The sequence below is a fragment of the Rhopalosiphum padi genome, chromosome 3, assembly GCF_020882245.1.
Source record: "Rhopalosiphum padi isolate XX-2018 chromosome 3, ASM2088224v1, whole genome shotgun sequence".
In the NCBI taxonomy this organism is placed as follows: domain Eukaryota; kingdom Metazoa; phylum Arthropoda; class Insecta; order Hemiptera; family Aphididae; genus Rhopalosiphum; species Rhopalosiphum padi.
The window spans coordinates 40,848,767-40,906,801 of record NC_083599.1 but is presented as its reverse complement, the minus strand read 5'-3'; the positions used below and the strand labels follow the sequence as shown (position 1 = coordinate 40,906,801).

Here is a 58,035-nt window from a genome sequence, read left to right as displayed (position 1 = left end):
AGAATTAATGGTTGAAAAACGAGAAACTTACTCATATTACCTACTGGCTACTGATGTACCCAATGGCGTCAAACTTGGACTTTTTTTGTGAAACGAAATCTAAAATTTTTATGTGACATGAGTTCAGCGCCACTGGTTGTACCTATAATAGGTTTCGAATTTCGAGTGTACCTCGTCAATCGTCATTGTGTAATAATTGAGTAGCTCGCCTATTAATTGTAATGTATGTATTAAATTTGAATTGAATTATAAATAATTTTATTCAAAAAACTATTCTGAACGGAGACTGTATCAGACTCTATTTTTTAGAATATTTTACACTATTGTACTAACTGTACGTCATTTATTTTTCTGTTATTGTATTCAACTAATTTTATTCAAAATCACCGCATATTTTATAGGTATTGTCGTATTGTTATTTGTTAATTATCTATAAATGAATAATTAATATGCAAAAAGAGAAAACTTTGTACCCATTTTTTAGAATATTGTGAGATTTGATATAATCACAATATAGGTATAATATAGTAAAGGATTAAGGAGTGTATAGAAATATTAATTTTAAACGCCATGTAATAATGTTTAGGGCTAAGGCAGGTAAAAGTAAAATTCGAAAATAAGAACTTAGAACATACTAATTACCATTTGACCTATAAAATAAAATTTAAACAAATGTTTACTGCACGAGCGAAGACGAGTAATACGAAATATAAAGACAGTACCTTAACGCCTAAATACTGCACTAATTATTAGCCAATATAAAAAATAAGACATGTATTGACTAGTGATTAATCATTACCTTTATTTATACTTAAAACTTGTAAGAAACAAAATTAATATTAAACTTATGTCAATTCGTATAATTATTTAAATAAAAATAATAAAAATGTTTTATTATATCAAAAGTATCTTAGAAATCGAGCTCTTCTAAAACTTGTTTTTCTATTATCACCAGTATAAAAGCTTCCTTTATCTAATTGGTTAAATGCGGAACATCAGTTTTTTTTATAATTTTAAGGATACTAAAAACTTGTTCGCACTCACAATTTTCCAGCTAATGGCCTAATGCTAACTAGTACTTAACTAATAATACATTAACATTATACTCATTTTAGTATTATATTAGCCATTAATATAATTAAATTATTATACTATATTGCTTATATTGTTTATTTTTCTATATTTATACTGATTTTGAATGGCGAAGATAGATCAGTATTGACTGCAGCTTGGGGTTTGGGCATAGACCTATAAACTATAATAACTTAGTGTATAGGTCTATGGGCTTGGCCGCTTGGGCCACCCGCTTGGTTTCCTCTTTCCTGCCACGCGCTCATTAATCATTACTCATTAGTCATTATCTACCATAGAATGTCGATACTCGATGCAATAGCCGACTGCTACAAATCGTATTATAATTTATAATAAATATATATATGATATATAACTATATTTATACGTATAATACGAGATATTTCAGACATTTATTATTAATAAGATCCAAACAAAGAAAGCGGTCTACTATTTTCTGCGATAGTCCAGCCCTGAATTTATTAATGATCAATTGACAATACCTATGTTTATAATATATTATTGTTATTAACTTATTAGATATAATTATATTAATATCAACGTACTGTGGAGAAAGGTATGAGTTATCAGTATAAATAATAAATTAATATTGAAACATTTCACTATTTGTGGAGCCCCCAATGACGGATACTTGATATTTAAAAAAGGTCGCAAACCACGAACCGAGGCCCTATTGAGCCGGAGTATCGTGGATTTATAATGTAAAGATGAAAAAATAGGAATAAATAGTTAAAATAATTTTGTGGAGATGTATATAAGTTTAATTTTGTGCCGAGAAAGCCGAACGGCATAAAACTCAGACTAAAAGAAATAGTTAGGATAATATTATAGCGACATATACTATTAATAATAATAATAATAATTTTATAATTTCTAAGAAACCTCGCGAGGGGGCCCCGACGCTCGTAGACGTCGAAGGTACACATTACAACCATAATTCATTATGTATAATTTTTATGATAACATAAAAAAGTGTAGTACTCACATACCGGCCGGATATAAAAATACATATATTTACAAATAAAAAACACGAACACCACGTCAGTCATCGTCTCTACCCATTCGCGGCATATCCGCCGGAGGAACGATCATGGGCGCTCTACTCCATTACGATGGTGTAGAACCCTAGATTAGAATTTGAGGATAGGCGTACTTGATGACCATCTAGTCAGAGCAAAGGAACAGGAACGGTTTTTTTCTTATGCTAGCAGCGGTTATCGTCACGCGTAGGGCTTCGCGCATGATAACGGCGTCAACGAGTAAGCGTAGGCGCGCGGCGCGATACGCTAGGAGTAGAGTTTAACTTTTATTTATTATAATTATTTAATATGCATCTTGCGTTACAATATCATATAAAATTATTCTGAACTCTAAATATATTGAAAACTTACCTAATAGAAATAATAAGTAATAAAAAAATAATAATAATATTATATTTGTTGATAAAAAGTCTCAACGTCTTACGATTGATATTGTTTGAACTGCAACGAAACAAAACTAGAATATTTATATTGTCGAAAACTAATATTTTTATACATAAATATTCCCATTTTCTGTTGCTATTTGTTAGTATTACTCGAGTCACCACTAAAAAAACTAAAAAATAGTAGGATTTTTGAATTTTAATATTTTTGATTTTCTCGAAATACCTACATTACTACACTAGATCAAATTTACCACACAAAACCATCCCTAATGTAAATGATTTAATTATGTTCTAAAAAAATTCGTCAGATAAAAAAAATAATCAGACGACACACATAGGTGATAGGTGCACACACGATACACTACCCACACATGACACATCATTATAATTTGTAAAATTAATACCTAATTATAACACGATACACACAAGTCAGCATCATAAGTAAGTAAGTACACACTAACACACTCTATTGATCTACTGGGTCCAAAACTGAAAACTCAACCCGATTTAAAAATCTCTAGGCACTTTCCAGTTACATAATATAGATAATAATATATATTATAAGCCAACTGGACGGTTCTCAATGCTCTTTATTAAAATATAATATATATATATATATATATAATAGTATTATGTTATTTTTCTGACATCCTATACACGGTAGTAAACATCATAAGTTGTAATAATAAACAATAATATAACATTATTGAGACGCTTTGTTGTCCAACTGGCAACTATTGAACTACCTTGGCTACCTAGCTATAAACAAATATGCACCTATATAGTTCACTATTGTGATTTTTAGCATTTACGCGTAGGTAACTATATTATAATAACTATTAATATCTATTATTTTTTACTTTATTAATTACACGTTTAGGTCCGCGTACATTTCATTTCAGAAGTCGGGCGCTACCAGCCGCGTAAATATTGATAATATTACACTCTTGAAGACCAGGCAAATTATAAACATAAAAATGCCGCGAAATCGAAACCAGCTGTTTGTTGTTGTTCTAAATGTTCTAATAGTTATACTGAAATGGCTTAAAAAAGTAAAATAATCGATCACAACCAGCCAAATATTTCAAATAACGAATAAAAGTAATTGTCTAATATATAGTATAATATATGATAGATTACGGGTCGTCATCGGCTTGTAGCGCTTGACATCGAATGACGACTACGCGTCGTCATCGGAGCTGAACGTGTTAATACACAATATGTACCTGCAAGCACAACAAGAGTATGAGCTATAAACTAAAACTACAAAATAATAACAACTTGATTGAGCTAAGTTTTTAATAAGTTTATTTGGGTGAACACCATTGTATTTGTATATAATACAGAGATAAAAAAACAGAATGTAATTACTCTGATGCACATGCACTATTATGCAGTACCTATATAGGAGTTGAACTATCGAGTTTAAGTACCTCATCATTATTGAATATAACTTATAAGATAGTATAATGTAGATATGTATTAAATTTTAATTCAATGAAAAATGATTCTGAGTAAAGACAGTCTGTATGCCTATAAATTACTAAATATTATATATTTTTATTTGCTAATTGCTATTAAAATAATTTATTTTACTATTAATAATGGGGTAGCGAGTAGCCAGTAGGTTGAATTAACTTTTGTTGAAAACATTTCATTTGAAAATGTCATTATAATATTTTATATATATAATATAATTTAATAGTATATAGGTAGATTAAAAATTTCAAGTACCTGCACAAGAATAATATTTTTATTATAACTAAATTAAAAATAATATTATATTGGTTATTAGGTACCTCAAATGTATATAGAATAAAAATGTGTCTATATATCTTTAATTTTTAAACGGTTATAAAATCTATAAGCAACTTTTGAGGGACTTTTTAATAATTTATGGAAAAAAAACTAAAAATAAATGTCAAATATCTATAAATAACTCAGAGTCAATATATTTTGAAAATTATACCATGTATGTAAAATATTAATACACACATTGGATATAAATGTCAAGAATCTATGGTTATTAGTTTTTGAGTTTCAAAAAAAAACAAATTTGATTTTATCAGTTTTGCATAAAAATTCCCGATTTAAAACAATTTTTTCCGGCTATTTTGAAGCCCTCCCCTCAAAGTACCAAACCGTTCAAACCAAATCCAATTTTATAACAAAAATTATACTCTAAGTTAAGAAGTTCACAGAATTCTTACAGCCTTAAAAGGTGATGAGCATGGCTCGGGACTTAATCTTTAAAATAAGCACTTAAAAACATCATTATAAGCACTCAAATAAGCATTTAAAAAACTTAAATTTGAGCAAAAATATTTAATCGAAAAAAAAAACTTTCTTTTTACATTATAAAGTATGTACCTACTAGACATAATTTGTAACTGTGCTAAAAATAATATTTTTAAAGACTACAAAAAGTATTGAAACAAAATGATTAGGTAAAGTTTATAACTGAAAATCAAAAAAAAAATAAAACAAATCATTATAAAAAAAATCAAACTTCACTTTCGAGACATTTTGCTTTATTGTTTATAGATAAAAAGTAGAAAAATTGGTCAAAAAAGCAACAAAAAAAAGCATAATTTCATAATTGAATGTGTTTTAACATGACATACACTTCCATAGCACTCTGCTACATTTTAAGAAAATCCATAAAAATAAGCAAATGCTTTAAGTCCCGACTTCCCGAGCCCCGGTGATGAGAAACAGAAAAAACACATGTAATTATAAAATAAAACAATCGTCATCTTGCTAAAAACCTAAAATAATTATATGTTGTCTAAATAGTTTTGACTACGATAACCGATATATAGATATGTATATAGTTATATACATGATTTTAGCAATTAAATTATAAACCACGATGGAAAATAAAAAAAAGAAACTAAGGAAATTTTTTTTCTATTGTGAATAGGATATAAATATAACTATACTCGTATAAGCGATAACAGGTAGGTAACAAGTGTATCAAGTGTTATTGAGTAAATCACTGTAATAGATGTATTAATTTGAATTAAATAATAAATTATTCCATTTGAAAAACGATTCTGAGTAGAAACGGTGTATCAGCCTAATAACCTGATTATCTAACTACCTATATTGGTATAATGGTATTTCAAAAGATGTTTTATATCGTTTATTTAAATTACTATAATATTATGTAAAAAACTATATGTAATTTGTTTTTGTGTACCTACTAATAAAACGGTATGTTGAACTAATTTTTGCTAAAAACAAAGCATATAACTATTACAATATTATAAGCTTATAGCTAGTAGCTACTACCAAAAACATTTCGTTGCGTATATTTCTAAATATGATGAGAAACCGTTGCAAAAGATAAATACCTATAATATTACATTAAAATCGAACTATTTTTAAGGAATTGTGAATAGGCAACAGTATTACAACAGTATGGTTATTAGTACCTATATAATTATGTAGTATGTACCTATTATTGATTATTCATTTTTATGTTTATATTTTACTATGGTGCAAGTATATATTATAAATGGTGTCTGTTGACCAAAGTGACATTCACTGTGACTCCAACGCGCAAAACTATAAAACAACAAAACGTGTTTGTGGTTTCCATGTCCCAACAAATTAGGTACACACCCAATAATTATTCACGCCTTGTAAAAGTCTAAAACTTGTTTTATTTTAGATTTAATCGAAATAGAAAATAGATCCTATGACTTTTAAGTATTCTTCAATCTTACCGACTTAATGCAGTGACATTTTTTCAAGGAATCGAATCATAAATATTTAATTTACAGACCCGTGCGGGACACATTACAATTTTTGACATTTTATTCGGGCTTTTACTTAAAACATGTTATAGGTACTGCCTAAGTCTTAAGCCCTAATATGTAAAAACCATGATTGTCAAAGGTATAATATATAATTTAATTAAATTATACATTTGTTTAAACATTAAAATTAAAAATTATACTTTATTAAAACAAATTACTAATACCTATTTATTTAAATTATTTAAGAATTTAAGAAATATTATGATTATTTATTAATACAAGGAGTACCTACCAATTATGCTATAATTTTGATGTAGGTAATTCACCAGATATCAATTGTGGCACCTACGATTACAACAGTAACCGGATAAAAAAAGCTACAGGAATACGGGATAAAAAATCCATAGGATAAAAATGCCACCGATAAAAAAGTCAAGAATGAGTCAGAATAACCATGGCCCATGGGTCACTAGTTACCAAAGATTTCTATATATAAGAGTCTATATATACTATACGGTGTAGTATATACTATAAAAGTCTGTAGTACACGGCAGGGGTGGTTATAAACTCTGCCAGTTTTTTTCTTACCTGAAATATATGTAAACTCCGCCGAATCAAAAAAATTCAAAATAAAAAAAAATGACAGTATTACAGAATACTATAAATAAGCACATTAATGGAGTAATACAAGACTTAGAATATTTACAAATTGTATCACATAATTTTAGTTTACATACATGACAGTGACATATTCATTATAATTTTTTTACTACGATTTAAATATTTAATGTCAACAATATGATATTATATTAAATTATAATTATTTTTTAATAATATATCATATTAATTTTATATTTTTATATTACTACTTGATTTTCTTCACTGGCGGAGTTTACATGAATTCAATTTTACCTGATTTTTTCAGTGGCGGAGTTTACAGTAAAAAAAGATACTTGTGGCGAAGTTTGCATGCGCCTCACGGCAGATATGATAATATTAAGAAGGATCTATAAATAGATATGTACTATACAAAATAAAAGTAAACACAGAAAATAGTAACTGTAGTTTATTAGTCTATAGTCTATGCTAGTTACTACTACAGTAATATATAATATTATAGCATATTGCATATATACTATAATTGGAGGAATAAATTAATTTTATGTAAGAAAATTGTATTTCCATACATTGAGTGAATTCAGTAAACTAAATTAAAATACAAAACCAAGCATATGTTAAAATGTTGCTTAAATTTCATTGATGGCCAGGATAGCAGGATTTCTAAAATGCTATCACTAAAAAAAAAGTGCAACCAACAAATTCAAGTCAGAAGAAAATTATGCTTTGTACCTTTTATTGAGTTCAAATACTTCGATTATTAAATCATAGCATTAAAATGATTAAAGTACCTATACTAAGTAAGACAATAAGATATTAGTATATAAGTTTACTTATAAATATATTTAGCCTTGAATTTCACCCAGTGTTTGAGCTTTATTGGTAATACAGTAGGGTCTCGATAATCCGAACGGCTTCGAGTGTAGCTGTACATCGCCACCGTTCCATTATTGTACTTATGTAGACCAACAAAATAATAATCACAACGATTACTATGATTGCATCGTCGTCATCGGATTCCATACGTTGAGTGCGTGTCATATTTTATAGTAATTTCATTTTTGTCGAAAAAAGTACATGAAAATGGCCCTATTTAAGCAGTCATAGGTAATCCGAACAAATCTGTACCTAATCCGGACGACCCCTTTCCTAATTTCGTTAGGATTATCCTATGGCCTATTGTATATTCCATATACATATTTAATTTATAATAAACCTATTTTCGAATTCAAGAATTTTGAATAGTCACAATATATTGTGCTGTTAGTTTTGATATTAGAGTGAACTGACCTATTATACAATTTAAAGGTAAGATTATTATCCAGGGCACCACGTTACTTTTTATTTATATTGTTATTTTTAAGTAAGTTATGATCATTTTAAAATGTACAGTTTCAAAGAGGCCACAATTTACTTAAAAATAATAATATCAATAAAAGGCTACACATTATTCGTATATTCAATTAATACAAATGATACCAAGAATTTAAATATGTATTCTGAATATATATAAGTATTTTTAACAAAATAAGTATTGATAAAGCATTACACAAGTTTATCTAATCTGGTTTATTTATTTAAAATCAGAACTTACATTTTTTAATCAATAATGTAAAGTAGGATTTTTCTGAATGTTTATTTTCTTAATTTGTTACTACCTTCCTTTTGAGTCGACAAATGAAACATTCAAGTTAATTTCTTCCTAACATAACTACTAGTTTTAATTTTAAATACCAGTTTATTGTTCACACTGTAACATAGTTAAAATAAAAACTTAAAAAGTATCTTTGCAATGCTTAAATATATTGTATTACATTATGATTTATCAAAATAGTTCTAATCTATAAATCTATTATGGTGTTAACATTTTCATTATAAATTAATATCAATAAAGAAAATAAGTCACAATATTTAATGGAAAAAAAAAACTTTAGTTAGTTTCTACAAAATAATATATTATACATATATATATATACATGAATGAATAAGCATATTAGAATAGCAACCTATTATACTATTTATATAACTATCATTTTAGAGACTAGATAACATTTTTATATCACAATATAATAAATACATTTTTAAGTCTCTGTTAGTATTTAGTTGCTAATTAAAAATAAGCTATTTCTATACTTTTCGCGAACAGAAATATATATATATTTTTTTTTGTAATAACTATTCATTGTCATAAGTATATATATATAAATATAATTAAATAACAAATTAACTGTTTTTTAAATAAATACATGTATAATTAATGAGTATTAGAAGATTTTTCTGTAAATGATGTTGCTGAAGTTATTATTAAGCCAGCTGTTTGGGGTTGATTTTGTTGTTGTGAAGATGATTGTTCAGACCAATTTGTATTAATCTCACGTTCTAATCGTTTATATTCCTTAAAAAAAAAAAATCATTAATTTACATTTTACATAGGAATAGTGCTCCACTATTAACTTTTTATTAGATTAGTATTTTTAAAATTGTATCTAAATAACTATGATTGTATCATAATAGATAGTATTTGTAAGCTTTTAAATTTAGAGAAATATTATGGTACTTGGTGGTCGCTGAGGTAGTGGGTATTTTCAAAGAAAAACATGGTTAAAATTAATATAAGTGAAGAATTAAAATATTTTGAACAAAAAAGTAAATAAATAAAAAAAAATCATAGGTATAAAAGAAAAGTAATAATATACTTATGATTTGCATAACTTTAATAGCCATCTTAAGATAGAATTTCTTTAAATAAAAAATAGTAATTTTATCACATTTACCAGAAAAAAAACAACATATTTTAGTCAAATTATAGCAAAAATAAAATATTAGTTAAAAACTTAAATAAAATATTATAAATTAAGTAGTATTTAGATTTAAATTATTTAAGGTTTTTAATTTTTAATTAGGCATATTATTGAAAGTTTGGAACGTTTTTAATTTTTAATTTAAAAAAAAAAATTATAAGCTTATGATCTTAATAAAAAAATTTAGATGAAAATGTATACAATTATTAGAAAATTGAATTAACTCCATTACTCTGTTAACATTCTAACAATGCCCTTAAGGGTTTTAATACTTGCCAAAAAATAAATATATATTTTATTTTAATTATTCATACAACAGAAAAATTATGTAACTAGAATTAGAATAAATAATTAAGATTTGTATAATTAAATCAAAAATACATGTTATATTATTACTATGTATTATTATTTATACCTAATATTATACTTCAATACTTTAATATATATATATGCTGAACATTTAAAAAAAAGTTAAGTAACTTTTGAAGACAGATTTATCAAAAAAATTTAATGTTGTACATATAATATCAAATTTCTGTTCAGTACAATATTCTTATTAACATTCTATTATTTTTATGTTTGTCAATACAAAAAAAAACCAAGGTAACTTATAGACATTTTACTATTAGGCCTAGAGCAACTTAGCTCCGCCATAATACTAAGGTTGGTATCGAATTAACAAACTACTAATAAAATTTCAGTAGTCCATTCAAATTCAAAATAATTTGAAATAAATTATAAGTAGGTGTACCTATAACAAGATGTATATCATTATATACATTGTTGAACCAAGTAATAAGTATATATCATGATGATGCCTTATGGAATAACTAAGTATTACAATAATTAAGTAATAGGACAATGATTCAATAATATTAAGAAACTACCTATTACTATTTATTAATTAAGCTTTGTTACTCATCATTATTTCATCTAAAATTAATTCAGTAATAAAATTATTTATTTAATATATACTGACTATTATGGACAATTTAATGCACACCATTTCATATTATAGGTAATATTTATAAATTATTCTTGAAAGTACTTTGAAAATATAACTTTCTGGAATTGTTCCAAATGATCACACACAGACTCCAGACTCTTTTAAATAACAGAGTAAGTATATTTTTAAATAAAATACATGCCAACCATATGTGCACTTCTTTGAGACATCAAAAGGAGTTATATAAATACACCTCAATCTAGCACTGCTTACCTTAAGAGTTTCTTTATCACGAGATGCTGCTATTGCTTTATTCAAGGTACTGTTGCGTTGTAAGTTATACCAGCCAATGTGCATTACTCCAAATCCCACTATAAACATGAGAACTTCCTTGTTGCGGAAAACAAACTGTTTTAAATTTTCTACAGCCATAATGATAGACGATAGTATTAACTATTAAGTATATTATGTGCGGTATTCAAAATATAATGTACTGATTAATATTAATTGCAAAGGTGCATGCAAACACATTCAATATAAATCATAAATTTCGATTTCTTTCTTTCTTAGTAGTACAACACACGTCCGACTTAATAAGAAATAACTAATGAAGTAATGAACCGCGTAATAAATGCAGCAATCACGCAGATAGTTTCAGACTACTGAATTCTGAACTACGATACAAATAATCGACAATCAGTAAAAAAATTGTTGAAATAAAAAATAAAAATCACTATCACAGATTTCGAGTACGATTGCAAGATATCAGTGATAACTTTTTTCTATCGAACCTATGGAAACATAATGGGCGTACATTTATTTTAATAAGAATATTATTTTATTGTTATCACAAAGAACTTGAAAATGTTGCCACATTATTGTCAATTTGTCATTTATTTATTACGCTTTCAAAATTTGATCATAATATACTAATATATCTTTAATCATGACAAATTTTGATAACATGAACTTAACTTAACAATTTAAATAAACCATTAGGCATTTACTATTTGACATTTGTTTCTACTAGAGACGTTATTTATGCATCATTTTGTGTGGAATGTTGTCATTTGTCTTATAAAGCGTCAATAAATTTTAATGACAAATATAAAATATAAAAGAGCATTTATATTTTATAGCCTATGGGACCTCCTATGCATACACCTTGTAGAATTTGTAACTAGTTACCTCTTTTATTTGAATATCTTAATTTTTATAATAATTATTTAAATATAATAATTTAAATGAAAGTAAAAAGTACAAAAATAAAAACAATAGCTTCAGATATCAAATAATTGCTTTAATAATTGTTCACTAGAAACTAGAGTACATTTCAAAACCCAACATGTAGATCATACTATTGGATATAATACCATATATAACTGCCAAAATACCTGTTATAGTGAATATACCTACTATTCAATGAAATGCATTTTAATTTTTGTATCCAATTATTGTTGACACATTATATGGTTTGAACAAAGTACAGTAAATTTAATTTATATAATATATTGATAGTACTTACATAGCTATACAATATACATTCATATAGAAATTCCTTGTTGTAAAGATTTAAAAAAATAAATAAGTTACATTAAAATCTAGATTTAATAAATTGTAAGTCAAAATTAAACATTAAAACAACTGATTTTTTTTGTGGTTTTATATTTTGTGATTTTTTTTCCTTATGGGTTTACCTCTGTGTGTTTTTTCCTACAGTTCATTATAATTTAAAATGTTATATTTGTTTATTATATGGGTCTATAAAAGTTAATTTTCAATTACCTAAGTACATCAATACATCATTATTATTCAGTTCAATACCAAAAATATCAACAATGTACCTACCAATTATTATGCAATGTGAAGTATAATGAAAAGCAAACTGTATTACTGTAGGTAAACAATAACATGTTAATAAAAATAAAATGATTTTTATACTAAAAAGTCCTAGATAACTTACTTAAATATTATAATCATAAAATTATTTTTTGAATATTTATATAGGTGTAATATACTTAAAACCTACTAATGATTAGTTTGTAAGTAGGTATACATATAAGTTATAAATTATTATAATCTAAATCTGATTAATAGTATATTTTTTTAAATATTTCTATAACATTACTATAATAGTAACTTAAATAAATAGTATTTTAATTTATTTAATTATTTATACTTATTTTAATAGGTAGTGTATTAATGTTGCCTTGCAACAGATACTTATAAAAAACCAATCAGTGGCAGGTTTCAATATATTTTCTCTAAGGGAAAAATGAGAAACATAAAAAAATCTTTTAAAGATGAGAAGTTGATAAATATTTAAGTCATGTATTTATTTTTAAATTAATAATATATATTACTATTAAAATTAACATAAGCATTATAAACTAGATAATTTTTTATCTCTTTTTTATCTTAATTAGTCAAGTGGGAACTGAATATAATGGATTTATAATTATTGAAATGAGTGGCTGTAGATTAGTTTGAACTTTGATATATTGACCAAATACATATGAAGTATGAAGTATTGATAATTAATGTTATTTATAGCCAAATACAGTACCTAACATAAAGCTTCTTCACAATTTGAACATTATTTTATTTAATGGAGGTAAATGTTAGTCAGTCAGAAACAATTAAGACAATATTGTTTTTATTTTATTTAACTACTGATCATATACTTACTACAAATTAAAAGGTATCAGCTGACAGTTATAGGTACTAACAGTTTTAAATAAGGTAGCATCACCTGTATTAGCTACCTACCCATTTTATATTTATTTCTGTAGTACAGTTTATTACTCAATTCAAAGCATTCTTACAGTCTTAATAGAAATTATCTTTTGTAAGTAAGGCATTTGTTATATTCTGTGGTGAAACTGTAATGTTGTTTCTACTTCCTTTTGACAGAGAAATACTATAAATATTAATTAATAGATATTGATTAATATTTAATTCCATCAGGATACTAAAATTTATTTAGTAATAATTATGCGTTGGTACTTAAAAAGACTAACAAACTATGTATTATATAAACACTTAATAATGTGTTAGAGATCTTAAACAATTATAGATTAAGTAAACTAATTACAGATGTTTTTTTATTAATTTTTATAAAAGATATTATTAATTTATAAGTAATAACATATATAATACAACTCAATCAGTTTTATATACGTCCTTTAATTCTATTAAACTCAATGCCAAAGTGGTCAGTAATTTTGCATTCAAGGATAAATGTATGTAATTCATAGTTATTAATATTTTTGGTAAATATGAGATCTACGCAAGTTTTGGATTCATTTGAGACATTACTACAATACTATATTAGTGTGTTTGTTAATACAAGTAACGGCTTGTTGTTATATTAAAATAATCATTCGATAAGAGGACGCTACACCCACATGTGTTTTCTATTCTTAGTCTTATTAGAATTTATTATGAATTTTGAAAATAGTGTTTGTCAATGTTTACGTGCAAAAACTTGAAAAGTAAGTATGTTAGGTAAGTTTTGATTTCATCAATCTATTAAGCGTTAAAAACCACACATTTTGAAAAAATAAAAATTTAAAAATATTCAATTTTAAGTATTTTTTTTTTTTTTTAAATGCGTGCAACGAAAAAATGAAGTTTTTCATCAATAACTTCAAAACGAGTTTGAGAGGACCTTTTTTACATTCTTATAAAGCACCCTAAAACACACTTTTTGGAAAAAAAAAATTTAAAAAAATCGATATGTTGCTAAACTAGAATTATTCCCTCATTTTTATGTGGTAAATATTTCTTAGTTATGATTCTAGCCTTCTCAGTACTTTCCCGTGCAAAACAGTTTTTGCATTTGTAAGACGGAGACTGCGGGTATAGCGTTCTCTTAAGTCAAATTTAGTAATACATAATAATAATATGGTATAACATATAACATACAAAATTATTATTTAGTTATTTAAGATCAACTAGCCAAAAAGTTATCTAAATAACTGTTTAATATTACTTGTAGATTTACTGTTAAAATAAACAAAAACATTAAAAAGTTCACGTTTGTAATTTTGCAAAAAAAAAGAACAATCCACTAAGGCACTAAATTTATTAATTGATGAAAAATACTTTTGCTAAAAATAAAATGAATCCATATTATAATATTGGACCATCAGTACTAACTTATGCATTTTAAAAAAATATGGTCCTTATCTATTTTATTATTCATCTAAAATATTTAAAGGCTTTGTAATGTTTTGGAATGATGAACATATAAGCCTTGTAATGTAATACAATGATAAACTAATATAATCCAGTAGTAACTTCTTTTTCCACAAATCGTTTTATTCACTTCACATTTCACACAGGTAGACAATATTACAAATGTATACAATTATAAAATGGTAATTTTTTTAATCAATATTATTTATAATTATTTTAAATTTCGGAAAAAAAAGATAGCTTAGTTATTAAATAATAATTATTGCTTATGTAATAATGATTTATGTCATTGAACTATATAATAATAAAATAGAATTAATATACTTAAAATTAAAAATTATAATTATACTTAAAATTTTAAAACTAATATATTAGTGTAATATAGTTCAAATATAATGTTTTGATTTGAATGGTTTATATTTCAATTTTCAACACGACCGTCATAAACTGTGATAAGTCAAGATTTTATTATCTATGGAGGTATAATACTGTAATAATTTTTATCTCTCATAGGCTACCGCTAACCACCAACTACGGTCATAACATTTTCGAGTTTCAAGCGTTTCGACTATACCTTCATTATTGGTCATTATGTATAATCTTTTATCTATGCATCATGCAACTCACGTGTATTTCGTTTTTTTCTCGCAACACATTTCGGTCGATGCGGTGCTTGTGTTAATTCAAAAATGAATGCATTATAATTTATGTACCTGAAGTAAATGAATATTCGGCATTATTCACTTTGCATGGTTTCGATTATTTTAAGTTAAAAGAACTATTTGTGATGGACCAAGAAAAACCTGACGTTTTATCCGTGGACGAGCTGAGGTGAAGAATTATTATTTTACCTATTATTTTTAGTTTTTTAAAGTATAACCAATATTTTCCATTTTTATCCATTTTATTGTTCTACCTAATACATTTTTTCAAATTGTTGATTTATTTAACTACTGAACAAGAAAAATAATAAAAGGGGAAGTGATTGATATTTAAATATTTATTTCATACCCTTTGTGTTGAAAAATAAATCAATTTGTTTTTGCAATCGGTAGTAATATATTAATATGTTACGAATTTTTCATTAATTTGGTAAGGTTGTAACAATCTTATAAATTACATTTGAAATAGTAGAAAATAGATTTTTCATAAAATCGACAAACGGTTTTTTTAATCAGTTGTCAGTGTAAACTATATTATGTACTTTTGACATAGCTACCACGAAGCCACTGGTGACGCAAAATTATAAGAATTTTTCAATGTATCTGAAGTCACTAATTGTTTGCCACAGTTTTTTTTGTTTATTATTTATTAATGCCTAGGTAGGCAATTTTAATAATATACACTTAAATTCTAAGTCTTAATTTATCTTAATAAAATAACTTGATGTATAATATTTGTATTAGCTCTTGACAATTGTAATTAATCTAAAACATGTATTTATGTTTAGGTAGGTATGTGATGTATGATATTATTATATATTATTTAGGTACCATTATGTTACTAGTTGTTTTACTTACTTATTTTAGATTTTTAAGTTAAATTAAATTAAATAGGTACACTATTTTTTTAAACATTAAGTCTTACTTATTATTTTCTCGAGAATTTTAATTATTAGTATAGGTATTCTAAGTTGAGTTATTTCAAATTCAGTAGCATATTAGTAATATTACTATTTACTGTTTTTGTTGTTGCATGACACATTCAAAATGTTAAACAAAAAAAAAATTATTTAAATTAATTAAAAAAATCAAGTTTTTTTTTACTATATTATTTTAAACCTATATATATATAATTTAAATTCTGATGAATTAAAAAAAGTATTAAATAATCGATTTCAAAAAATGTACCTATACATAAATATTTATTGCAAATTAAATCTTATTATGTTTTTCAGATTTATAATCTGATAATGTAAATAATCACCCATGTTATAGATAAATTAATTATTTTATTAATGTATATTTAGAATAATACTAGATTATTACTCTCAACATCCACCACCTTGGATTAACAATTCACCATCGCTAGCTAAAAAAAAGAAAATGGCCGACACAGATTTAAAAATTGTTGAAGATGTTTTACGTTCATTAACTTTGGCAGCTGAACATTTTCGAAATCTTTGGGATTGGTCAGAATTTTCTAACTGCTATTTAAATCACAATGACAAATATGTTGTTTGGTAAAATTAAAAAAATATTTATTATTTATACAATCAAAAGAAAAAGGTGTTATTTTATTTTATTATTTTTTAAGGTTGGCTTGTCAATGTATGGCAATAATTTTGCAATTGACTGAATTAGAAAAAAATAATCTTATCATGCTTCATATGGATGAAAAAACCAATGAAGAAAATATGCTAAAATACAACTTAAAGTCAAATTCAAATTATAAAGACTATTTAAAATTATATATACCAGACCCAGACCAATACACAACTGTTGAAGGAGTGTCTTTGTCTATAGTTGGGCCTCCGAAACCGGTAAAATATCATAATTATAAATTAATTGTAGTACCATTAATTATAAATACTACTATTTATAATCAATGGTAGTATTTATATTATAGAAATTAACAAAATTAAATATTTACTAATATATTAAAATATTTATTGTATAGCTTGGTGATCTTATACTTGTTAGTTCTACAAAACAAAATTTAAGAAACCTATCATTAGCTGTATCAGCAGGAAAAGCAGCTTGTTTAGTTGGACCTGTCGGGAGTGGCAAAACTGCTTTAGTACATTATTTAGCAAATATTACTGGTTTGTATAATTCCATTAATTCATTTTTTAATTTTTTATATACATATGATTTTGTATTTTATTTTAAACAATATTTATTTCTTACCATAAACTTTAAAAAAATTGTAAAGTAATATTTATATTATATTTTATGATTAAACAACAGGATTTTCCAAAATAACACAAAATATTTTATTACAGTAGAACCCCTCTTGTCCGCCACCCCGGTTGCTAGTATTATCGATATGAATACTTTAAAAATACATATTATGTGCATTTAGATTTTCCAATTTATAGTATGTATATATGTAATACTTTCATTCAAATTTTTTGTGTTGCACATATTATGTAGTAAATAATTTAATAGTTAAATAAATTTGATAACAATTTTTCTTCAAATGTTTCTGTATATTCTGATAATTCGACCTTTTTCATGTTCCGACCACACCCCCAGTCTCGAAGGTGAAGGATTAGAGAGGTTTTAGTGGTTCTACTGTACTAGATTGTCATACTTAGTATTTTACTAGGAATCTAAATCTATTAAAAATTTCAATCATTCTGTTTGGTAATCACAAAACAATTAATTAATACTTATTACTTCATTGGAAAAAGATTAAATGTATAAAATTACAATAATACTATGAATATAACACAGTTAAACAATATATGCTGCATCATTGATAATTAAGTTATAAATTCAATTCTACCCTCAAGAATACTTTATGGCTGTGTGTTTGTTAGTTTTTACGATGGTTTTGGGTATTTTAGGCTGATCGTATAAATCATACAAATTAAATAAAACTATTATTGTTTAAATAGTAAGGCTTATGTTTAATATGCATATAGGACATACTGATGAAAAATTACTTACTGTTCAATTGGGCGACGAAACTGATTCTAAGATGATGTTAGGTTCATATCATTGCACAGATATTCCTGGAGAATTTGTTTGGCAACCAGGGGCTCTAACAAAGGTTTGTTGCTAAGAATTTGTTACTTATTTTATTATTATTATTATTAGCTTGAAATAACAAACATATTTATCTGTAAACTAACACTATTTTTGTGTAAGGATTATTCATTAGTTTGACATTAATAGATGTTAGTTAAATAAAAATGTTATGTAAAACATTGAAAACAAAGTTTATCTTTTTTTAATATTTAGGCTGTAACTGAAGGAAAATGGCTATTGCTTGAAGATATCGATTCAGCTTCTAGTGATTTAGCAGCTGTTCTTGTCTCTCTTGTTGAAAGTAGATCGCTAACTGTTCCTGGATTTAGAGATCGACTCATTCCTGCTACGGGATTTCAACTATTTTTCACTCAAAGAGTTATAACTACTACCAGTGGTTATTATCATAAACAAAACATTGCAACAGATTTATTAGGAAAACATTATATCCAAATAAATGTTGAACCACTTAGCAAAAATGAACTGATTGAAGTTATTGAAATTAAGGTAAATTTCAATTTTCCTCATATTTGTTTATAAATTATGTATTAATATTATATTTTGTTAAAAATTTTTTTTTAGTTTCCCATATTAAAGACAATTGCTCCAAAAATTATTGACGTTTTCTTATTATTTTCTGCTGGATTTCATAATAGTGATGCTATATTGAGTTTAAAAAGAAATGGAAGATTAACTTCCACTAGAGATTTGATGAAATGGTGTGCAAGGATTGTTAAAGAATATGATGTGACATCAAGTGAATCAGCTTTGAAAGTAATCCAAGACGCAATCGACATATTTTGCTGTAGTGCAGCAAATCCAAGTATGTATAAACTTAGTAAAAGTATCATAATTACTAATTAGTATCATTGAGAGGAAATCATACTCACATATGTTGTTTCCATCTTACTAACACATACCATACCAAAATATCCGCTCATCAATCCCAAATTTTTGTGTTTAGCTTAAATATTAAAATTAAATGACCTATTGTCAAACTTAAAAGCAAGAACATTATCTCTCTTCCATATAAAAAATAAAATATTGTAATAAACCAACTAGAAAACTCTGATAATGCTCTTACTTTTAAGTTTGATAATAGTCAATATGTTATTTCACTCTAATATTAAAGTTAAACATACAAAATTTGAACTGCTAACATATATTTTGATATGGTATGCATTAGCAAGACAGATACAATGTATGCTAGTATTGTATACTCTTACGTGTTAAGAAGATTCTATAACATCTGAAATTTATTCATAAAAATTGAAAATGGTATTATGTGAAATGTGGAACATACTTGTATTAATAGTGTTCATGATTTAACTTAAAAACAATTAAAGATGTTAATTTTCATAAAGATTCATTTTTTAATTTCAAATTAGGGAGTATTGATATGAAACAGATTAAGTTCTCTTCTATTAAGTGTGAAAATTTGTAAATTTGTTATTAATATTGTACTTCATAGTTAGTCTATACAAAACCACAATTGTACACAATCTCTATACGGAAAACCATTGTTAGTACCACATAATACTTGCAATATTGAATATTGTCTGATATAGCACTACTTTTAAAATGTTTGAAATAGTTATTATTTAAATATCTTTAAGATTTAAAAATTTTTATTAAAACAAACACTACATAGTTAGCGTGGAGTAAATTATTATCTCACTAATTTGAAATAATTTTATAATTATATTAAGTGGTATAATGGTCATAGGATTTTAACTTTTATTTATATAATTATTATTGTTATTAATAAAAAAAATTTTTTTAATTAACCTGCCATGAGTCACATTACGGTCTTTTAGACCGTGAGTTTATTATTTTACTTATAAGTCATTATGAATAATTTACTTTATTTAGTGCATTTGTTACATTTAATGTACACATGTTAACCTATTTTTTAAAACTATTTAGAACAGTCGATTATTGTTTGTCGAATTTATAGCTATTTTTAAAGTCTGTAACCGGTCAAAAAGACCCTGTGCGGCTAACTTCAGTATCAATTTTGTTACGTATTATTTTCGTCGGCATCCAATTTTAAATGGAAAAAACCAACAAAAACAAAATATGCAGGCACTTACCTCTTATCTCTTTGAAAGTTAAAATATTTTCAGAATAATATCAAAACTGTATTGTATTCAAACATTCTTTCAATCAAATTATTTTTATTTATTTTCACTTTAATCTTGAGTATAATAGTTCCGGTAATACCAATTTTTATTGTAAAATATAATAAATAAATAAAGTATAATTTTTGTAATTCATTAATAAATGCATTTATATGTAAAATGTTAAAAAAAATATGAGATGTAAGTGATCGGTCAAAAACACCTTGTGCGACCACACGTGTTACAAATTGATGCGATTCATGGCGGGTTAATAAGTTTTAAATTAAAATACATTATGTTTATCCTGTGTGACAGAATAGGTACTTCACACCCTAGGAACTTACTGAAGGTTAAAATTAGTTAAATCAACCCCTTAAATAGCGGGTGTATGGCATCTTTTTGTGTAAATTCTTCTGGATCTTTTTATGTGTTTATTTTAATAATCACTAATTCTAGAACACAAAATATTTTTATTTATATGTATTTTAATAATTTTTTTTTATTTATTTTAGAAACAAGACTTGAACTTGCTTGTCATGTTGCTTCTTTAATTGGAGTTGTGAAAACTAAAGCTGAATTTTTTTTAAATGAATATAAACCAACTGTTGTACTTGATGAGAAACACTGCATTGCTGGTCGAGTTACATTACCACGTACTGGTTCTTATTTAACAGACAATTTTATGTAAGAATTCAATTTTTCATTTTATGATAATAGAAGTATTGTTGTAAATAAGTAATTCAAGTATAGTAGGCATCGTCTGTTATGACAGCAATGAGGCCATTATAAATATGTTGTTATAACCAGAAATGCTAACTTATAAAGCTATGTTTCACCATTTTATCTGAGACCAGACATTTTTATAAATAATCACAGTATTATTTTACAAGTCAAGTATGTTAAATGTAGACATTTTTGTGTATATGAATAATAATGCCATTGTTTTTATCCCAATTAAAATGGTGACTTTTGGCTTCAACCAAATATAAATGTTACATATTGTGCTAGTTATTTTATTATATATATATTTGTGATCACTTGAATGTAATTACACCCAATAATTTTAGACAAATATTTCTGATAATAGTCATATAGTTGTTATGTGCCGTTTATATATATAATTGTATATAATTTTATGTCGCATTATCCAATATTATGTTTATATCTGATATTAATCAGACATCAGTTATATATGTACATAAAAGTCTAGAAAATTTTGTTATGAACTTGAAATTAATTTAATTTAATCCAATATAAGGTTATAGATGATACTGTCTGTAGTTTTCATTTCTTTATTCTTAAAATAAATTGATATCTTGAATTTTTAGCTGTTATTTTTAGAATAAAATATATACATTCAAAAATATTTATTTTGTCCTTCTGAGAATAGATTAATTAAAAATTGGTTTTAAATTAATCTTCTTTAGCTTCTTATAAATTTTGTATGATTTGCTAAATCAATTTTATTTTGTTTATTGTGTTTTATAGTTATGATAATATACTACACATGTATTCATAGTAAATATTTTTTTCAGATCGAATTCAAAGTTTGCTTTAACCCGTTCATCTTCTTGTCTTCTGGAACGTATTGCTTGTTCAATTGCTACTAAAGAATCTGTGTTGCTTGTTGGTGAAACTGGTACAGGAAAGACATCAACACTTCAACTATTAGCAAAACACACAGGAAATAAACTAACTGTTTTAAATATGAATCAACAAAGTGATAGTGTTGATCTCATTGGAGGCTACAAACCAGTTGAATTAAAAATTATTATCAAACCAATTAGAGAAGAGTTTGAAAGACTTTTTAGAGCAGAGTTTAATATTGAACAAAATACAAAATTTTTGGGCCATATATCAGTAAATTAATTATTATAAATATATGATGATAAAGTTGTTACTAAATTTTTTTTTTTGTTTTAGACATGTTTTAACAACCGTGAGTGGACTAATTTGATAAAATTAATGAAGCATGTCCTAAAAAAAGCTATTAACAAGAACACTAAAAATAATAAACCTACTAAATCTTGGTCAGAATTAAATGAAAAGTTAAGTCGTTTTGAAGTTCAATTTAAACATTGTCAGACTGCAATGGCTTTTGCATTTGTAGAAGGAAGTCTTATACAAGCTGTTAAAGAAGGTAATGCAATGATAGTTACATTTAAATTTGTAGCAATATATATTTATTTTATACTTTTTTAGGATATTGGGTTTTATTGGATGAAATAAATCTTGCTTCAGCTGAAACCCTACAATGCTTATCCAGTTTACTTGAATCCGATGGAACTGTTACTATATATGAAAAAACTGATTCTAAACCTATATCCAGACATCCAAATTTTAGATTAATGGCTGCTATGAATCCAGCTACAGATGTAGGAAAAAAAGACTTGCCTCCTGGTATAAGAAACAGGTATTGTTTATTAAATTGCCAAGTTGTATTTTTTTATTAACTTATTTATTTTTGGTTCTCAGATTTACAGAATTTTTTGTGGAAGAGTTAACAGAACGTTCTGATTTAATTACCTTGACAGCTTGTTATTTATCAGATTATTCTGCTCAAAAATTAAATGCTATATCTAAATTTTACTTAATTGCCAGACGTGAAGCTGAAAACTTTTTAGTTGATGGCACAGGACACAAACCTCATTACAGTTTGAGAACTTATTGTCGTGCGTTGTCTATAGCATCTTCAAATCCATGTCAGACGGCTCAGAGATCATTATATGAATCTTTCTGTTTAAGTTTCCTTACTCAGTTAGACAGTTCCTCCCATAAACGTGTTGAGTCTTTAATAGCTAATACTATGTTTGGCGAAAAATTAATCCAAGGAGTTATTAATCAGCCTATTCCCAAACCTTTAACCAAAACAGAATCCTTTATTCATTTTGAAGGTTATTGGATTCAAAAAGGAATGTTAGAACCTTCAACTGCTGAAAAAGTATGGATATAAAATTAAGAATTAGTTACATTTAACTAAAATTAAAATTTTTTTTTACAGTATATTTTAACAAATAGTGTTAAAAAGAATTTACGTGATCTTGTTCGAGCTGTTTCATTGAGTTGTTTCCCAGTCCTAATTCAAGGAGACACGTGTGTTGGAAAAACAAGTCTAATCACTTATTTAGCTGCAGCATCTGGTAATGTTTTAGTACGTATTAATAACCACGAGCACACAGATTTACAAGAGTATATTGGTTCATATTCTGCTCAATCTATTACTGGTCAACTAGTTTTTAAAGAAGGTTAGTAATGAATATTATTACATCGGTTTTATAAAAGTTTTTCTGTTAAATTAATTTTTAATTACTTTTTGAAGACATTGTAAACTCAAAAGTAATTATCCATCAGTTCTCTACCATTATCTGTTATTAACTAATGTCCTTACTCCACCATGTTCTGTCTATACAATTATGTGTATATTAATTATTAATCAATATTTTCATTATTTAATTTTTCTGTGTTCATTTTTATAGGTGTTTTGGTTGAAGCAATGCGAAAAGGTCATTGGATTGTATTAGATGAGTTGAATTTAGCTCCAACTGATGTGTTAGAAGCTTTGAATCGTGTATTAGATGACAATCGTGAATTATTTATACCAGAAACACAAACTACCATCAAAGCTCATCCTGGTTTTAGATTATTTGCAACTCAAAATCCTCCGGGATTATATGGTGGTCGTAAAGTAAGTTAATTACTATTAATTTAAATTCAAGCTCGATATTTTTATTGAAATCTTAATTAATAAAATGGTGTTTTAAGGCTTGTTAAACAAATAATAGGCAAATCAATTAAACATTGGTAAATTTTAGTTAAAATTAATAAAAATACATTCTATGATTTAAGAATTAATTGTAAATTATCATTCATAATTATTAGTTTTCTATTATATTTCTGATTATATTGTGCTAAAATAAGGATTCTTCTTCACAAATTTATTTTATGCTGTAAACAAAAACAAATGTAACATAAATTTAAATATTACAATATTAATTTTACTTTTGTTAAAATAAATGTTTATTGCTTATTACATTAAAAATATGGTAATTTTTTCTTGATGAATATTATTAATAATTTAGTTAGTGTTTTGTATGTTAGACTATACTTGTTAACATAATGATTGAGTGTTAGTTTTTTTGATGTAATCATAATGATGATTTATTTTAATTTTATAGAAAATAATTTATTTGATTTTTTTATGTCTAGATTTTATCAAGAGCATTCAAAAATCGTTTTATTGAGATGCACTTTGATGAAATTCCAGCTGATGAGTTGGAAACAATATTGTTTCAACGCTGTGAAATGCCCTTATCATATGCTAAAAAGGTAATATCAGTTATGAAAGATCTACAATCAACAAGAAAAGGAAGTGCCGCATTTGCTGGAAAACATGGTTTTATAACACTAAGAGATTTATTCAGATGGGGTGAGCGATACCGTTTGGCAAAAGAATCAAAAAATTATGATTGGAATCAACACTTAGTAGATGAAGGTGAGAAATTAGTAACACATTGTTATATTTTAATGATAATTTTACAATTTTACATTTTATTTTGCAGGTTTTTTGGTATTAGCTTCTAAAGTTCGTAAACCAGAAGAAAAAAACACTATATTACAAATATTAGAAAAACATTTTAAATGTTCACTCTCTTTAGATAGATTATTTACATGTAAGATATTTTTATTAATTATTAAATTTTTATGTATTTGTATTAAAACTGTAATTAAATTGTTATAGTGAATGATGAAACATCACCAATAACTCGCCATATACTTCAAAAAATAGAAATACAGCCTTCTGGATTTAAACATGTTTATATGTCCAAAAATATTAGACGAATGATAGTACTTGCCTGTAAGTATATTATAGTGTAATAGTAACGTATTTATCGTTTTTATGTATGTTAAATTATTTTTTTTAATATTAGGCAAAGCAATTGAGTTCAATGAACCCGTTTTATTAGTTGGCGAAACTGGCTGTGGTAAAACAACAGTGTGTCAAATGATTGCTGCAATTAATGAAAAAAAGTTATTGACTGTTAATTGTCATCAGCATACTGAAAGTTCAGACTTTCTTGGCGGACTAAGACCTGTTCGAAATAGAGAGCGAGATAATGATCAGAGATTATTTGAATGGGTAGATGGACCATTAATAGAATCAATAACTGATGGTCATATGTTTTTAGCTGATGAAATTTCTTTAGCTGATGATAGTGTTTTAGAACGTTTTAATTCTTTGTTGGGTTAGTTGTTTGTAATTTATTTTAAAATAGGACTTAATTACTATAAAATATCATTAAATAAAAAACTGTACATTATTCAATTTCCAGAACCCGAAAGAAAACTTTTATTAACTGAAAAAATTGGAGATGCTGAAAGTGAATCAGAACTTGTTGCACACCCAGGGTTTTGTTTTGTTGGTACAATGAACCCTGGAGGTGATTATGGCAAGAAAGAAGTATGTTAATGAAAACAAAATAATTGATTTAACATAAATATTTGAATGAAAAGTGTTGTTTATATTTACCGATTAATGATTTTAGTTATCACCAGCACTGAGAAATCGCTTAACAGAAATTTGGTGTGAAAGTTGCTCTGATAATGATGATCTTGTACAAATTATTAACCACAACTTTTCAGTTTCTAATGATCACAGTCTTTTTTTGAGTAAATCAATGGTTGATTTTGTTAACTGGTTAAAATGTAACGATCAGATAAAAAGGTAAGCAATCTTTAATTATTTGTTTTATATATTATACAGTGGATTCCGCTTATTGTGGGTATGTTGGGATCAGCCCTGTTTACCCACATTAAGTGATTGCCCATTAAACTGAATTAGTTAAAAAAAAAAAATCATATCAACAAAAGTCAACAAAATCCCTTTCTGCATGAATTTTTATTTTTTCCAAAAAAAATATCAGAATGATAACAAAAATCTTTAAAAAATATTCAAGTAAAATTGTTGTAATATTATAAAGTGGGTAGTTTTTCACTTTGCTCAACAATAATATTTTCAGTTATTTATTTTTCATCTGAAGTTCACAATTTTACCACTAGGTAGATGTACCTTAAATCAAAATTGTTCGCCTTTTTGTGCCGAATCTGGCTGTATATACAGTAACGTTGTAACTTTATTTTTAACAATAGAAACTATGAAAAACTAATTTGTGCATTTTTGGTACAATATGCAAATAGAGGTTTTAAGGTATTATTTTCAATAAACACAATCGACGAAACCCGATTAAAGATTAGTAAACAGTAAACTCATTATGTATGAACTTTTGACATAACTGTGAAATAGTCAAATTTACTTATCTAGAACTAGAAATTTATATTTTGTTTCTGATTATAAGGATGGGTTCTGATATAAGGTTGATGTTCTTGTCAATTGTTTTTTAATTGTACATTTAATAATTAATAATTTTAATTTGTATTTTGTATGTATTTATTTAATATATTATTATTTATTACATATTTACTTGAATACCATAGTATCTGTTAATTATATGATATGTATTACTTTTATAGTTATTTAAAGTTGAACATAACCATTAGAGATTATTTAATTTGGGTAAAATTTATTGAATCAATGATGTGCCAAATACCAAGCAATGATATAAATTATAATAGTATGCGAGCGTTTTTTACGTTTTATAAAGAAGGAGCAATTATGACATTTCTAGATAAGAAAAATACAATAAACTATTCGTAAGTTAGAATTTTTTTTATATAATGTTGCTAAATATTAATTTTTATATCATTTTAGTTACGATCAAGCCATTGAATGTGCTTTAAAAGACACTTTACTTAAACATTATTCTAAATCTTTAAAAACTGAAAATGATAAAACATTTGATAAATTGGTTGAGTTTTTCCCATTAAAATGTCTACCAGAATGGTTTGGATATGATGGATATTACATACCTAGTGGTAATAACTATATTTATATTTATATTTTTATATCTCAAATACTAAAATTTTCTTTTTCATGTATTTCATTTTAGGTAACATGCCAATAGAACCAGTCACTGCATTTTCATTTGACGCGCCTACTACCAAATCAAATGTTATCAGGTTACTACGATGTATGCAGATAGAGAATCGAGCAATTTTGCTTGAAGGCAGCCCAGGTGTTGGCAAGACAAGTTTAATTCAAGCGGTATCCAAAGCTTCTGGTCATAAATTGACACGTATTAATCTCTCTGAACAAACAGATGTATCAGATCTATTTGGGGCTGATTTACCTACAGATGGTGGTGATGGTGGTAGTTTTGAATGGAGAGATGGCCCTTTTTTAAGAGCATTAAAAGAAGGAAATTGGATTTTATTAGATGAAGTATGATATACTATTTTGATTTATTTTTTAAAACTTTTAAATTCTCATTTGTTTTTCAACTAACTTCTAATAGTGTACAAAATATTCTTTAAAGCCTAGGTTGGCAATTTTTTTTTATAAATAGGTCTAAAAAAATTTTTTGTTTTTATCAAGGGCCACTTAAAAGTGTAACATTTTTGTTTTTAATTTATGTAGCATGTTATCAATACATAAAAATTATATCTAAATAGCAATTAAGTTTGGATATTTAAGTTTTTTACTGTAAACTTAACCAAAATATAGTACACTAAAACCGTTTAAATATAAATTACAATTTATACCTGTTAACTTCACACTAAACACTGTTATAAATATAATATTTAAGAAGTACTAGCCTTACATAATCAAAGATAACAAACACAATAATATGGTAGATAGATACAGATTATATAAATACAATAAATTTATTAGCTTAGTCATATGATATTGGTTTTTGAGCTACAAATTGTTGATCCCAGCTATTATATATTTTGCTGCATTAAAAAAGAAAACAAATTAGTAGTTATAATAGTGTTTTATTGCTTTACAAGTATATATTAAAAATAATAAGTAATAATGAGTGATTATTATGTTCATTTTAATAGTTAAATTTAGCATCACAATCAGTACTTGAAGGATTAAATGCAGTTCTTGATCATAGAGGTGAATTATATATACCTGAACTTGGCAAAACTTTTATTATAGAATCAAAAAAAACTAAATTATTTGCTTGTCAAAATCCAATGAGTGAAGGAGGAGCACGGAAAGGACTACCAAAATCATTTTTAAATCGTTTTCTTCAAGTAACTAAAAAATTACTAATACCTATTATAAATTAAATTGTATTATACTTCTAATAAGTAATAAAATTAATTAATTTAAACAATGTTTATGTTCTAGGTTCATTTAAATACATTAGACTATAAAAATATAGTGAGCATTATGAATACAATTTATGAATCAAAAATGACAAAAATTCGACCATTAAATTTAAAAAAAGTAGTAAAATTTACTTTATCATTTTGCAATAAATATAATGTGGAAATTAATCTAAGAGATATATTACGTTGGGTTGATGTAACATTAACCCTGAAATGTAATATCTTAGATCATTTACCATTAATATTTACTGATCGTACAGCAAATCTAAAAAGCTTGGAAAATGAGGTACTTATTATCAAACTTAAAATCAATTTATTATTTATTATTATGTATATTTAGGTTAGAGATATTTTTGTTGATCAAATACAAATAACTGAGGATATTTTTTTTTATATTACTTTAGTTTTATATTGTAAAACAATCTTTTTCAAAATTAATAATATATAAAGAACTACAAAAAAATAATTATATTTTAACAATATATTTCATGAAGTACAAATTATGTTTTTGTTATTATTAATCTGTCCAGTTTTTGTCAATATAATACAAATTTATAGAAATAAAAGTTTGCTACCTAAAGGCAAACATATCCTCCTTCCCACATGACATTGTTAATAATTAAAGAGAGATTCCAGGATAAGATTGTATTTTTCATATTAATTAATATAATATCTTTTTGATGAGTGGAATTCAGCCATATACTTGAATAACCAGATAATAACTCAAAATCTGAGTTATTCATGTCTGTAATTATAATTATTTATATAATACATTTTTATGTAGGTTATCAAGGAACTTAAAACAATGGTTGTCACTACTGGGAAGAAATATGATTACATAAGAATATTTCCTTCTGGTATTATGTTTAATAGATTTGTAGTACCACGTAAACGTGCAATTGGCTCACCAATTGATCAAAGTAATAATAAGTTGATTTTGGGATCACATGTCCATACATTGAATTCTTTAGCTGTTTGTATGAAAATGAATTGGATGCCAATTTTGGTAATGTATACTATATATTTATTAAGTATATTATATTTGTTTGTATTGTATTGTCCTTAAGTATATTCTAAATCCGTATCAATCTTGTAACATTCCTTAATATTAACAATTGTATACATACGAGTACTTACAATTATCTAAGAAATTACATAGAGAAAAAAACAATTTTTATGATTTCTTCATGCTGAAAATGCTAAATCTACCACATAATTTATTTTATATATTTATGAATTATTCTAATAGTTATTAATAAATTTCTGTTGTTTTTCTTCAGGTGGGTAGTGGTAGTGGTAAAACATCAGTGATAAAAACACTTGCTCAATTATATGGATGTGAATTACGCATACTATCTGTAAATGCAGCTATGGATACAATGGAAATATTAGGTGGATTTGAGCAAGTAAGTAAACTAATGAATTAGAATTATTATAATTTTAAAATTTATGTTTTTTATTTTTTAGGCAGATTTTAATAGACACCTTGAAGAGTTTGCTAGAAAAATAGAAAATAAAATGTTCATTGAAGTTGGTGAACAACTTTTAAGTTGTCGTAATGATTACATTTCTGTATTAACTTTGTGGAATGAATATAAAACTATGACTGGTAAAATATAGACAAAAAAAAATTTAATTTTAATTTGTTATATTAAACATGTATTTATTATATTATGTTTTAGAGGTTTCCAATAATACAGTAACCACTATGGCTTCTGAAACGACATTATTTAAAAAACGTATAGAAACGTTAATTCAAATAGCAAATGTACTAGCAAATGATGAATTACTTTGTTTACTTAAAGCTCTAAGTGAGCGTGTTAATTCTACTGGAAATTTAAATTCTGGAGGAAAGTTTGAGTGGATTGATAGTATTTTAGTAAAGGTTAGTTTATTTTATATTCAATTAATAAATATGTCATTCTATTTCTTCATTATTTATTTCAGTGCTTAATTGATGGTAGCTGGTTATTAATTGATAATGTAAATTTATGCAGTCCAGCTGTATTAGACCGTTTAAATGGGTTGTTAGAACCAAATGGGATTTTAGAATTAGGTGAAAAAGGAATCGGTTCTGATGGACAAATAACAACTATAACACCACATAAAAATTTTAGACTTTTCTTAGCTATGGATCCAAAACATGGAAGTATTTCTAGGTAAACATAATAGTTATATATTTAGAGTATAAATTCTAATTGCACTTCTTTTCAGGGCTATGAAGAATCGTGGAGTTGAAATTTACATGGGTCCATTAGATGAAATAAATAACAATGATATTCATTCAATGATAGAGCAGCAAGGCATCCGTGACAAGTCAATCAGTCATACATTGCTGAAAATTCATAAAATGATGAAAAACCTAATTTCTGGAATAAATATAAATATTAATCATCTTCTCCGTACAGCATATTTAGTGTCGCAAAACATTAAACGAGACCAATCAGTAATACAAATTATACGAGAAATTTGTAATGATACATATGTTCGTTGTTTAAATGAAAATTCAAAACAAAATGCCATTTTAGAAATTGATAGGATTTTAGAAGAACATACTACAACTTCAAATGAATTTTTGTTTTCAAATCTCCAAACAATAGATACTTTACAATCTTCAAGTTTAAGTTATATAAAACAACAGTGTAATATTTTGAATTATGAACATTTTATTAATACCCATATAGAAGATTTATTATTGTGTTACTTTGGACGTTCATCAAGTTCAGATATTTCAATTAGAAGTAAATTAGCATTAACACACTTAAATACTGAAAATGAAGCTATTACGAATTTTGTAAAAAAACCTCCGCTCATGGGATTTGATGAATTACCATTTTGGAAAAAATCTGTTGATCATATACCTTTTGAAGACTTACCATATGACTTTCGATACTTGCCACACATTTATTTTAATAAAGGACGTTCTCTATACGAACCAACAGAATTTTATGAAAACAAAATGCATTTGATGTTAGATCATGCATTATATCTTGCTTTAAATGAACATTTGGTATCTTCAAAATTACATAAAAAAAGTAAGTTAATTTAAGTTCTATTTGATTAAATATCATAATATCATTATTTTATTTTATTTTTAGGACTAATGATAGCAGATGGTGGTATAATGCACGATTATGCTGTCCTATCCATTGCTTTTGATAATTACATTGATTTTTACTTGGGTAATAATACATTTTCTATTCTTGATAAAGATTGTCTACAATTTAAAGAAATGATTATTTGGATACACACAATTGAAAATCTTCTTTTTGAAAATCTGGACAAAGAAAAAGAATTTATAACTGTATTAATACATTGTTATTTTAATATTGTTACTAAAAATTTTTTACCTATGTTGGAAATGAGTACTAGGAAAAATAGGTACTATTCTTTAATTTTTAATTAAAATTGTGTTGAATTAATGAATATTATTATTTATTAGACATAAAGAATTAGAAAGGTTCAGCCCAATGATAGTTGAAATCACAAAAAATTATTTAACACCCAAACAGTGTGCAAGACTTCTCAAAGTATTTGTGACTGAAAATAATATACCATCACCTTTGTGTTGCAAAGACCACGGTGATAAAAATATTGAAGCATATAGGTTAGTGACATAATGAAATTATTATATTTAATAGTATATTTGATTTATAGTCATAATGCATAAATAATAGTCACTTATGTGCAAACAGTTTATTGCAGGTCTTTTGAAGTGTACAGAAGTATTAATTTAAAATGTTTATCTTATTCATCATATTATATATATGAACTCAATACATATAATAATTTCTATATTCATCTTAAATCATATAAAAGAGTTGCAATAGATGTTAATGTAGCTAAAAATGTGATCTTAAAATATTTATTTAACTTATATTTGTTTTTTCATTTATGTTTATAGACAAAATAGTGAATTTATATCTGTAATCAAGTCAAAAAATATACAAGCAATAATGGCACCTGAAATAAAAAAAGATAGAGACAATTTACTATTGTTTAAATACATTAATTGTAGTACAATTCCAAACTATCCTGAAGGTAGTAAACAATGCCATATATTTTATTGATTGTTATTAATTTTACTTTTCCCTCAGAATTGGAAAATAATAAAATGAATGACATGGAGCTAAACCTTATTCCATTGTGGGAATTAGTAATAGAACGGAATTTCCTAGCACGTATCAATTATAGTATTATAAATGAAGATGACTATTTCCATAATAAACATTATGATTTTATGCAATTATTGTTAAAATTTGTTCCTACTGTATCACCATTTTACTGCAATTCATTAAAATATAATTTTACTGTAGAATTTTTAATTGAGGCTTTAAAATATTCTATGGACTCAGTTGCTGTAGACAATCCAAAGTTATATTTAGAATGGACATCTAAAAAAATTGATGATTTGGAAAATCACGTTTCAGTTGATGAAGTATTTATTTTGATTATTTATTATTTATTATGTATGTATTTACTATATTGTATTTATTTAGGAAAAGTTGTACTCATTTGAACAACCATTATTTACCAGTTTTATTATTAATATATTATTGAAGAAAACAGAACCATATTATACATTTGCACCAAGACCAATAAGATTTATAGATAACAATAGTCATAATTTATCTTGTGTTAAAAGTTTTATTTGGAATTGCTCAAAGTGGACTTCAGATGTTCAGTCAGTTATTTATTTATATATTTTTAATAATTATTTTTTTTGTTTTAATCTTGGTTATTTATTTTATAGTTTTGAAAATATTGAAACATTATTGAAGCTTGTAGAATTGTTCTTTACACCATTTTTGCCTGCTGATTTTGCAACTCTAGCTGATGTACACTTAGCAAGAGAAGATGCTGATTGTCAGAGTGCAATTGATGCTATAGTCGGTCACCATCAAACTATGGTCAAAGCTATTTTTGATACTGCTAAAGTAGTATCACATATTGTAAGAGATTTACATTCTTTTAATCATGTCAAAAACCTAACAGACGTCGAACGTGATAACTTAATTAAACAAATACAATTTAATGCTGGCTGCTTATGGGTATTATGTGGCATGTGTTTACTTGAAATTTCAACATCAGTTAGTCCCGTTGATCCATTACAAAAATCTCAAGTACGATTTGAATGTTATAAAGCTGAGGTAAAGTATTCAATTAAATAAATTATGAATAATTAATGATTTATTATATAAAAAAAATTTTTTTAGAAAACTAAAATCGTTAGTAGATTTAATGCTGAGGAACAGTTTTGTAAGGTTGACTGTGTATCACAAATATTTCCATTTAAAGATTACTATCATCAAAGACTTAAATTGTTAAATAAATACAAATTTAAGAACGGTTATAGACCAGATCCTCCATTATACAATGTTATTTTAGAGGTAATTGTTATTGTTATTATTTTTTTTTTAATTATTAAAAATAAATTATAAACTTTATATTTATAGGAAGTTAATCGTTTTTCCAAAATGTACGGTCTGGAAAGCAATACTTATAATTTAATAAATTCAAACTCTGATTCTGAAGCTCTTGTGAATGAAATGGAAAATTGGCTTAATTCTGTTACCAATTTTCATAATAACTTAAATGAAAAGTATGCAGCGTATCCAGATCTCCTTACTGGGATACTTCTTTCCATCAATCAAGTACAATTTAAAAATTAAATATTTATTATTGTTAAGTTACTAACTTTTTTTAATTTATCCAGATGAGGTATGGAATGAGAATGTTAAAAAATCATTATAAGTGGACCGTACCAAGGGACAAACATGTTACCAGTAAAGATATAGAATTATTAACATTATTTGGAGAATTTCCGCGGTTTTGTCCAAATATTATAAAAATGACAAATATGGATGATGCCGTTTCAATGAATATAAGTGATAAATTTAGGTAAATACAACATCATTTTATTTTATTTTTTAATAGAAACTTACACTGTTGTATGTGATTTTTCAAGGTGGTATAAACTGTGCTTAGAAGAATTAAATAATATGATGTACTTGAGTAGTAAATCTTATAGAACTGAACAATATATGAGATCTATTGAATATGTTCTTGAAAAATTTGTGTTAAATTGGAAATGTCTTCAAGAAGAAGAAGAAAACAAAAAACGTGAAGAAGATAGCATATATAAACAAAAATCATTCTGTGAAACTACACCTGAAGAAATTGAAATTTCCAAAGGAGTTGCTCGTCAATTCCCAACTACTAAACATTCCGATTTTGATGATATTGAGGGACCCTTAAAGCTTGATAATGATATTTCAGTGGATTCTGCTCCTCAAGAAATCTATAATCTAACTGATAAAGATATTAATGACATTTGTCGATTACATACTGATTTAGTTAGACCAGCAGCTAAAGCTCACTGGTTAACTGTATCCTCAGAAGATTTTGATCAAAACAATGCTATTATTAGAGTGAAAAATTCATTTTCTGATAGGTTTTGTTTGTTTGGTAAACTATTAATGTCCAAATTTATGTACTTGGATTCTTCAATGGATAGTAAAATGTTACCATGGCTTTTAATGGCTACTGACATAGCAAATAACCCAAAACAACTTGATACTAAAGGTTATTATGATTTTTATCGAGATCCTAATCTGGAATTTGCTAAAAAGACTTCTGAAGTGCTTAAAAATGTAGAAGATCATATTCAAAAGCTATTGCATGAGTGGCCAGATCATCCTACATTGCAAACAGTAAGTGTCTGCTTTTTAGAATTTTCATGAAATAATAATAATCTATTTTGTAGATAATTAAAGTTGTGGAACGTATAATGAATTTTGACTGGTCAAGTCCAACATGTCGTTTTCTTATTGGGCTTGAACTACTTTTAACCAAACTCCATGAATGGGAAGAAGTTGCTCATCGTGGTGTTAGTGTACGTGAGTTAACATTAACTGTAACTCATTATATCCAAGAATATCGAAGTCTTGAGTTGAGTACTTGGAAGGATTGTTTAAAAACTTCATTAAAAAAGTAAGATAATATTTTTAGTATGATGAAAATTTTTAATCTCAAAAATTATATATTTATACTATTTATTTATTAGGATTCAAAATGATTCATCTAAATGGTGGTTTCATTTGTATTCAATTTTTCAAGCATACCTTCACAAACAAGATAGTTTTCAGCAACTTGTAACTGCTATACAAAAGTTTATGGAAAGTTCTTCTTTAGGCCAATACTTAGCTAGATTAGAATTGCTTTATACATTCCATTGTGACATAGTTTGTAGAGAAAAAACTAAAGAGCAAATAGAATTATGTAGTGCATCTTGGAATCTTTATAAATATTATTCCCAATTTAAAGATTGTATAAATCTTCGAATTGAAACATTGAGCTCTGATATTAAGAAAAAGTTACAAGATTTTGTAAAAATAGTAAAATGGAATGATATTAACTATTGGTCTGTAAAAGAAACTGTGACTAAAGTTCAACAAACCTTACACAAATATACTCGGGAGTATGAGGTAACAAATCTAAAAATCTTCTTAAAAGTATATCATTAATTAACTATGTTTATATTTCTATAGGAAATTTTGAATAATCCTGCATCGTTTGCTATGACTACACAAACGGGGATATTGAGTACTAAGGCTGATAAGTATGAAGTACCTATTTTTAAGATTGATAGCTATTTGAAAAACTGCGAGATATTTTTAGTAAATATACAATAAGTTTGTAACTATTAAATCATTTTTTATTAATATTATGATTATGATTTTTACTTTAGTATATTCTGCCATCAAACTCATTAAATGTTCTTACAAATATTAACAAATATTCTAAAAAGTTATTTACAATTTCTGATAAAATAATGACTAACTGTGGTTATTCTGAACACATCATTGAATTGAATGATTTTGTAAATGGAGTAATGGAATCAAGTCAAGAACTACGTGATCTAAATGTAGATCCAGAAAGTTCAAAAGATAAACAAAAATCTCAAGCAAAACAAATTTTGCAACAAAAACGTAAAGCATTATCTGAATTATTTAAAGCATTACAGCGCATTGGTTTGTCCTATAAAGCTGGTTTAATGGGTTGCGAACAAATGGATTGTTCTGTTGAATTTGCTCGATTACCGCCAATTGATATAAATGCTGCACTTGAATCTTTAACACCCAAGTAAGCAAATTTTCCATTTATGTTTTAATGTCTATATATATATATATATATTATAGTCAATGGCATTAATTATAATGTGTAACAAATTATTCAGCATACAAAAAGTTTACATTAATGAGCTTTACAAATAAATGCATTAAATACATATTTTGACAATTGTTTTTAGTCTGTTAACAAGTTTCTATATTCTCTTTAATTATCACATTCATAAATATAATATTATTTTATTATTTTAATATACTTTTTTTTTTTTTTCAGTCCAGTAGATAATGATTTACGATGTGCTTGGTCTGATTGTGAATCTTATTTCTTAAAATCAGTATCACAAACTACTGCTCTTAAAATTGCTTCTGAAACCCCTAAGTTAGGCCAACAAGAAATGGATCGTATCAAAGGGTTTATTAATGATCTAAAGGTAATATTTTTTTTCAACATAATATTTAATTCTAACAAAATACTATTTTTAGAATATGACATGGAAAACAAGACAAATATTGGCTTCACATATAGAGTGTCTAGTCAACATCCGTAGTATGACATATTTATCAGAAATAATTACAGAGTCTAATCGTATTAAATTTGATCCATCCGAAGTTTTTCAGGTAATATTGATAAATTAAATATTTAAAAAAATATATTTTCAATTATAAGGTTCATTTTATTTTATCTTTTGAGTAACACATGCATAACTTAAAATATATTTTGTATTACTATTATGATAATAATAATAATAATAATAATATATACATTAAATTAACTTGAGTACTTTGTGAAGTTAATCATAAAATTATTTTTTATAGCAACCTGTCAATTTTATGGTCAACAGCATTAATCTTTTGCAACAATTAAAAATTGCATTACAATGTGGTAGTGAAAATATTGACTCTACATCAACTGATTCTATGACGTCATTACTAGGTATATCACCACGCGATTCTGAAAAAGAACAACCGTCAGAGGAAATTACTACTAATGTAGATGATATAATTAAATTAACCCATAATACACTCGATTCTATAATTGATGAAAAAACATACAATGCAATGAAATTGTGTGATATAAATTTTATAGTTTATGAAAAGTATGATGCATCAATTCTTATATGTGAGCAATTAATGCAATATATAAATAGATTTTACAAAACTGCATGGATAAACAACATTCATTCCATTGAAAAACATCAAATTGAACGCCAAAATTTTGTATCTGATGATAATGAAACGCCACTAAAAGAAATTAACAGCTTAATTAATCAAATCCTTTTAGTAGTCGAAAAACTTTATAAAAAACATGCTGACATAAAAAATGATAATGAAGATGAGAAGTTATTAAAATGTCTGATTATTCAACCATTGTCTTCTGACTTAGAAGATTGTGATATAATTTCAATTAATAAGCAACTTAAAAATGTTCTTAAATTATCAATTGGTAATAATGTATTAAAATCTTGTCTTCCAATATTTGAACAGTATACATTACTAGTACAATATTTTATTACTCAACAAACAACAGTTTATAGAGTTCTATCAAAAATGAACTATTTACTAGCTACTTTATTTACGGATCTTGCTTCAAATGTATGTTTATTAAATTAAATTTAAATGTTTTAATTTTACTAAAAAAATGTTCTTTTTAGGGATTTTGTATACCTGATGAGTTATTAGATGGCGAAGATGGCACACAGTCTGATGGGAAAAGTGGCATGGGTTTAACTGAAGGCGAAGGTGCTAAAGATGTCTCGGACCAAATTGAAAGCCAAGATCAACTAGAAGATGCCAAAAAAGATTATAATAATGAAACAGTACAAGACAAAGATTTAAAAGTAATTTATTAATTAATATGTTAAATAGTCTCATTACATTAATATGTTTATAATTTATTAGGAAGAAGAAAAAGGTGTTGAAATGTCAGATGATTTTGATGGAAAATTACATGATATGGATAAAGATGAAAATGACGTTTCGGATGATGAAAATAACGAGGAGAACAATGATGATAAAGAGATGGGAGAAACAGGGGAAGGTGCAGAGACTTTAGATGAACAATTATGGGGCAGTGAGTCTGAAGATAATTGTGATGAACAGGAAGATTTGAAAGAAGAAGATGGGAAAGGAGGAGAAACTATGGGAGACAAAGAACTCGGAGCCAAAAATGATAATGATAATGTTGAAGAACAAGATAAAAACGATGAAATAGATCAAAAAAATAGTAAAAAAGATATAAATGAAATGGATGAAAATGGAGAAGAAACTGGTGAAGATCATACAGACCCTCATCATGGAGACTTACAACCACCACCTGAGCCTGAACCAATGGATCTACCTAATGACCTTCAGTTGGATGATGGTGAAATGAATGATAATGAAGAAGAAGGAGATAATCCTTTTGATATAGATGCCATGAAAGAAAATATGGAAAATGCAGAAATAGATGACAAAGAACCTGATGAGAAACTTAAAGATAATAATGATTTGGAAGACACTAGTGATGAAGAAATGGGCGATGAAAATAAAATTGACGACACTGAAGCCACTGAAAATAATGAAGAATTAGAAGAAACAAATATGAACGATGATACAAATGATGATGGTGGTAAAAAAGATGAAAATAAAACAGGAGAAGAACCTAAAGAAGAAGACCAAAAACAAAATATTGAAAATGCTAAACCTTCAGAAGATGACCCTAGTCAAACAGAAGTCCAACCTTCAAATCTTGATAATGGTGGCTCTAAGGATCAAGTTTGCGAAAATTCTGATGGACAAGATAAAAATGATGACATTGAATTTAATAAAGAAGAAGCCACAGGTCCTGAACAACAAGGCGTAGGTCAATCTCAAAGGGAAAGTAAAGACACCAAAGAAGGACATAGTGTTAATGAAGATAGAGGTACTCAAAGTGAAGAACCTGGTACTAAGGATAAGAAAAGGAGAATGAAACCTGGGGAGAAAGATATAGATAGAACCTTAGGTAAGAAACATATATTATGAACATCTGTAATTTAAAGTATTTTAATTTTAAATAAAATAATTTCCACTTGTTAAAACTCATTTTAATCTGCCAAAATTTTTATTAATACTCTCAGATATAATAAATACATATGTGTGTATATATATTCATAATTCTTGAATTTCAAAGTCATTTTTTTTTGTTTTAGCTGAAAGTAACGGTCCTTTGAAAAAAAGGCTTAAAACAACTGACACCCAAGATGATATTAGTGACAATGAAAATGGTATAAATGATGATAAAGATGCCGAAAATAAAAAAGGAGAACTGTTTAAACATGTCAAAGAATCTAAAGACGGAGATACTGAAACATTAGATGCTGCAACAACTGTTGGTACTTTTTATGAAAATATATTATTGTGATATTAATTTTTTTTTTTTTTTTTTAGGAACAACTCGAAGAAAGACCTTTGCCTAATAATGAAAACCAACCAGGTGAAGAATTAAAAGATGATGAAATGGAAATTGAACAAGATGATAATGAAAATGATATTAAAAATGGTGATGAAATATTACCTGAAAAAATGAAAACAAAAAATCGAAAAAATCAACCTTCAATGAATGAGTTAGATGACTCCAAAGAAACTGACGAATTTATTGAAGAGCATGTTGACGTAGATGGTGAGGATGTTTTAACTCATTTTGCTGAACGTGGCCAGGAAACAACATTCCATACTGTAGATGTCGAAGAATTTGATGATATACATTCTGCCAATATAAAAGATCATAATGAATACATCAAAAGTCAATTTGACAAGTGGCTTGATGTAAGTTACCAAAGTTGAATGTATTTTTAAATGTATTTAAAATTATTAATATTTTTTAGAATGAAAACAAAGAAATTCAGACTGACGAGGCATGGAATAAATGTATGGATGCTACTTCTAGCTTAGCTCAAGAATTAAGTGAACAATTGCGATTAGTATTAGAACCAAGTAAAGCATCTAGGTTGCAGGGAGATTTTAGAACTGGAAGACGAATAAATATGAGACGTGTTATACCTTATATTGCTAGTCAATTTAAAAAAGATAAAATATGGCTTCGGAGAACTAGGCCTTCAAAACGACAATATCAGATTATTATGGCAGTTGATAATTCTAGTAGTATGATGGATAGTCATGCTAAAATTGTAAGTCTTTAATATAAATAAACAATTTAATTCAAGATTTAAAACCTCGATGAAACCATTTATAATGTGTTCATGAAAATGTTGATAAAAGTTTGGATATTTCATTATTCACTTTCATCTTTCATTAATCTTTTCTTTCAAAATTTTTTTATAATAGTTATTTTATTTTTTATAATATGATTGAATTAGTGAAAAAAAATCATTACTTATATTTTTAAAAACAATAGAATATATTTTAAGGATTTTTATACCTTGTTAAAGTATGTTATAAAAAATTAAATAATAATCAAAACTCATACGGTTGACTATTAATAAAAATAATAATTAAAATTTTTTTTTTTAGCTAGCGTTTGAGTCCCTAGCACTTGTAAGTAAAGCTCTCACATTAGTGGAAGCTGGTGAGTTAGGAGTTATGAGTTTTGGTGAACAAACTAGAATTGTTCATCCACTTGGTGAACCTTTTAGTGATCAAACGGGTTGTAAACTAATGCAAAATTTTACCTTCGATGAACAAAAGACCAAAGTTGGGGAACTTATAGAATTAGCTACTGCAGTATTTGAAGACAGAGGACAATTAGATACTGGTGATCGTCCAGCTCAATTATTAGTTATAATGAGTGATGGTCGTGGTATAAAAAGCGAAGGACCAGATGTTGTAAAAAATGCCATCAGAGCAGCTAAAGTCAATGGAATATTTATTGTTTTTATTGTTATTGACAATCCTAAATCAAAGGTAAATTCAATAAAATATTTTGACTAATTTAATATATAAATACTACTACTGATTTATTTATTTCAAATATAAATATAAAATAATAATTTCCAAACATAATAACTTATAAGCAGGGCTTGGAAGTTGTAGTACTAGAAATATTACTTTTAACTCTTAAATATGCACTTAAAAACTTTAAGATACGTGCTAAAAATAGCACAAAAAATCAAAAAATATGCATTTAACTATTTGAAAAATTATAAATTTATTAGAAAAAAATTAAATATAATTTTACTAATTTTTGGGCTCATAGACGTCAGGGACTGTCTGGACAACTTAAATTATAAACTGTTAGCAAAATTGTTAAATTATTTAAATATATTTGTAAAAGTTAAATTGTAATTAAATTATTTTATATATTTACCTTGGAAATTACACTGAATTATTAAATGTTTTTTTATATTTTTGAAAATATACCCAAAAATAGCACTACAAACCCTAAATTAGCAAAATAGTAATAAAATCAGTAAATATGCAAAAATTAACAAAATTAAATTTTGTGTATGACATTGGAGAAGTGTGAAACATATTTATATCTCACTTTAGATGTTCTAGGATGGATCAAGAAAAATCTGCATTTGTTAGATCTTCCGAGCCCTGCTTATAAGCAACAATTTTTATAAATTAGGGATAAAGTTTATTTTTTAAATATTAATGTTGGTTAATCATTAAATTGTTCAAACTTAAAATATTGTTTTATAGTAATATTAAAAAAAAAATTATTATTAATTGATAACGTTTTTCTAGGAATCTATTCTGGATATCAAAATGCCCATATTTGAAAATAATTCAGTACGTATTGAATCATACATGGACAATTTTCCATTTCCATTTTATGTTATTTTAAGAGATGTAGATAAATTGCCTGGTGTATTAAGTGATGCACTAAGAGAATGGTTTGAACTCATTACAACCTAATAATTTTCATTGTATTTAAGTTAATATAAAATAAAATAAGAAAAAGGTTTTTAATTATACTGTTTATTTTAAATGATATGTATTTTTAAACATATTTAATACAGTCAATTTTGTTTATTTACTTTTGACCTGATTTTTTTATACATTTTTTTTTTCATTTTTTTTAATTGTAATAATCATTAATTTTTCCGTTTCCATTTTAAATTTTCAAAATAAATATATTGCTGTATTCAATTTATTGTTATTGAAATCTAATTCCCTTAATCCTGCACAGCTATTGTTGAGAAACAACAGGTATACCGCATATTTTTACTTTTTATAAAATAATTAATAGAATAACAATAATAATTAATCAAATAAACTTATCTATTATTTAAGTACCTAATGCCTAAAGGAATAATAGCATGGTGATATCTACCTATTTAAGTTCATAGAACTTAGCTTAGGTGCATGCCAATACATGCTTCCAAATTTCCTTACAGGGTACTTTTTAAAAAAAAAGTTGTAGAATCATTATGTGTGATCTAACTGATCTAAGTGGAAGTTATTACTTATTAATAATATCTTTAAAATCTTACAATTAAGTATATTATTAGTTAACTATTAACCTAAAGTTTAACATTCTTACTACTATTATATTTAAATATTAAGTTTTGAATGGCGTTCCTTATCAAATCATTTTTTCTAATAACATGCTTAGCATTGCTTAATGTAGTCTCTGTCTTACTAACAAATAACACACTACATTTGTCTTCAACAGAAACCATTTTTTATTATTAGCTACTTTTTTTTTATGATTATTATTAGATTTCTAAAAGAAATGTTTACAAATTTAAAACAAATATAGTTTTGATTTACCTATCTCCTGTAAGCTATAAACTTATGTTGGTTGTAGGAAAGTATGACATTAGCTATATTAGCCAATTTATCTATTATAAAACTTAAGTTAGAATATTATTTAGATAATCTCATACAGAATTTCAGTAATATTATAATTTTACAGTAAGTTATGAACATTTATACAGTTAATTATTTTACCATGAATAATTTTATTAAAAAATTAATTTCAAGTGAAAGTTGGTTTAGCCTCAAATGTGGGCAAAAAAATAAAGATGAAGTTAAACCTAACCCTAAATCATTCACTATATCTACGCAAGGCAGTTATATGGTGCCTAAACAATACTTCTTACTATTACTATTATTTAGTTCGATAAAAGAACATTATTTCATATTTATCCATTTTCAGACATAAGCTAATTATATGAAACCATACTGTAAGTTTTGTTTAAGAGATTCTGTAGAACAACATAATCAGCAAGCAGTGTTGTGAATTATTTGAGTAAAAGTATTCAAATACTTTTTTAAGTATCGAATAACTTTTTAAATACTTTTTTTTTTTTATTAAATACTTATTTGTATTGAATACTTATGGTTTTTTTTTCATCCATTTTATTTTTATTCGAAATATTTGGTTGGGAAAATATTATTGCCTGTTAAGTTGCTACAATAATTGAATAATAGTTTTATTTAATAGTCTGTGTAATGTGTTAGCCAAAGATAACTATGACATTGCTTTAAACAAAAAAATAGATCAATATTTGGGAATAAACACTTTAAATCTTTTACCGACAATTAAAAAAGTAAGAATTACTACTGAGTTTTTAATATTTATAATATTATTTTAATGATTAATCTTATATAGGTATTATACACTTATTTTTAGTAGGTACACATTAGTGTACACACTATGGGCTATCGACATATATTATTACCTTTACATAATATTTGTAAATTACTAATTACTAATTAGTAAAATAAATTGTTTTATGTATTTAAAAAAATATGAATAAAACTGCACAGAATAATAATTATGTGTTATTATCAGTGGCGTAACTATAAAATTCTAGCCGATGTGCAATATTATTTTGTGGCCCCTAAGAATAGTTATATGAATAAAATTAAGCAATTACACATCACATTTATGATGTAAATGAAAAAAACATGTTCTAATGACAATATTTCTACCTGTTTCATGGACGATTTATTTTTATACTCTATACGGGAATAATATTGTAATATCTATGACAGTATGACCAAAAAATAGTATAATATTTATAGATAAAATTCTTCGTAATATAAAATATTATGTTTTTATTGTAATTTATTATTTATTATAAAATAATTTAAAATTATTAACAAAATATAAAATTTTAATAAACATATTTTAAACAAAGTATCAAAATGCATAGGCCTCCTTTTGGACCTTCTAGACCCCAGGCCCCGGTGCAATGCACACCTATGCAACCATGTAGTTACGCCACTGGTTATTATAGCAATAGTAATTTTTTATGTTGTGTTAACATACTAAATCGTATTATCATAATAAAATATAATCAGATCATTGACCTTGATTGGGATTATCGATTGTGTATTCGATTGTAGTATTTTACTAGTATAATTTATACATATATAATATAGCGTTTATTATACACTATAAAATAATAATGTAGTTTATTGTTCGATTTTTGTCGAAATATTATCAATAAAATTAAAAATAGCACTCAAAATTAATTTAGAATACTGGTACGGCCCGCATAACGTTGATATACGTAACGGTGTGTAGCGCACACACACTAATGTTCATTTACATTCGTACACATTAACATGACCCAAATGTACCTGCCACATAATATGCCTAATTCCTACTCCTTAGAAAATGACCGACTGGAACCCGCTTAATATTAACATTTACATAATTAAAATAGGTTTTCATTAAATTCAATACTCCGCTGCCAGACAGGACTTCAGTTGAGTGAATATGTGGGTGGAGCACTGGAGCAACTATTACCAAGAAAAAGATAAGCAAGAGCGATGAACATTTTGAAAATATAATGTTTTTAAAATGCAATAAACATTTACTTAATAAATGAAAATGATGATAAAATCTAAATTTAAACTACTATATATGTCTATATTACATAATTTCAAACCTACTTTAAAAAACCAAAAGTATTCCAAATACTTTTTTAAAGTATTTGAGTAGTATTTTAAATACTTGAAAAAAAATGTATTTATGTATTCACTCAAATACTTTTTAAAAGTATTCTTTACAGCACTGTCAGCAAGTAGTAGTAATAAAGAATAGATATCATACAATGAAATATAGCGAGAATAAATTAAAATTTATACTTGTTTTCTTCCCTTAGAGTAATGTTTTACATAAAGACTTAATGACAGCCGATAGATTACCAATATGTATTGAATTCATTATCGTTTTTAGAAAACTGTAAATAAAACCAATTGGATAATTGTAAAATAAACTGAAAATGCCAATTTCAAAAGACTTACAGTTATTAAAAACACAAAAAAATGTTATGTCAACCATAATAAATAAAAATGTTTTGTAAAATAATTTTTAGTTTGAATAATAATGCAATTTTAATTATATTAAGTGCGATAGCTAAAAAAATCAATGTTAATAACCATTAATTATCTTAATGAAAAATGAGTAAGTAATTAGTACTTATAAATTTATCATACAAATATTATAAAATATTTATTATTTGACAACTCACAAACATTTTAAATTCACTCTTAAAAAAAAAATTATTACTAATTTATTTTCGATTTTTTTAATTACCTACCGGTTACTTGTTAGGTACCCTTTTATTATATTTTGAAGATTGTTTATTTACGAATAAAAATGTAATCATACATAAATTAAAAGAAAATTCAAACATTTTAAATGTTTACAAAATTGTTTAAAACGAAAATTGTATCACAACTAGAAAATGTTTATTTAAATATTTCATGAAAATTTTAAGTCTTTATTTGATTTAAATAATTGTATTTAAGTCTTACTTAATACTTGTATTTGTACATCCATTTTAAATTTTCACTTCTATTTTCAAATTAATCGATTAACAAAACCGAGATTTCAATAATAGACGATTTACTGTCAACTGATTACTTCTCAATACTATTTCATAATATATTATAGGATTTATTTTTTCGAATTATATTTAACTAGGTATAAATTACTTCTTCGTTAATTCGATTTCGAATATCGTGACCAATTATGCAAATGGTATGATTGTTTATAAATACTTACATTTTATGGAATTTATATTTAAGATCAGACACGCTTATGCAAGTCAAAATTTCAATGCGTCTTAAGAGACTATTTAAGATATTTTAGACATGTACCTAAATATTATAATTAAATTTAGTAGGGATCCCTGCCCTACTTTCATCTATATCATTTAAACTTTAAAGTCCCTCCTCATAAGACACGCCAAACATCCATTTCATATTCCTCCATCCTCTATATGCTCTATAACCTCTCATGGGTATGTCATCTCTTGCTAACTTCGACGCTTATTTCTCAATTTTTACTTGGTAAATTACTAATTAGAATTTAAAACTTATGTTACTATAACTTATATTATTATTAAGTATACTCGTATGTACACAGGATACAACATAATATATTATGTATATGTATATTTATATTTTACTTCTTTTATATTACCATAAAAATAATTTCAGTAAATAATTATTAGAATAAATGAATAAATAATTAAATATGTAATAACACGATCACAATAAAAACCTACACATTGTTCCGTTTACAATAAGTGGCACAGACTGAAAGAAAAAAAAACTTTTATCACTATAAAGTTATTGTGTTCATAAAATTATATAGTATATTGTGTTAAATAAAATAAACATTCATTGGTAAAAACATAATTTTAGATCTGCCGTATGTAAGAATTAAAAACCTAATATCTAAAACTATTAAAATATGAATTAACTACTATATAGAAGGTTGCGAATTTATTGATAAATATGAATTTAAAATTGTTAATATAAGTATCTAATCTTTATGAATATTGATCATCACTTATTCCTAGAGCTTATTTTATCACATCAATCGATGACTATAGTAGTTCACTTATAAAATAAAAATATAGGTGACTGGATTACAGTTTACAGTTTATAAGCTTCAAAATCGAATATCCAGTAACTATGCGACGTGTATGTTTGTTTTGATATAGAATCATTTTGTTTTTATATACGTACATGCAGATGCCCGACTCAATACGTTTTTAATGAAGTATAGACATATTTTTACTCAGCGTACTTACTTAATAAGAAATTACTGCAGTGTACAGTAATACAATATCCACTGTCTGCGTTCAACAATATATAAACCTTCGTTGAATAATATCCATTATTAAACATGCAGTCAGAACGGACGAACGATAACTCAATGATACCTATTAGGACACGTTGTAGAGTGATCGGTTTTATAAATTTTGTAAGTATAAAAACGTAATTAAAGTAATTCAAAGATAGGTCCAATTGAAACTTGGATGCTTGATGATAATAATTATTCAATTCATTTACATACATATACATTGTACATATTATGTACACGTGCAAATAATAAATTTTTTTTTTCAGATAATATTCAATGTTTTTGTGTTCTCAATGATAACATTTTTAATATTAATAATATTCAACCAAGAAGGTACGTATTAGCAATTAATTGTAATAGTGACTAGTAAGTTCCCAAAAAATAGATTGAGTTTGATCTGGTTATCACGCTTTATGCATACTACTCGATAATATTTTGAAAACATATGTGTATATGTTTACACAGTTATTTTGCACAAAATCTTCTCTAATAAATTTTTTCTACACATAAACGTTTGGTTTTTATTAAAGTTACATATTGTAAAACTATATGTTGTTTTATACAGTAATACTTTTTGTGTTATTGAATTTTTTTTTTTTTAAAAGATCATTGAATTGAGGGAAGATATTGTCTTTATATATTTTATATCTTAATATTATGATTAACGCATTAACGATTTGTAAAATATATTTTTTAAATATTTTTATAATTATATATCAATCTAGTATGGGCACGAGACCATTTTTTTTTTAAATTTTAAATTTTATTTTTATAATGAAAGTAAATAGAAAATGTAATTTAAATATGAACGGACGAACAGTCATAATTAGTTGTACAATAATTAAATATACAAATATGACTTGTGCTTTCTTTTACTAAAACGATAATTTATATTTTAACAATTGTGCATATTGATTTAAATTTAGTTTAAAATGTATAACTTTATTTTTTTAGAAGAATACATAACGAAAATTGAAAAATTACCAGTGAAATTTATTATAATCGTGATCATAGTCATGATTATCGCGATGCTCTTCGGATTATTATATTCAAACTATAAATTAATGAAAAAATACACAGTAAATAATTGAATTATAAAAAATAATAATGTCGAAAGTTGAAAAAAAAACTATTGACATTTATTTTTATACAATATTTTATAAAATGTATGCATATCTGCAAAATATGTTTAAATTTCTAAAAAAAATTAATTTTTTTTAGCTTTGCTATATTCATAGATGTTATGAACGTAACTTGGAATTCAAAACTAATTTTTTAATTTTTATTGTTAAACTCGACAATGAGAGTAATTTGAGAGCTACATAATTGTCAAAAGAAATTTTAAAAAAAATCATTATTTCTTTTGTTATTTAAGTTTTGTATTCTATTTCTATATTATTATATGTATATTGATTATTGGTACATAATTATTTTTTAATACACATGATACTAAACAAAATATTAATTATCTATACCTTATAATTAGTAATAATGAACAGTGGCGGGTCCAGTAAGGGGGAGGCAACAGGAGCACGTGTGCCACCCCCCCCCCCCCCCCCCGGTCAATAAACTAGCGAAAAATATTGAATTAGTAATTTTTTTATTTATACATAATATAACATATGATTTTAAAAACTAAATAAATAAATATATAATAGTCGGACAGTTGGTGTTGAAATTGTATTCATATATTTTATATTAATTAATATAATAAAATGTATAATTAATTTACTGAAAATATAGATAATGTGTCCCTCCACCCCTTACAAAAGTTCTGGATCCGCCGCTGGTAGTAAGACTAAATTATATTTACGTATAATGAGAATTATGTTTGTATATTTGTTGGACATTAATAAAAAATTTTCTTTTTTAGCCTAGTGATGGAAGAGCGATTAAACAATGGGTGTTTTTCCAACAAGCCTTTATTATATTTTTGGGTATAATCTTTTTACTCTCGTTGATATTTAATCATCATCACTGCTTAGTTGATACTATTTCACATATTGTCTTTACTGTCATATGTATGTTTTTAAATTTCAAATATCATACAATTAAATAATTTGAATATTAAATTTTTACAGTATTAATTGAGTTATTTATTGTCCGAGAGTTCCAAAGCCAATTCGAATCTGGTGCAGTAAATCAGCCTCCAAGTGCTTAAGTTTTGCCATACCATTGATGACAACATAAAGATTTTTTAAACCAAACATAAATATGTTATAATGCTTATCAATTATAATCATTGAGTTCATATTTAATATTTATTTATTAATTATTAAGTATTAAACGGGCAATTAACGACGTAATAAGCACGAACCAAGATATATATCTATATGAAGATATGTATATGATATATGTACATATATTTTTATAAATTAATTTTTGGGGGGGATATATATCGGTGGTGTTACGAGGGCACTTTCGTGGGCAGTCCTTATATTAATAACTTAATTATAGTTATATAATATGTAATTACAACGTTTTTTCAGCATAGTGTATAGATAATATAAATAAATGATTTTGTGCTATACCTAATATTATTTTAAATTTAAATTTTCGGGCAAAACTGATTATAAACATCATCGATTAACAGCAGCTATATAGTTTATTTATTTAATTATTTTTGGACCATATCTGATATGTACGTCGACATACGGAATCGGGATTAACGGTGTCGCGTCGTGTATAACTCACTAATCATTATAACGCAATAAGGCTGTAGTTTTTGAAGATACATATACATATACAGTATACATATTGTATACTAGCTGCCCGTCCGGAAGAAATTATTTTTTTATAATTTAATTTAAAAACATATGACTATTTTTTGGCTATACAAATAATATAATATAAATTAGGTACATAATATTGTAGTTATTATTGCTAATTTCTGAAAATTATATATCCTACGTTTTGAATTCAACCACTGGAGTGGTAAATTTTATTCTTTTTATTATAGAATGGAGATAAGGTAGAAAAAATGTAACAATAAATTATTTGTTCAATGAATAATATATATTTCAAATGGAAAAATATAAGTGCAAACAAATAAATAATTAATAATAATAATAACAATAATAAATAAACAAACAAATATCTATATATATAATTATTATTATTATTAAGAGAGGAAGCGATAAGGTCAGAGACGATCAAAACCGATTTCCTTCGTATCCAAAATCAGGTTAAATTCTTATATATATATATATATATAGATAGATAGATAGATAGATAGATAGATAGAAGATAAAATAAATATAAAACATGATTGATTTAAAATAGACTTTTTTTATGAAACATTTTTTTTTTATTTATTAATTTTTTTGTTTCGACAAATGTTTTGTTTTTAACAAATAAAGTTAAAGTTTAAAGTTGTGGTTTACATTAAATGTTATTTTTGAGTATATAGATAGTAAAAGATAGTATTATATAATTGGAAATTCCTTATGCATCATATTCTATGTGTATGTTATGAAAATATATATAGGATATAAAATAAATATAAAATAATTATAAGTATAAGCTGTAATTTTTTTTTTTTTTTTTAGTAATGAGTGTGTGTTTACGTTTGTAAGTTTGTTAGATTCAGATGATCCTGATGTTGGTTCTTGTGATAGGAAGATATCCTGTATTCCTGTGGGAGACGAGGTTTCATGTCTGGGGTCTTTTGTTCGTATTCCGATTTCGTAGTGAGCGGCTCCTTATGAAACTTAAATACCATAAGAGTAACGTCATTGTAACTAGTTACTTTTGAATAAAAAATAGTAATGTAACGCATTACTTTTGTTCTTAAGTAACTAACAAGTAATCTAGTTACCTTTTTTATTTTGTAACTTGTAACGCAACTTAGTTACTTTTAAAAAGTAACTTACCCAACACTGACGTATATCTTAGTTCGTGATAATAGGAATATAGCTGTCTGGACTACTTTTTAATATCTTGAATATTTAATGCAGTTACTATGTACGAATATTTTCGTTTTAAAAAATAAAAATAAATACAAACAATTAATTTATTTTCAACCTGCTTGCTTTAGTACGTTTTTTTTTAAAGTTCAGACATATCTGATATTTTTGTAGTAGTTAACTATAACTATTGTATAAAATGATAAGATTTCGATTTCCAACGTTGAATAATATTGTACAAACCTAGTCATTAATTATTATAATATAAAACATGCAGCAAACTGCAAACAGGACAAACGAACGAATTACTGACGACTGCGTGTAAACACTAAACGATGTGGAGTAATAAACTAGTGCTAGTACTAGGTAGGTACTTAATAAAGTAACATGAATTCATAAATATTATAAGCAGAAAAACTTAATTAATGTTCGTCAAAAATTGAAAATCCCAGTTCTTTTCAAATATTGGAAAATATGACGAAAAAGTTGTCAAAATTGAATTATAAGTATACAAATTAAATACAAGTTTTCGATATTATATAATTCAATAAGAAATAAACGTAATGAACTGGTATTTATGCCAAACATTTATACGAGCAAAAATTGTTCGTGCCTATTATAGGTAAAAAAGTTTCAAAATATTTTTAAAAATATACCATGTATAGAAAATGATAATATAAACATTTGGTAGAAATTTCAAGTATTTACGGCCATTCGTTGTTGAATTACCACAAAAATATCGTTTGATTAAAATTAGTAATTATACGGGATAACATTCAATAAATACCGTTTTAATTTGAACTTTAAACGGTTATAAAAAATTTATTTTACTTTCCGGTAGACATTTTTTTTTATATAAGTTGCAAAACTTTTAAGATATATTTTACATTTTAAAATCTAAGGTACAAACAAAAAGTTTTTTATGAATTTAACAAAATAATTTTGGAGATAGGCATAATAGGGCTTATAAAAAAATATTGTTACTCTTATAGTTTCTCTTTTGAAAAAATTATTTATAATTTTAAAACAATAAAACCGTACGTATAAATTTAAGTTTAATTTTAAATAATATATTATGTAACTTTATTTTTTAGATTTTTATGATTTACAACAGTTTTGTGATACCTATATATAAATAGGTAGTCGTCCTTCTCTTGTTGATCGTATTGTGCTGCGTATTATTACATTCTAACTATGTAGACTATGACTTAACTATGGATTATTAAAGCAAAAAACATAGTAAATAATTAAACTATGAATAATAATAATGTCAAAAGTCGAACAAAAAATTATTGACATTCTTTTTATACAGTTAAAATTTCTTACAATAAAAAAAATATTTTCTAGTCTTGCTATATATACATAGATATTATGAATGCTATCTAGAATCTTAAACTAATTTTTATTTTTATTTTTAAACTCGGCATTTCGTGAGAGTTATTTGAGTTACATAACTATTAAAAGCAATTTCAAAAAAATTATCATTATTTCTTTTAAGTTATTTAGTTTTTGGATTCTATTTATGTATTATTGTATTGGTATTAAATGTAAGGTATTAATTACCTACATCGTATCGTATAGTTAATAGTAGTGAGATTAAATTATATTTACGTACTATGAGAACTAATAGGTATGAACTATAATTTACTGAAGCGTTGAAGGGCCAACCTTATGTTTTTTTTTTTTTATCTCATTATTATGGATTATCACAACTCATTATTATGAATTAGAAATTAGAATTGAGTTTGTGGGTGCTTTTACATTTTTATAATAGATTCAAATTGTCGCCAATCATATTACTATTATCTATTACCAGAGCCGTGCCGTTAAGATTCGGCGCCCAGGGAATAATTACAAATATTCGCCTCCTATTTTATTTATTATTATGCAACCGATGTAGGTACTTCAGTAGTATTTCGAAATGAACAACATGTCACAACAATGCCAAGTTCATAAACACAGTTAGCCATGGAACAGTACAGCGACAACCCAGAAGAACAATCGGTACCACTATACCCAAAAATGAAAACTTCATATTAAATTGCATCAGTAATTTTTGTTCTTAAAGGGGAGGAGTGTAGTAATCCGACTATTTGCTTTATTTTTATTACCTTGAGCTGATTATAATATTGTTTTCGTGTCTTTGTATCTATTAGATTTATGACCCATAATTACTGTATTATTAGTTCGTATTATATACATTTTTATTATTAAATTATGTATTTAGGTAGTTGGTGTTGGTAAACACAAAATAGAAACTTATAAACGAATTTCCTGTTTACCATGGCAAGTACCTATATTTTGAGGGACTACGCCCATATTGTTTAATATTAAAAGGGTTATAGTATTATTATTAATTATACAATTACGCATAGACCGGTGGCATTGTTCTATACTTAACAACCTATCGGGCTGGCTTTTATACATTATCTCAGTGAATAAACGATTTCTAACTTCTACTTATAAACGTGTTGTTTATTCTCTACAAACTATTACCACGCTAGCTGAATTAGACCTACGACAAAGTGGACTTCGTCGTTTATTCGTGCTGAACCATTTCCACTGAGACCGGCTTACTACAGGACTTATTGAAAACTCTTTTGGTAATTGTATGTTTAATCTAACTCGAGTTAGGTTAAGATATCTTAACCGTATAGAACAATACCACAGGTTAGAACCATATACTTGATTTTGTGTGAGGATTTATTTAAATTATCGTTGCTTCACATCAAGGTCTTAGCTGAGAAAAATCGGGGGAGGGTTTGGAGTTTGAACTTCCTTAACTAAGGTATTGCTTCCACTGCCAAGAAGACCTGCGCACGCTTATGTGTGTGTGTGTATATTATTTGGTTATTATCTAATATCTGTGAGCAGGAGAATACTACAATAGGAAAATCACGGACAGAACGTGTTATTATTTTTTTACTGTGGCAATATCAAACAAATTACTAAACCAACGTGCTGAATTTACATTGGGGACCTGAACGCAGGACTGTCGCTAGCGCAAGGCGAACTGGACCCTCATCCCGGGTGCCGGGCCCTGCACTCTCACCACAGTTGGACAGGCCCCAGTGCCCCACTATCATAGATACAATAAAAAAAGTCAACTGTCAAGTTGATGACGATCAACAAAAAAAAAATGTACATATAATTTTTTTATATACAATTGTAAAAGAAAAGGTCACCAACTTAGCTATAATCTCTATAGAAAAAGAAATTGCTGACCAATTAAAATATGATGATATTATTGATCAATTTGAAGATATAAAATGTAGAAAACTTTATTTTTAATACATTTTTATATTGTACCAATTACTATATTTTATAGAGTTCATAAACTATACTATATAATAAACTTCACTATTTGCGGGATGGGGATGGTTCAGTTTGTAGATACAATTTATCTATACAAATCGTGGTATATATATAATTATAATAATTAGGTACATTAGGTAACATTAATATTATAAAAAAAGGTTACAGAAAAAAGCATTTAATATTAGAATACTTAGAAAAACAAATCGAAAGTTTAAAAAAAAATGAAATTTACCCATTAAATTTTATAATAAACGTATGATTTAAATTTTATTAGGTATATATTTGAATTGAACTATAATTATTATCATGACAAAATGTAAAACCAATGATACTATAGTATATTAGTATTGTATATATGTATATTATATTTCACTTATAAAAACTTTTTAAATTAATAGGTTATACTATATTATAAAGCTCATATCATATTTTAAGCCTAATGTTTCCATTCAGCTAAATTTTAACTATTTTAAAATAATTTTTTTTTGTTTTCAATAAATATATTATAATTTACTTGATATCTATTTTAATAATGATATAAAATATATAATATTATGGTTAAATTATTAAATTTACAAATAATTGCATACAGATGAAGTCCAAATTTTAATAAATAATATAAATGTTACATCTATTTCTCATTTGATCTATTTTATTAAACAAAATGAGTAGTTCACATATTGGGAGGATAGTCAAACATTCTACATATTATTTAAAAGTTTTTACCAGGTTATTATTTTTAATTTGTATAATTAATAATATTATCACATAATAATAAAAATACAACTTATATTTTAATCATTTTTAATTTACTTATACCTACTAAGTATTATATACAACAATGTTTCTTTAACTTTTTGATATCATGGAACACCGAACAATAATATTTTTTTTTTATGCGGAACCCCTAGAAAATTATCTTTAAAAAGAGGGTACACAATACAGTGACTGATTTTCATGAAACCCTTAAGTAATCACTAAGGAACCTTGGATCACACTTTAAGAAATACTGATATACAGTAAGTCCTTATTTAACGTTAACGTTAATTTGTAAGACATTACGTGAAATACTTTTTTTTAATATGTTCCTACCAATAAAATATAAATAACAATGTATTATTTAAAAATTGTATGATAAAAAATAAAAATAAAATAATTTTATTTATATATTATTAATTATGATTTCTAAACATTTATAGACTATAAGTAAAATTTTTATAAAAAAATATGAGGTATAGAAAGCATCAAAACATTCCTTTTTGTTGTTTGCTTCTTGCAGCATTTCTTCTGTTATGGTTCCCACTGAATGCTTTGTTTTCATTTTTCCTCTGTCTGTTCAACTCGACATTTGACTTAGATGAGGTAGTTGACGAGGAAACTACTTTTGGTTTACCTTATATAATAAAATGTGTTTATAGAAAAAATTTTATTTTTTGTTTTTACTGGCAAACATGAATAACACTTACTTCGATTGGATTTATTAGATTGTTTCGCAGCATATTTTCTAGCTTGACGTTTTCGAATTTCTTCAGGATTTTCACAGAATGGTTGAAAATTTAATACTTGCTGTGATTCATCATCTGAAGATTCTTCTTGTATACATTTAGTTACAGCTGTTTTCTTAATTAAAACCCTTGGTGTAACATCTGGTCTTATCTTTTTATTTTTGTCTTCTGGTTCTGGTAAAGCATACTCAATTTCATTAAAAGTGTCATTATGTTCATCATTATAATATGATTCTAATTCAGCACATGTAATTTCAGTTAAATTATATTTTTCATAAAATGGCCGCATTTCATTTCGGAACGATTTATCGTCCAAGACTGACTTGAGTTTTTTAAGTTTCTTATATCTTAGTAAAAATAAAACATAATATTAATAAAAATCAATTATTGTCTATTGATAAACATAAACTTCAAGTAATAAAGCCTACCCAGCTTACCCTTTAATTGAAGGACCATAACCAGTAGCATTATCCTCATACTCTGACATCAAAGAAAGATTTGAATTATATTGAGTAAGTTCTAACGGAAGACCATCTTCCAAGACCATATTTATAACTTTTTCAAAATCCATATTATAATATTTTAAACATTTCTATAAAACAATGAAACATTATTAATAATTAAATACTCAAATTAAAGAATGTAAATTAACTAACCTGGATAAATCCATCTTCTAAATAGGGCAATAAATCTTTTACATTATTTATAAGAGACAACAATTTTGCATTTTCCATATTTGTAATATTGGTTTGTAGCTAAAAATATGAATACTTTATTATTTTATATTATATTATATATTAAAGAAACTTCATTAAATGATTACCTCCAATTGTAATTCTTTTTGTTTGTGTTCAGCATATGGTCTATTAATTAATTCTAATGATTTTAATAAATAATTATATCTTATTGAGTCTCTAAATGGTATTTTTTTTTTTGTTATTAATACATTTTAAAATAATCTATGAATCATTAAAAAATCTTACATTTTTTTGTTAAATTGTTGACATTCTTTTATATCATCAATTAAATTATATACAAAATTATAGTCATTAACAAATTCATCGTATATTAATAGCTCACTGATAATTTCTAAATATTCTTCTACTGCATTTTCTGATCTTCATAAAAAAATAAATATAACATTTTTTTTCTTTTGAAAAATAATTAACTTATAATAAGTGTACAGAGTGTTCCGTGATGATTTACTCAATATGATATCTCTTGAAATGATAGAGATATCATA

The 58,035-nt window shown here is 25.7% G+C and overlaps 2 protein-coding genes across 2 annotated transcripts in view; one reads left to right on the top strand and one right to left on the bottom strand.

The window, feature by feature from the left end:
- The first annotated feature begins 15,449 nt into the window (after positions 1-15,449).
- LOC132926324 (midasin) lies at positions 15,450-43,098 on the top strand. Its single transcript, XM_060990671.1, has 55 exons — positions 15,450-15,678; positions 16,817-17,029; positions 17,104-17,329; positions 17,467-17,611; positions 18,437-18,564; positions 18,756-19,049; positions 19,125-19,365; positions 21,175-21,346; positions 22,198-22,522; positions 22,586-22,802; positions 22,865-23,075; positions 23,138-23,603; positions 23,664-23,907; positions 24,139-24,347; positions 24,869-25,154; positions 25,222-25,332; positions 25,401-25,517; positions 25,591-25,905; positions 25,993-26,120; positions 26,206-26,384; positions 27,191-27,370; positions 27,429-27,592; positions 27,667-27,998; positions 28,622-28,819; positions 28,917-29,183; positions 29,682-29,903; positions 30,178-30,303; positions 30,365-30,506; positions 30,580-30,782; positions 30,845-31,056; positions 31,112-31,932; positions 31,996-32,278; positions 32,340-32,504; positions 32,802-32,938; positions 32,995-33,335; positions 33,397-33,581; positions 33,651-34,047; positions 34,114-34,287; positions 34,354-34,551; positions 34,614-34,798; positions 34,866-35,610; positions 35,664-35,890; positions 35,964-36,384; positions 36,448-36,576; positions 36,648-37,042; positions 37,301-37,457; positions 37,510-37,644; positions 37,843-38,619; positions 38,679-38,864; positions 38,926-40,009; positions 40,197-40,375; positions 40,435-40,812; positions 40,872-41,174; positions 41,518-41,907; positions 42,694-43,098. Exons 1-55 carry the CDS (start codon positions 15,635-15,637, stop codon positions 42,862-42,864), a joined length of 14,880 nt encoding a protein of 4,959 aa, XP_060846654.1. The 5' UTR covers positions 15,450-15,634; the 3' UTR covers positions 42,865-43,098.
- Positions 43,099-56,414: 13,316 nt separating this feature from the next.
- Positions 56,415-58,035, bottom strand: part of LOC132924575 (activating signal cointegrator 1 complex subunit 2-like) — a 4,811-nt gene continuing 3,190 nt past the window's right edge. Inside the window, exons 7-12 of the mRNA XM_060988964.1 lie at positions 57,776-57,910; positions 57,616-57,706; positions 57,449-57,547; positions 57,230-57,384; positions 56,754-57,139; positions 56,415-56,680 (exon numbers count right to left, since the gene is read on the bottom strand). Of these exons, the coding sequence (XP_060844947.1) occupies positions 56,532-56,680; positions 56,754-57,139; positions 57,230-57,384; positions 57,449-57,547; positions 57,616-57,706; positions 57,776-57,910 (1,015 nt within the window). The 3' untranslated portion in view covers positions 56,415-56,531. The remainder of the gene's footprint in view (positions 56,681-56,753; positions 57,140-57,229; positions 57,385-57,448; positions 57,548-57,615; positions 57,707-57,775; positions 57,911-58,035) is intronic.

Bases quoted from the DNA above. Each gene is read 5' to 3' on its own strand.
- LOC132926324 (XM_060990671.1), top strand. From the start codon at position 15,635: ATGGACCAAGAAAAACCTGACGTTTTATCCGTGGACGAGCTGAG. The intron at 17,330-17,466 runs GTAAAATATCAT...TTTATTGTATAG, and splicing joins TAGTTGGGCCTCCGAAACCG to CTTGGTGATCTTATACTTGT. The intron at 19,366-21,174 runs GTATGTATAAAC...TATTTATTTTAG, and splicing joins CTGTAGTGCAGCAAATCCAA to AAACAAGACTTGAACTTGCT.